This window comes from Symsagittifera roscoffensis, chromosome 5 (genome assembly GCF_963678635.1).
Source record: "Symsagittifera roscoffensis chromosome 5, txSymRosc1.1, whole genome shotgun sequence".
Lineage (NCBI taxonomy): Eukaryota > Metazoa > Xenacoelomorpha > Acoela > Convolutidae > Symsagittifera > Symsagittifera roscoffensis.
This window is the reverse complement of record NC_087066.1, coordinates 26,554,399-26,619,009: the sequence shown is the minus strand read 5'-3', so window position 1 is coordinate 26,619,009 and position 64,611 is coordinate 26,554,399. Positions and strand designations below refer to the sequence as shown.

Genomic DNA, 64,611 nt, shown 5'->3' with positions numbered 1-64,611 from the left:
CCACGGAAGGAATTTTTTAAATTTAAATAGCTATTTTGAAACCTTAGTCCATTAGAAACAATAGAAAACCAAAATCCATTATAACGTTAATATTAAAATCTTCAGTCGTAATAATGAAAAATTCATGAAAACTAATTTACAGTACCTTCAAAAAATCAATGACTCAGACAAAAAAACATGACTGCTCGTATCAGTGCAACGTCTTAAACGTTCCGACTGCACGTTAACAGGTCTCGAATAGTTTTTGGTGAGTGAAGTTTTGATAAACTATAGTTTTTGAGCTAAATAATAGGATCGTGTATTGAATTAAAAACACCAATTAACCGAGATTACGTTAAAGGCATAACACACAATATATACAGTGAGAATACATGCAGCGTTAAGTGGTCATAATTTAGTAGCCATCCCAAAACGCTTTCGTTCTAAAATTACTGCCATCGCGTATTGTCAACGCTCTGGAACTGCGGAAATAATGAGAAATTAAAAAAGTTTGGGTTTTCTGACCATCAGTATAGTCGATCCTTGGATATCGAGTCTTAAATGTAAGGATAATCGTTTACGCAAACTGTACTTGGCATTACACCACCAAGGTAAATTAGAAATCAAAATTTTCCGGATGATTCGCAGACACGACGAAAACCACAGAATATTTGTTTCTAAGACTAAGAGGAAAACTAGTTGAAATAAGAAGCAACGTGCGCGCTTTAAGCTACGCACACTCACCTTAGTTCAAGTGCAGAAACCCCTAGCCGAACGAAGTATACAGGTCTTTAGCTCAGAAAATTGGCCTTGTAGTGGTATTATAAGTTGTTGCATATATACACGGCGCTTTATTGTCGTTTTGTTTGTGTTTTGTATTGAATTAAGGTTTGATACGTCACTCTCTTCAATTGTAAAGCACGTCGTAACAATTTTTCTCAATGAATCAAGAATTAGGTCGGAAAGTACAAAAACTTCTTGAGTCTCGGCGACATTTGAAATTTTAGCTCCTCAAGGATCATAAACATATTCAAGAAGCCATTGAGAACAAAAAGAAAGAGTAATTGTTAAGATCTACATCAAGAACGCAGATATTGTCCTGGAAATTTTTTTTTTAAAAAACGATGAGATAAATCAAATAGCAGAAGAGGCCACTAATAGAGATAAATTTTGCGAAGAATTGGGTTAGTGCCTTGACCTGGTGACAAAGGAACACGATGAGGTAATTCAGAAAGCTATGAACTATGTAGTATCTGAAGAACAAGTAAGCTCTGTTTCATCGCGTTCAGGGGACGTGCCTTCCTCGAAGTGTTCCGAAAAACCTTGCAGTTCACATCGGACTAGGGCCTCAGGTCAGAGTAAAACACTCTCAATGACTTCCAGTCAACGAAAAAAAAGAGTTAATCTTGGCTAAATTATAAACAGAAGAGATCGAGAGACAAATTGAAGCATCAATGCGCTGACTAGAAATCAAGCAAAGTTTAGAAGAAATACAAATCCGCAAGGAGGTTAGAAAAAATATGCTGAAGCCAAAACAACTGAAGCTGAATTGGAGGAAGACTCCGACTATATTGACAAGCTTGCTAGCTCGATAAGCTCTCATAGGGAAAAAGCAGATAAATGCACAAAAAATTGGGTTTATAATGTGCCGAGTTTGAATCCAGTAGTGACCGTAACCGAAACGACTGCATACACTACTGGATTGAAAACGGTTTCCTATAGCGCCCCGGTGGATGTCGTTCCTGTGTGTAACGCTCAATTAGGTGGCTTGTCTTCTACGTTGAAGCATGGGGCTGAAGTACTCCTCATGCTTCCTAAATATCTTACGCAGATTGGTGTTGGCAAAATGTCGTCGAATATGTTCGAACTTGAATCAAGATGTAACACAACCACATCGGTTTCCAGATGCAAACCAATGCGCTAATGCTGAGCCTGCCACGACTGCTACTTTTGAAAATTTTCTTTCACCTTCTTATACAACTTTAACTCCTCATACTGCAGTTGTTTCAGCATTACCCTTCGTAGATCATCCCACCTAACTTCAGTCAGTTTTATAACCTGAACCTCGTATCTTGATTCCCTGCAACTGCAACAATGACCCCCTAAGTTTGCAATTAGTTAGCTTTGAATGAGTCATCGCACGTGTTTGAGGCAGTAAAATCTGTAGCACTCAAAAATCCGTAATGTTCCCGTTCAATGGCTGTGGAGCAAATTACTATTTCATTCCGCCACACGAGCAAATTATTGATTAATTTATCTGGGGCAGCTTCAAAGATATTTTAAGAATTTTGCAAAAATTTTGCAAAAATGATATTAATTAATGGGCTATCTTATAAGATCTGGTAAAACCTTATAATATCTGACAAGAATTCCCAACTTTACCATCTAGAGTATAATCTTCTTGTCAAACAATTATTTTTTTTTGTTCCCAGTTTCGACCTCTTTACAAAAAGTTATGGAACAGTGTACTAGGTGCGGTTGCTTATTAACTTTGACTACCTTACAAAAAATCTTGTAAACAGCTAAGATTGAGACCATGTTAAAGCCTTTAAAGCCGTGATTTGGAGCTTGGGGTTTTTGGCTCTTTCCCTTCTTTGATATTCGCCTCTTTTCACTCTTCGTAAAATTTCAAAACAAAGCTGTTCGAAAATTGTTCACACGTCAATTTGCATGTTAAAAATGTTAAAAGAGTTTGTTCTCCTGTTCATGCTGACACCCCCACACAGTAAAAAGAGAAAATAATCGATTATTTTATTTTTAAAATAGCACTGTTAGCAAAATTATAATTAACTATATGCGCCAATTCTAGATGTTAAGCAAATTATAATTCACTATAATGATACCATTTTTGAAGACATTTCATTATATGTAATTGGTTATAAATTTTCCGAAAATCTCTTATAATCTCTTATAATCTATCATAATCTATTGAAATAGATTAGGATCCCTCTTTCAATCAATATATTTTTTCACAGCAAAAATTAATTATAATGGATAATAATTTAGCTATTCTGCATGAAAACACAGTAAAAATCAGTAAAAACGAAGGATCAGTAAACCAGGTGCGGATCTAGGATTTTGTGATGGGGTCTTTTAAGCCCTATAGAGGTTGACTAGATTGATTCCAAACTCTCCAAGGTATTAAAAATACCCTGTTTTGGTCAAATTTTATGCGCCGCACGCAAAATTTTGAAAAAAACGGTCCATAAAAAGGCATTTTCAGTCACTTGTAGGAAAAACTTGACAAAAAAAGTTCCTTTGTTTTTGACGCGCACCGCTTCAAAGATAATAGCACGCAAAACAAAACAAAACATCAACGAAATGAAGCGTTGCTTTTTCTGAATCACAATGGATTATAATCCATTATAATGGATCATTATTCGAAAAAGTTTGAGAAAGAAAATTTTCAGAAAATAAACGATTTTAATCGATTATGATTGAGTATAATCGATTATGATGATTTTTATTGTTTTGAAAAATAGTAACATTATACTCCATTTTTAATCGATTATAATCAATCTTTTTGAAATTTATGGAGACTGACAATAAACTCATTCATAGTCTATTATTTTCTTTTTTACTGTGTGGGCATGTTTTAATGCAGCTTATAACATGAAAACTCATTTTAAAAAGCCGTTCTTATACTGTTTTTCAAAAAAATTAATGGGGGAGACTGAGAAAGAATCTTAAATTCAATTATAACTCTTTTAATTCATTTTTGCCTCTACCTTAGAGAAAAAACAACTTACATCTGTAATTTTATATTCGTAATTTTTGAGATTTTTGATTTTCTTTACCTCATTAGCTGTGGTCGCAACCGCTAATTCTTGTGTTAATTTTTTGAATTAGTTACTATTTCAAGATATTTAGGCAAATTAGCGTACGCAAAATAACAAATTAGTTCTCTTGCAGTTTAGCAATAATCTTTGCTTTTAACTTCAATTCATCAGCTAAAACCTCTTGATGGGAAAAAGATTCCTTTGTCTTGGTGAAAAATTTCTTAAACATGGTGTTGGAAATTTTGTTTATTTGCAAAGAATTCGATGATTCTTTATAATTATTTTGCTTCGACTGACTTGTTCTTTCCCCTTTTCCCCCACCTGTAAACTTTAGAGGGAACATTTTTGTTCACATTGTTAGATTGTTATGAAAATTGACATAGGGACTAATCAAGCTAGACAAACAGGCTCTTTTCGAGCCCCCCCCCCCCCCCCCCTCGGAAAATTACAAACTTAAGCTGTTTAAAAATTGTGCATGTAAAAAATGTTATAAAAATTTGTTCACTTGTTCACGCTGACACGTTTAGTGCAGTTCATAATGAGAAAAAGCTTTTGAAATTCATTTCCATATGATGGATTTCAGAAAAAATTAAAGGGGGGAACTGGAAAAGGGACAACAAACATATTAGGTTTTCATAAATAACCTTCTAAAACCACTTGCTACTCCTTTAAATTGATGATCGGTTTTTCCCAACAAAAAGTATTAGCTGATGGATCGAGTTAATAGCTAAAGTTTTTGCTAAATTGCAATAGAATTAAATAGTTTTTTTTGCGTAAGCTAATTTGCCTAAATGTATTTTGAAATAGTAATTGAAATAAGCTTTATCGGGGTTAGATAGATTTTTAGATTTTGAGCCGGAGTGTGGTTATATCACTTACCAGGATCTCCTTCGCTCATGGGTATGAGTCTTCCAGGGTGTGTGCGACTAAAAGTACTCTCGAACACCATCTGCGTTTTCCCATCGAACTCTTTAGGCCCTGAAAAACGTTCACTCATTAATTTATTTCATGCACAGTGAAAAGATGTCCCATAATACCAACCAGAACTAGCTCACTTATCTATCGTGGAGATTTAAAAAATAGCTTCAAACTTTTAATCACATTTTATAGGTGATTAAAAGTTTGAAGTGAGGCAGACATAATTGGCGGGTCACTGCAAGCCTAGTAGCAAAAAATTGTAACCTCTATCAATTATCCTATTACGCTGGGGCTATTGTTGCTGGGAGTTTTCTTGCTGTGGTCTTTACCCCCTTTTGCTGGGAAAGACCCTAAGGGGCTTTCATGGGCAAGACATTAAATGACGTTGCAATCTCTTCAAGCATTTGAAACTAACTGGTATGAAACTTAGCGGGCGTCTTGATTTCAAACAACTCGACTTCAGATAGTCTGTTCACTGGTTTGTTCTGGTCCTTCCCCATTCCACACGCTCGAAGATGTTCGTTTTCAATCGTATGCGCAGTTCCTTTCGGACACAATTTCAACACTTCTTCCTTGTCGAACACTGGTTTGTCGAAGTTGACCACTGCCAGATCTGCAAACCGGTTCTGGTACACGTAGTGTTCGTGCATGACCACATTCTTCTTGAAGTCAACCGGAATGGTTTGTTTCTTCTTGTCTAACGTGTGCACTGTCAGTTGAGCTATAAAGATTTATGATTTAGTTATAATTACTTCTTTGTCGCTCAGGACTGGGAATGAGCGCTCTTTCCAGTAACTCCCTTATGTTTTTTTTTTCTTCTGAATGTCGATTTACAAAAGCTTTTTGAAAATAAAAGCCTTCAACGTCCTTAATTGCAGATAACTGCATATGTATGTTAAGGTCTCACCCCATCTGTTTCGATAAAAAAAATGTAAATCTACTTAAATTTTCAGCTCAAAAAGTTTGAAATTGCTTTTTTTAGGCAGTGTTTTGCTTACATAACATGCGCGTTGCTATCAAATTGATTTACATGCTCTTAACGCATAATTTTAAAATAAAAAAAAAAAAATTTTTTGGCTACTTCTGGTAGCCTATTTGCATTGAGTTCTCACATTTGAATATCGGGTCGAAGCAATGTGCAGCTGTGAGGACTGAGTAGTGTGATATGATAGTTCCGCCACACCTCATCCCGCTCTTAGGGTCTTCCAGCTTCACAAAGAAGGGTCTTGGGGACTGACTCAGCAGAGCCCCGTTAATCCTCTTCGCAGCTTCATCCTTGCTTTGAAATCTGCACTCTCCGAGGCTGAAGATTGCAGTCAGCGTCAGAAGAAACTTCAGAAAAACGTCAGAGGAAAACATCGTTCTACAAGAAGTCACTCGGTAGCTTTGAAACAGCTTCTGGAGCAGTTTTTCTCGAGTCAAATGTTTCTGGTTACTCTTTTCTCAAAAAAAGAACAAGGTTGAATATGAAAAATGCTTATTTTCTAGAAAAAAAAAATGAAGATTTCTCGACGAAGGGAATTCCGATAAAAAGTGATGCTTCCCGAAATAAAGTGAAAATTGGTTTCTAGGTTACTGGACTAGGTTACTGATTGGTGATCAAGCTAATTGAATTGTGATTTCTGTAATTGACGAAAGACTAAAAGCAAGTTTGCCGCCATACATTTCCCTGAGTACCAGGCAAACAACGTCACTTCTTATCTTTTTACAGCTCAGCTGTTTTGATTTGATGACTTCATCAAACAATGAGTCATATGAGTTTTTACCAAAATATATTTACCTAGACATCAGCTAAAAACTGGGCTCTTTTTCCTTTTCCCCCACCTGCAAATTTTTACATGTTAATTTGTTGACTACATTGTTTGATTGTTATGGAAGCTCGTGTGAGGTGGGGGGAAAAGGTAAAAGAGCCAAAAACTGTTGAAGCTAACTCACCAAAAGCCCCTGGACCATGTCCAAAATCCTGTTGTAGTTATGATACTAAGAAAAACTAAATCTTTGAGTAATGAGGATTTGAAAATTAACTTGCTGTCTGGGCTCTTTTTCCTTTTCCCTCCCAACTGCAGTTTTTATAAATAAAACTAATGTTCACATTGTCCGATTGCCATGAAAATTGGCATGCAGATAAATTAAGCCATGACAAACATATTTGGTCTTCATAATCAACCTTGTAAAATTACTCGTTAGACCATATTGATGCTTGTGTGAGGTGGAGGGGAAAAGGAAAAAGAGCCGCTGTCTGCACTAGTTTTATGGGCCTAATCGATTTTGGCTCTTTTTCAGTTCGCCCTTTTTTGATTTTTTAAAATTTCAATAAATGAAAGTTTGTTCAAAATGATGACTCTTTTTCCTTTTCCCCCCACCTCACACAAACATGAATTTTATAGTCTAACGAGTGGTTGTACAAGGTTAATTATGAAGACCAAATATGTTTGTTATGGCCTAATCAGTCTGCATGTCAATTGTCATGACAATCGGACAAAGTGAACAGTTATTTCAAATTGAAAAATTTGCAGGTAGGGGGGAAAAGGAAAAAGAGCCAAAATGATTTTTCATGTTATAAACTGCATCAAAACGAGTAAACAACAATTTTCTACAACAAGTCTTACGTGCAGAAAAGCGTTTGAACATTTTTTGAACTGCCTTTTTTTAGTTTTACGAGGGGCGTGGGAAACTGGAAAAGAGTCACGATGTTTCTTTGATTTCATTACTAGTCTCCGTAAAAATCAAAAGACTCTTTGTGCTTTTCCCCCACCTCATATAAACAGCAATTTTATGATGTAACGAGTGAGTGTACAAGGTTAAATATCAGGAAAAAAATTGTTTGTCATTGAGTAATTAGTCCGATTTTAGTTTTTGTAACAATCAGTCAAAACAAACTGAAAAATTATTTTAAAAAATACGCAGCGGGCGGGGGGAGGAGGAGAACAGCCGAAACTAAAGAAATTAATCAAAATCGATTAAAATGTATTACATTTTTTGTTAAATTCTTTGAACCCATTTTAATCGATTATAATGTATTAAGAAATTTTTCCCTCCTTGTACCCATCCTATTTTCAGCCAGTACCATCACAACACACGCGGAGCTAATTGAGGGTGATAAACTGGGGAGAGAATAAGCGCGAGGGGGACGAGGAACGCTGCGGAGGGGGAGGAGTAGGTGGAGTAGGTGGGGTTGTCGAACGATGAGCCAGCCCGGGTTGACCAAAAATGCTCAGACAATTTTCATCTTTGCAAGAGAGCTAATCATACAATTAGCTCATAAGTTTCATAAGTTTAGAAAATTGCATGAAAAGTCTGAGATTAGTGATCTTGGAAATTATGGAAAATAGATGACTAGGATTTTTCCATAAACCGAAATTATTGGTTTCTTTTATTTAAATTTTTCAAATTATTGGTTGTGTTTGTAACAGAAAAAAAAGACAAAAACCTTCGTTATTCAAAGGACTGACTGTCTCGTATTACAAATGCATTGGAAACAGGGGAGAATTTAGGAGGAGCGGGGGGGGCGCTCCTCCCAAACAAGTAGTTTCACTTTATTAATATCTATAAAAAATTAAATACTAACCAATCATACTCCATCAAACTAACAACCTATTTATTTGTAAAGTGTTGAAACTACTTGTAGTTTCAACACCAGAACATTTTGAATAAAACTTAGAATACATTTAATCTCATTCTGGAACTAACTTGCGCAAACCGGTGTACACTAGATCTATTGAGACTAGGAGATATTAGAGTAAGGTTAAGATTGGTATATACTAAGAAGTTGCTGGAATCTATCCGGCCGAAAATAAGATAGCGTGACGAACAGACGGTGTCCCTTATCTGAAATTACTCTATGAGTACAGTAAACAAGAAAAAACTCATCTGGTGCGACCAAAAGTCTCGAACAGACCTTAACTAACCTAGAATTAGACAAAAATTAGAATGGAATTAGACAAATACAACATTTTATAAAAATGTTATATGACAAAAACTCAGTAGATATGTCTCTACGCCTCAATAGATCAGATCCAATATTCCGAACAAAATGAGAACTACCCGGTATAGGAAGAAGACGTCGAACAAGCGACGACATACGACTAGGAAGAAATCTAACAATTGATTTCATGACAGTACGACAAAATCGAGATCAAACTTTTGCATTTAGGATACTACCAGCAGTAAATTTAAATTTTCATTTACTGACATAATATTTGAAAAAATATTTTCAGATAACTTTTCATGGCGCTAAACCCATTAATTGAACAATAGCGACTGATAAAAACAACATTTGTCGCTTTCCTTGAATTAGCTGTAAATTAAATAGCATCTTGAAAAAACATTAATGAATCATCTCAGCTTCGTCACATCATCTCAGCTTCATCACCTAAAACATAGCAGCGAAATTCAAAAGCTAGCAATCATCAAAATTAACACCTAACCTTAACGCTCTAATTTTATACTACCAAGGCTTATTCTTAGTTTCACTTAGTTTAGTTTCATTTAAATTACAGATCATCAAGGCTTCCCTTGGATCTTTAAATTAAACTATATATAAATTTTTAAATTTGTAATTGTTTAAATCTCTGATCATCAAGGCCCATCCTTGAATCAAATAGAAAAATTTTGTTCTCCCCCTTCACATTTAATTAGTGTCTAACGACCTCAAACGTCGATTCACTATCCAACCCTTTTCAAAGACCCAGAATTGACAAAAATTTTTCAAAAAACTAACCGTTTTAATTAAGCTAAACAGTGAAGAATTTACTCGGTTACTCGTCGTTCACTTGATCCCACTCCTCTTAGATGACCCAGGCTAAAACACTTAAACGTAGTAAGTCAGAAAATAGTACCTAACGAACTACTTGCGTTCTACATATACCTGAACCTTGTGGTATAATTTAGTTTCAATTAAATAACAGATCATCAAGGCTTCGCTTGGATCCTTAAATTAGACTATATATAAATTTTTAAATTTCTAATTGTTTAAACCTCTGATCATCGAGGCCTATCCTTGAATCAAAAAGAACAATTTTTTTCTCCCCCTTCAAATTTAATTAGTGTCTAACGACCTCAAATGTCGATTCATTATCCAACCCTTTTCAAAGAACCAGAATTAACGAAAATTTGTCAAAAAACTAACCATTTTAATTAAGCTAAACAGTGAAGAACTTCGGTTACTCGTCGTTCACTTGATCCCATTCCTCTTAGATGACCCAGGCTAAAACACTTAAACTTAGTTAGTCATAAAATAGTACCTAACAAACTACTTGCGTTCTAATTATACCTGAAACTTGTGGATCGATTTACTATTCTCCAACCCTTGATCACAAATCGCAACCCTTAAGTAAGATTAGGTAGGTCAAATTCTAGCTTAAAATTAGTCACGAGAAAGTACAAATCATTCTTCGGGATCGATATACGCTTTTTTCTCCGACGCAAATATACGACCCAAGTTAAGATAACCACAAAAATTCGTAAGAACTAACAGTTTAAGGCATTAGAATCAATAACCCAGTTTTTGCATCCATCATCCTAAACCTTATGTCAAGAGACAATTTAGGAAACAAACAAACAACCATTACACACAATTATTTAACTAACGTCAAAAAATAAGACCTCGTAATCACACCACACAGAAAATCAGTAGGATATATAAGAACAAAAAGAAAAATACTAAGAAAAAAGAAAATAAACAAACAAAAACAAATATTGGGAAAAGATTTTCAAAACAAAGAAACGCAGTCTCAGAATCAGAAACAACCGTAATACGCAAACATCATGATTTAAAAGACTCAATAAACAAAAATGACCAAATAGACGACCAACTATATTTCACAGTTTCAGAAACCACGTCACCAGCATCAGTAGAAGGCGATCGGAAAATAATAAATTGCTAAACAAACAAATCAATACGTTTGTACAATTAGAATCAACCAATAAGACACATTGAAAATTACACATAAACAGTAATACAACACAAAAATGATTCGAAATAAAGATAACTCAGAAAATTCAGTACATCCATTTTTTTTAATATCACAATCAACTGAACTTTGCGGACAGAAAAATTTTTGTAAAAATCAATTGCAAACTTATTCGAAAAAAGAGAAAGCCCGTGCATAAAAGAATTTCCCGATGTAAAAATCAAAAGACAACTTCTTGATCACTATATCAAAGGTATATGTAGTCTCACATCACACTATGGAATCTACACAATAGAAATCAGATCACCAAATGCTTTTCATGACAGATATCTCATTCAAGTTGACGATGTCGTTATTGCATTTTCAAAAGTTTTTACACAATACATCAAAAACATACAACACCAAAATTCACAAAGAGCAAACTTGATATTTACAAACGATGTATTCTCACTTATCTATGGCTATTTATCTATATTAGAATTGGATGAACCTCAAAGCGATTCACATACTCAAACATCTCGACATACAATTGTACGACAGGAAATACATGTATTTTCAAAATTTCTACATGCAATTCGAGAAAACCTAACAAATGATCACGAAAATATTGAACACGAGTTACAAAAAATCTTAGCATGGTTTAAAATCGATTATTCTAGTCACAATATTGATCTTAATGAACAAGTAAGAAAAAATTTTCGACCACAAAGTACAGATGATGAAACTGTAGTAGCAGAAAAATCAGACTATGTATGGGATCCTGAATGGTCTTATGAATTATTTATCAATATACTAACAGATATATCAAGTCAGGTAATTAGCACTGTTTCTATTAATAAAAATTATGTTAGAGTACATCCATTTACAGTTGACGCAACACCTTTAAACTATAATTCACTCTTCCCTGAAAGAACAAGAAACAATCGTTTAAATTCTACATTTATGAATCATGATAATTTAAACGGAACAAGAAATCTTACACAACGAGATATACAAACCCCATCACATTTTGTAAACGAAGAAATTGTTGAAACAATAACAACAACAGAAGCACAACGAAGCATTTCACCTATTCAACCAAATTTTTCAACTCCAAAATTAAAAAGTCCAACGTTACAACAAACAATCATACAATCCACAGTAAAACCCTCTGTTGCACAAAAATATTCACGAATGAATTACCAAACGTTTCGACCAGCAACAAAATCATCATACAAACAGCACAGAAGTAATTTTGCAGAAAACAATTAAAATTATGTAAATGGACCAAAAACGACAAAAACTGAAACAAATACTCAAATAATTGCACAAAGTCAATATGTACCACAATCGGTTTCAAACGCAAATTTTCATGATCAACCACGATCCTCACAAGAACAAAATGGAAACTATCCATTTTTTCAACAACGTAAAAATAATACAAATAAACACCATACTAAAAATCAACATCATTATTACGCACAAACTTATTTTCCATCAGATTATGATGAATACTATAATCAAAATCACTATTGATTTTCCTCAAGATAAAGACCTCGTTCCTACAGTATTGATCAACCAGATATTGTTGTACCATACACGCGAAATGAACAAATAGGACAACCTAGATATAATCCACAGCTTACAACAACAATTTTAAACAACAAAATCCAGTCAATACATATTCATACCAACCCACTCAGATGCAAAATGAAATTTTTTTTACAACAATACGATATAACAAAAAGCCAATAAACAAACTTTTCTCAAATGCCACATGCCGCAGAATCACTATCAATGACTATGAATCCATACCTGATGGGTGGATCATCAATAACATTAAATAAACCACTAATGGTATTCACAGGCACAGATCCTGAATACTCTGTAGAAGATTATCTTAATGCAGTCACAGCAAATTGAATTTTAAATATAGAACCTGAACCAGTAAACACGCCACTTCATTAAAATTGGATACATAGACGTACAGTTCTAATCCAAACTAACCTTGACGGCGCAGCCCAAAAACGGTTTTCAGTTTTACCTAAAGAAATAAAATCAGATTGGAAAAGATTCACACAAGAATTCTCAAAAATTTTTAATTCAGAAAGAAACAAACAACATCAAAGAGCTTTATGCAATGAAATTCGTAGACTACCAAATGAAACAATAAAACAACTTGCAGTAAGAACACAAACAGTAGTCTGAAAAGCATACTCACTTGAAACTCATGATTATAAAAAAACAAAGATGACAGAAATCCTAATGATGATTCTAACACCTCAATTGCGAAAAATAGCAATAAAAAAGAGAGCATCACATGCTTCCTCAATCCGAGAACCAGATTTAGTTTTTAGGGAACTAGTAGATAAACAAGAACAAGCAGAAATCACTATGAAACAAGAAGAAACAGAAAACATAAAATTACAATATGTAAACAACATCCAAACCACTACTTTACAGATAAATCATATCAACGACTCTGATACAGATTTATCAAAAAAAATCACAGAAATTTTAAACATCTACGATAAAAACCCGAATTTTAAAGACAAACTATCACTCAAAAAATGGTGTAATTTTTGTCGACGATACGGACACAGTATCGCTGAATGCAGACAATAACAACAAGATAATCAAAATAAACCACAAAAACATAGAGAACCTAACAAATCTTTTCATCAATACATGAAGAAACATCAAAATTTACCCAACAAAAACATTCATACTGATAATAGTTCAGAAAAACCACTCCAAATAACTCCAATTACTCTAGACAGCAATCACCTTATAATACAAATTATAGAGCACAATCACCATAGCAAAGAAATTCAAAAAATTTCTCACAAAACAGATATAGTCGATCCCATAGTCGAAATAGTCAATATCAAAATAACTATTCAAAATCAAGTTCAAACCAACCCGTTTTTCGTTTAATGCCAGATCCCATTCAAATTCTACAAATTGAAATTATTCAATTCATCGATCTAGAAACTCTTCACACAACCGATATAGAAATTATTCTAAGGATCGGAATAGAAACTATTCAAACAATCAAAACCCCAGATATCAAAAAAATCAATCGCGCGATTTTTCTAACAACAGATTAAAACATAAAAATTATCAAAAAAGATCACGCGATAACTCACAGAACAGAAGCTCAAACTATGACAACAGACAAAGGAACTACTCTCAATCACCACATAGGAATAACACACGTTATCAAAATTCACAACAAAATTATAGGAGTAATATACCTAAACATCAAAGACAAATAAATCAAGTACAATCAATTGAAGAAACTCAACCAGATCCCACCGGTATTGACAATAACGTAAATATAGAATTTCAGTTAACATGATGAACGTTGAAAATGACTATGAGCCTATTATATATGAACAACCGATATATTCTCACATATATCAGAATCATGATCAGTTTCTTTTAAATTATTATACAAGACCTATACCCAATAACAAAACAAAGGAAAAAATACAAAAAATAGTAGAAGAAGTAACAGAAGAAAATCCAACAGAAAGCTCAAACACAAAAAATATTTATCAAAACATACCTAAAGAAACACTATTACAAAACCAAAAAATATGGACAGTCCCACTGATTTTAGAAAGTCCAAAATCCAAACAATTGCAAACACCAGAACTTGAAATAGATTTTCTAATAGATTCTGAAGCAGAATCAAATATTATAAACATTCCCACTTGGAATGAGATCAAATTTCTACACTTCAAAACAACAAGTAGACTAGCAACTGCACAAGGATCAACCGTAACACACTATGGAAAAAATCCAACTGTTCCTTGTTCGCATTCGAACAATGGAACACAACAAAATTATGAGCGAACCATTTAAACAAAACTTCCATATCACTGATATAAAACATAATATCATCGGAATTCCATTTATTACCAAATAAATACCAACAATAAATATCTTAAATAGTAGACTTCATATAAAAGACAAATACACAAGAATGAAAAACAACTCTTTGACATTTTTCCAAAGAATAAACAAACAACCACCATTTTTCTCTAAATTTTACCCCATATACAATCAGGAACAAAAACACCTGAAACCACTATCAGGAAATATGTATAACTTCTCGATCAAACAAACTCCCCAGTATAATAAAGAGCAAAACAACAACAGCTCTTTATGTCTGACTTTGAAATCAATCCATTTCACAAATTTTTCCGAGTAACAACTTCATCTATTAAATACCTGAAAGACTCAAACTCTGATATGTCTTCTCTACATATATATAAAAATTCTCCATATGAAATAACCTTACCTCAAGAACCCTTAGGTTATTGTGAAACCAACGCAACAATTTCTCTCACAAACGAAATAGAGTATAGAGTAAATAATATATTAAAACTATTAGATATAAGTCAATCAACAATTCTTGATGAATAATTGTCAGTAATATTTTTTTAAATTATGAAAAACGAAATACGGTTTATTTCACAAAGACACCCTATTTCAAACCAACGTTTTAAATTTAAAATTCACGAAAGAACAGCAAAAATTTCTGACAAAATTTAATTTTAAACACTCTCAGATAACACAGAAAAATTTCGAACAATTAGCTGACCTATTCTTAAAATACCCAAAACTTTACGCAATATCAAAGTTTGACAAATTCGCCATTACAATTACCCATAAAACCTGACGCAGTTTTCGAAAAACAGCGAGCAAGTAAAATCCCAATTCACTTGCGAGATAAAGTTAACCGTCTACGTGAAAAACTAGAACAATATGAAATCATCTTTCCGGTAAATAAAGAAGAACAGCCAAAAAGTAACACAATCATAAACCCCGTTATCAGCTTAGCAAAAGGTGCATCACTAAAAATCGTTCTAGATGCAAGATATCTCAATTCACTAATTGATTAATCTAAATGTAATTGGCCTATTGAACCAATTCAAGTAATTCTCACAAAAACAAAAACGGTAAATACTTTACAGCAGCAGATATGAATAGTGCGTATAACCAAATGCCGCTAGATGAAAAATCACGACGATTAACACAATTCGTTATTGGAAATCAACAATACGAACAACAGATTGTTCTATGGAAATTCCATAGGATCAGCAGCATTTTCAGCGTTTGTCAGTAAAATTTTCATACCACTAATGCTCAATAAAAATGCAATCACTTATTTAGACGATGTTTTTTTGCAATCACAAACAAAAGACGAAATGCTTGCTGTCTTAGAAAATACCAATAAATTTTACTACAAGAAAATATGAAAGCAGCCCCAGATAAATCACACTTTTTCCTAGCACGAGTTAAATTCCTTGGACATATTATAGAAAGAAACATTATAACTCCGATAAAATCTCGCATAGATGCAACCTTAAAACTCCAAACACCTTCAAATAAGTAAAAGGTATAAGAATTTCTTGGAATGTTGAACTTCTTAAGTAAAAACGTATACAAAATGCAGCTATACTTAAGACCATTTACAACATCCTTAGACAGCAAAATAATTTTGAATGGACAACAGAACATCAAAAGCAATTCAAAGAGATGAAAACTCTTCTCACCGAACAATTATCAAACACTATTCCAGATCCCGATCAACCATTTTATGCTATGTGCGACGCCTCCAATTTCGGCATCGGCGCAGCATTATTGCAATCTCACAATGGAACAAATAAAATGAACCTCATTTCAGCAAACTCTAGACTATTCACACAAACTGAACTTGGACTCTCTACCTTACGAGAGAATGCACAGCTATAATATATACACTTACAGAGTATGAATTTTTAATACTCGGATCTAAACATGGTTTTATTTACAGACCATGAACCAATAATTTTTCTCTTTACACAAAAATCAAACCCAAACCATAGAGTTTACAGATTTCAACTTTTTTTAAATGAAATTTCCAAACTTACATACAGTTTTTACCCTCTTTTTACCCTCTTTTTAGCCGACGATGAGCCGCTAAGTTGGATCCCTCCATCGATCAATTTCCCACCCAGCCAACCTTCAGAACAACCTCGCCATTATCCCACTTTTTGCTTCCCCACCTCAATCACTTCATCATAAGAGAAAAAAAAACGGAGTGCAAAAATTCCATCATTTTCCGCAAAATTTGAAGCAAAAAACCTTTTAGTCATTATTGAGATTTTTTGTGATGCTATGCGTTCTAAGGAAGTAATGTCGATCATCACTAAGATATCTTTCATACAATCAAAATTGCAAGTTTAAATGAGTACAAGGAAAAATGTAGTTCCAATAACACTTTGTGAATTACATTCACGTGAGCAAAATTTGTTTCAGATGACGGAAATTTTTTTGACTTCCACTGTCAACCAAGACTGCTCGTTTCCCGACTGAACGCGTAACTGGCCTCTAACTTTGAAAAAACAGGTAAAAAGTTATACGTTTTAAAGTTTTGAAACGTCGTTTCCCCTAACACCCAATACACAGTACAAACTTAAAAGCTTCGCATCTAATGTATCAGAAGGATCAAAACGCATGTTGAAACTCAATCTGGAACAATTTTGCCGTATTAAATTACTCTATAGTTGGACAAAATTGATCATTTTTAGTTAACTTAAATTGCCCAAATTGGCAATGTGCAAATTCCATAGCGTTACAAAATTTTCGTAAATAATGAACTCAAGACGTCTTTTACCTTAGAAAAACGAAGCTAAAACCTTTGAATTTCAAAACAGTTTTCATTTTAATTTCCCTTTTAAACTTAGAAAAAACATAATTTGTTATTCTATGGGTATTAACCGGGTATTCTTTTTTCAACAATTGAATTAATTTGAAAACAGCCGTCTCGATTTCATTTTGAAAACTGCTACGAGAGCTACGTGTTCTTGTGTTCTGAAGACATCGCTAATCATTGATATAGCTGTTCAAATTGAAAAACGCAACAATGGCACTCAACATGCCATCTATAAAGTTGGAACTATAAATTTTATCAGCTGTAAAACTCTTCTAAACTGATGTAAACGTGCGCTTATACATCTGAATACCTTGTAAGCATTCTCTTTGTTATAAAGCCATAAGATATTTATAATAGAAGTTATTTTGTGTGAATTATAAGCAAATTGGTTGTTCAGAGCCATGTCTCGTAAAGAGAACGTGCTCGGCGATGTTTTGTCTCGTTACGGGAAACTCATGAGACACGGCGATACTTCGTTAGACAGTCGAGATCGATCATTTCGTTCGGCTAAAGACAAACGACACTCATCCGCGCGTCGGAACCGCAGACCCTCTCCATCCGAAAGCAGCTCGACAAGCATCGCACCTTACGACTCGAAAGGGTCTCGGAAAGCACGAGCATGGGGAACAATGGTACGAACTGTTTCGGGTGATATTCGAGAGAAAATATTGAAAACGTGGGGTGACCAACCGATGATTTTGGACATAGTGGACTCGGGTCATAAGTGGCGATCGCTAATGTCGGAACTCGAACTGAGTTCGGCTGCTCGAGATGACTTTTTGATGTTACTCCAGATGATGGAGGATAGACACGCTCAAATTAGCAGCTCAAGTCTCAAAAAAATAGCAACTGAAGTTGGCGTTCACCACGTCAGGCGGATGCTCCAGTGTGGTCCATTGCAAGGAGGTGTGATGGATGCTCATTTCCCGCCGGATTTTGGTATGGGTGGACCCCGTGGACCACCCGTTCCAGTGGGACTCCCCTCGGGTCCTCCGATGATGACGGGACCCCCTTCTGGACCTCCCATGATGACGGGTGGGTTTGGTCCACCTGCAATGGGTAAATAGATAATTAAAAGTGATGTATTTTTCTTACAGTAGCAACTGGGAAAGAGATTTTACAATTTTCAGTAGATAGAATTTCAATTCTTTTTTAACAATTCCGTAAGCTATTGAGGTTGATTATATGGCAGAAGAGTCATTGTTTTATAGTGAAAATACGTGTTATCCGATCAGAATGCATTATTATTGTTATGATTTAATAATATACTCTCAAATTAAAGGACATGTTTTTATGTGCAATTTTGTTTGTAGCTCCTGGCGACATTTATACCGATTTGAAACATGGCATCGACAAAATCCAAGACGCCAACTTCCACCTAAACATGCAGACCCTAACCAATGCAGCCCAGAAAACAGACGCCGAACGATCTCTATTTTCTGAACTACGACGACGAAACGAAGACTTAAAAGACACGCGTGAAGACCTTAAAGTAGACCGGTTGAAGCTAGCCAAGGAAAATGCCGAACAGAAACAGTTAATTGACCAATTACAGTGCGACTTGAAAATTGCCAATGAGGTTGCAGATCAACAAAGTAAGAGGTCACGTGAGACGGAAGAAGCGACGAAACGAGAACTAGAAAGTCTGGACGCTGGAATCAAAGAACTAGAAGTGAAATTGTGCGAAACTTCAAAGAGAAATGCAGTTCTTTCGGAGGAAAAGGAGTCGTATAAAGCACACAATGATGCACTGTTGAAGGAGGTCGAACGGCAGGATAAAGTGATTCGGAAAATGGGCCGACAGATAGACTCGTACACGACTATCAACTCGGATTTCACCCATATGGTGGAACCAATGTTCAAACTAGTCAGAGCTCTCAAGGTTAGACTTGTGTTTCTGTTCAATGAAATTGTAAGCCGGAACACAAAAAGAAGCCAACATATTGTTTTCTCGGTTAATTTCATAGCAAGAAAACTCAAAAAATGTAATTTTTTGTCGAAGTTCCGTGGGATATTTCCAGAGGCGAAAAATTCGAAATCCTATTCGCCCAGGGACGAATTTAAGCAAAAACTAAAAGTTAATACTTTTTGTTTTTTAAGCCGGCCAAATTGATTTCTTTAACAACAAAGAGATCTGTTTTGCCAAAAAGGCCCCCTTAAAAAAATGAGGGCCGGTTGGTCCAAAAAGCGAAAAGCAAATAAGTAAAAATAAAGTGATAAGGCCTTTTGGGTGGTAAAAGTGTCGCATTCCTGTGAGAAGAGAGATTCTACCTCGCTCCTCGCCTTCTCGCTCAGCTACTGCTCAAAAGTGGTGGGGTTTCTTCTTTGACAATGTATCATCGGTTCGTTCACGCGTTTGTTTGTACTTTTCATGTTTTTAGTATCGTATTTTCGATTTCAAGATTGCGCAGTTAAAAATTGATCAAAAAATTTAGGAGCTGATTGAATTCTAGGAACGTCTTGACGAGTACGACGTGATGCGAGAACGTCTTTGCAACAACATCCGGGACATCAAAGATGACAAAGAGTACGCACACCGGGTGGGGGACTTAGTAGTTGAGATGACCACTTCTAGACTGTACCGAATCATGGAACAGTACACGGACAACAACGGAAGACTCCATGCACATATAGAGGATCTGCAGGAGATGACGAGACACATGGACAAGGCTATGGAGTCACTTAAAGATGACGTCAGACACGAGAATATGTACTGAAACTTCATTCAATAAAATACAGACAAATATGGAATTTCAAAACTCAGGATCTCACTTTAATCATCTGCAGGATCTCTTCCCAAGAAAGTCTAAGAACTTTGATCCCTAGTTGAAATTATCAATTCCGTGTTTGCTATCTTTCATTGGCACGATAACGCAGAACTAACATCACGGGCCGTGGTTCCCAATATTTTTTTCCGTATATTGAAACATCATTTTAGTACCTGCTCTTTTAGCTAAATTTGACACCTTAATTAATTCGCTCATTTATAAACGCAACATCAGCGCCAATATAATGTTCAGCAAAAACATTTTATTTCTCATTTTTTACGTGTAGTTTTTCAGATATAGTTTCATCTTAAAACTACATATGTCGGATTTAAAAGTATATTGTCTGATTAATGCCCTCAAAAAAAAATTGGTAAATTTACTCTTTGATGCACATTTTTTCAATGAAAGCTTACTATAACTGGACAGTTGTTTTGTTTATACCAATGTTTCTTGGAAAATATTGGTTTTTGTATATTTTTAATTCTCACCGGTCAAATATTTCCCCGAAACTTATCTAAACCTTTCAATAATCATACAGTATAGGATTAATCTGTCTCGTGGACAAACTTAATTCAATTAAACCCAGCAAAAATATGAACTATAAAGTTTGGGCGAATGAAATGAAATAAACCTGAAGATTGAAAAGAGTCTAGAGCTTCATTTTATGACAGAATATGTTTCCTTTATCCTCAACCATGTTTTTGCTAATAAAACGGAAGCCGGTCTTCGTTCTAGCCCAATTTTAACCCAGCGGTTTGATTTACCCAAAATGTTAAATGTTTTTGTCACTATTTGGGCACAAAACAGAAATATGTAGTCAGTAACCCAATTCATTAAATGTGAATTAGCTCCGCAGTTTATCTACTGGGTCTTTAAAGGCAGTCTGGAATTTGAGTTTTGGACCTTTTCGTTCTGAGACTGATTTCGAAATATTTTCATAAATTGTAAACAATTTAATCCTCTTGAGGTCGTTCAAGCTACTAGGAAAATAATAACAAAGTTATGTCAAGTATATTATTTACATATTTTATAGTTAAACAACCTTACAGTATCAAGGTATGTCAAAACGTTGCAAATTGACCGTTTTTTATTAAATTTAGCTTTAGGGAACTTGAAGCATGTTTGAAGTCTTGAAAAATAACCCAAATTGAAATGAAGCATGCTATTGCTCGTCTATTCAATACTTCACAAAATGCGAAATATATAACTTTGTACTTTACTTATCGCGGGGTATGATTTTCGAATTAAAAAAGTTTTTCATGTTTTTGTCAAAAACTTTGTCAATTTTTCAGAAGCGAACGCTACTCCATAGAAAAGCAGTCCGATTTGGAATTCAGGGCTTTGACTTGATACGAGCATTTTTGTTGTGTTTCTCACCTAACAAAAGCCGATTTTGCCAAGAATATAGATTTTCTGATAAATCTCACCAATTCTCAATCAACAATTCGAAAACATTTAGAATCATTCCATGCTACTCTATTCCTATTAAGAAACGCGCAACTTTCGATCTTTCTCCCTCTTTTTCAATTTTTTGGCATCTGGTACTGCACAGCAATGCAACAGGTAACAAAGTTTTTCTAATCAAACTTTTCGATTAAAAAAGCAGCAGTAACTAAAACTCAGTTTCACTGCTATGAGCAAAAAATGTTTTTCATTACAGCTTTTACAATTTGCAAAAGCAGAAATAAAAAAAAACCCACAAGTTAGTTTTTTGTACGATACGAAAAGAAGAACTACAAAGAAACCTCTTCCGAGAGGGTTTTTTTTTTAAATTCTCGTTGCCCTTTAGCCTTTCTCTGAGTAGTTTACAAATTTTTTATTCGGCAAAACTGATTTTAAATGATAAGAAACTTAACATATTTGTGATATCAAAAAAGCGTAAAATCAAAAAAACAAAAAAAACTGATAAAATTGTTGCCAGTGATTTTTTAAAAAATACGATGGTTATCAGAATTTTTAAATTCGTTTTAATTCAATGTATACTCTGTTTCCATCGTAAACAAACTAATCGGACAACGTAATAAATTTCTGAAGTAATTCTGACCTTCAAATTTAAACTTAAGCAAAATACCTTTTTGATTCGCGTTTGCTTTTTTGCCGGCATTTTATGTGTTGTTTGCTCTGAAAAAGTACAAAGCAAATAGTTGTTGAAATTTTTTTTTTCAATTGTGCACTTGACATAAGACAAAAGGAAATTTCCCGAAACACGCAATATTTTTGCTTGCTCTTTTGGCAGTTCAAATGCAGTTCGAAAATTCGATTGCAACTTTAACGCTATTTCACTGTCTGAAGGTCAGAATTATTTAAAAAACTTAAGACGTTGTCCAATAGTTATGCCGAAAGATATGCTTTTGGAGTAACGGTGACTTTTTCATTGTTTTTTGAAAACTCAAATAAATTGTTTTTTGAAGTTCTCAAGTTTCAGATGTTTCTGAAACTTGTTTTTCAAAACCTTTTTTTTTCACGTCTAAAAAGTTTAAATTTGTCTTCTATTTTTCTAAGATGTGTTGAAAAAAAAATTCATTTTTGGAATCAAAATGAGAACGACATTGCTGATAAAATTAAAGCCAGGGGATGATCTAAGGTTTTCTTGTTGGGGGGGGGGGGGGGTGGGGCATTTTCGAAATGGTTTCCGAAATTTTGTCAAGTTTTTAAAAACTGTTCTAGTTCTTTTAAATCACTATAAAGACCCTTATTTTGACCAAACGTTGACACTATTTTGCTTATTTTGACCAAATTTTGGAGTTTTTCAAAAAATCATAGGCAAAGATTTTACGAAGCGGGTCAAGATTGTAAGGGATCTCTCGATGATATCAAAAACGAATGGAATTAGGTAGTAGCTACCCTGAAGCTAAGAACCAGCGCTCCAACTGAAAAAAAACTTGTATGCATCAATTAAAGAAAACAGACGTGTTGTTTGTTTTTACCGAAGAGCAATGGAGTATACTTGTTCCTTTTTTGGCAATTATCTAACGTCTTTTTTTTCGAATTTATTTTGGTATCAGTCACACAAATTAAATTGACAATTTGTCAACACCGTTAAAACTTTTTTTTATGGAGATGAATATTGGTTAAGTGGTCATTGAAGCTATATCAAAGTAGCCTTAAGAATCTTAAAAGATACAAAGGTCAAGAGTAGGGAAAATTAAATTGAACGTTGTGAAAATTTTGATTAATAAGTTTTAGAATCAAGATGAGAGCCCACGTTTGCTTACATTAAAACAAACAAAACCGATGAAAAAATACAACGGAATTACTAATTCATTTTTTAGCGCTGTTTTAGCTTTTATTACAAAATATAGTGTTTTTTTTTATTCTTTCATTTGATCTTTCAAAAAACGATAAACCAAAATTTTGAAAAAAAAAATCTTTTTTTTACATGGTTTTGCTATTTTTGAATCAGTTTCCTTATATCAGTGTTGTCGGATTGTGCGTTACCAAAACATCAACTATCTATCTAAGTTTTCATTCAAATTATGAGACTTACAAAATTTTAACTGCACCTCCTTGTTTTTTTAATTTTAGATAATTATAAGTTTAAATTTCGTTTCTGTGGAAACTTATTTAGACTGTATGTATTAGAGAAGGTTTCTGTTTGGTTCTAAATATTTTCAGCATTCAAAACAGGCTAAATAAAACAACAAAATTTATTAAGCAGAACAAAGGAGCATAAAAGCATAGAAAATTGATCGCAGTGTAGCTTTAAAAAGTTCGTAGCAGTATTGTTTGAAAGTGAAAGATGACAATCTGGACATAAATCACAGTCTTTGAAGCCATGCATGAGCTCCAACTTCAACATGAAAAAAGTTGTTTCTAAGAAAAATTGCAGCTGTCATAAAAGTCGCGCAGGTCGCGATAACTTTTCTTCGGTCACGACCGTTGCGGATACTTTTTACTTTGTCACAACGGTTGCGGAAACACTTTCTTGGGTTGCGAGTTCTGAAAATACTGGACTGTAACTAAAAACATTTGAGTGACTCATATCTATCTTTTGCTCATTAGAGGAACTCTGATTCCTAATAAGAAACTTTACATATATTTTTCCCCTTCTCGGGCTGAGATTTGCGAGTTTGTTACCAAAAAACCTCAAGGTGCTCTCAGCTATCAAAGCGTGCGTAAAAATTCACAGTTCCATCAAACCTGCTTTAAAAAATCTGAAAAAAAAAACGATTTTTGCATCAAAAAATTTTGCAGTTTAAAACCATGAAATGACGCAAAAAATAGTAATGAAAATAGTACGCTGCTATACAAAAAGATTAGCAATGAAAAACGGAAGCGTTTATATGCAAAATATAAAAGGCAATTCAACCAAAACTCATGTGCGCTGATATGTTTTAAACGAAACTGCGCAAGAGATGTGCAAAAAAGACATGGGACAAATTTGCATCATGGAAATGCACAAAAACTATTTCAAAAAAATCGAGTTGCGTAAATTTTCGAGCAAAAATCCCGCAAAAACAAATCAAAAAACGCACAAAACTGCATTATGAACGTCGGCAAAACAAAGTACAAGGTTACTACAGACAGAAACTACTCTTCATAACAGGTTTTCAAATTTAAGGTTCAATGGTTTTTTTTTCATTGTTTTTTTTTTAATTTTTACCGCACACGTACTGTCTAGACTGAAATTAAGTTTTCCTTAGAGCACAAAAATGTTAAATGGACAATACTTATATCTCTTATTATTTGCAACAAAATCAAGAATAAATTATTTAACCAACATTTTGAGCGCAAAATCAAGTTCAGATTTTCAGAACAAGTTTTGTAAAATCACTCCATAAAGATTGCATTTTTTAGAAACTAGAATTTTGTCTACAGGAAAAAAACTATCCCGACTTTGAGTATCTGTTTTTCTGTTCAAAAGTCATAACAAAACGTTGCATGTCGGCCATGATTGTTACTACAGCACTTTGTTGTTGATGGAAAAGGTTTTTGTTTCTTGTATAATCATCACTTTGAAAAAATTCGAGAACAAAGAAACAGTTTTGATATTGTGATTCATTTTTTTTGTAAAGTTATATAATTCATAAACCGCAACGAGGTTCCATGCATTATAACCGATTATTATTCATTTTCGTGGTCAAAAATGTTGCTAAAATTGTTGATTATAATTACACTTTAGGACCACACAGTCGATAAAAATTCACTTAAATCAGTTTTTTTTCCGAAAAAATCAAATGGATTATAATCCATTAATTCCATTATAAAAGATTATAATGGAATAAAATTTGAACAATTGACCCGAATTCAGTTTCAATCTTAAAAAAAAACAATTGTATTATGACTTTGTTACCAGTTCTACTAAAATTGAGAAAAAAATCAATGTTAATGAGTTAAAAAATCGTTTTAACCTCTTTTTTTTGAAATCAAATTAAAATCAATTTCAATATATTATAATTTATTCTATTTGATTTTTTTATCATCTATTTTTCAACAAAAATTTAATCGATTCTACTTGAAGATGATTGATGAATTTTATCCCAATTTCTAAATTAAATGGTTCGCAAAAAAATCCATTATAATCGATTATATATTTTTTGCCAGTTTATCTCAATCTTGCATCTGAACTTCGAATGTTTTATGCTTTTCGAAGAAATTGGTTTAGATAAAATATGGGAAAACTGTTTTAACAGTTTTTAAATCAATTCAATCTTCTATAGTTTTTTTTTCATTTTTTCTCGATTAGAGTTGTTTTGTGATGCACATTTTATTTTTTTAACCACCAAAATATCAGCAACTTGTTTTAGTTTTATGATTTAGTTTAGGAGAACTTTTGCTTACCTACCGCGGGACAATTCAAACTGTAAGTGGGATCTCCTTAAATTTTCAATTGGTGGTAAAAGTTTGTGTTCAGATGAACCAAAGAGTGACGAGACATCTCGCCGTTTCAGAGATTTTGTTTTCGACAGAATAGCTGAAGTATAATCCTTTCTAATTGATTTTCCTTGCGTGATAAAGTTTTGACAGAAAAAGGGACTATAATTTTCAATAAAATATTATAAGTGCTTTAAAGATTTTCGGAAAAGCTATTATCAGTTTTAATTGACTATAATTTTTCATAAAATTACCGAAACATCTAAATTTGGCGCTAATAATTATTTATATTTAAGATAAAAGCACCCTTATAATGGTAATATAATCAATTTGTTTTCTCATTTTTCCGGGTGCAGGTATACAGAACGTTTCCAAAAAAGTCAGTCTCATCCGTAAAAAAATTATGATTCATTGTAGTTGGGGAGGGTTCTCATGCTTTAAGGACCGAATGCTTGAAGGACCGAAAAATTTCAACCAATCAAAATCGCTAAGCGTTTCTATTGGCTGAATACCTTTCTCACAAAATCGAATTCAATATTAACAGCAAATGTATTAAATCAGTGGAAAATAATCGAAAATATTACAAATTGCGGGTTACAACCGCATTACTATTCAGATAATCATCAAGATTAATGAGTTCAAAATAATAAAAAAAAAATCAGTCCTGAAAACTTATCTACCTATTATCTAATCGGTCAATAATAACACTAATGGCCTGGATTTATTTTCTTACTTTGAGATTTTTGTGATTGTTTTTGAGATTTTGAATACTCAACTTTGATTGGCTGAAAGCAAGCTTAAATTAATTTCAAGCATTCGGTCTTTCAAGCATGAGGGACACCACCATTATAGTTCATTATACTTTCTTATAACCCATTAAAATCCATTATAACCCAATATTATTCATTATAATTCATTTTAATCCATTGTAATTGATGATAAAAACTGATTTCTTGTTTTTTGTTTTTTGTCAATTCATTATAATCAATAAAATTAATTTTTATGGAATCAGGCCATGAAAATCCATTAAAACCATTTATATTCCATAGAACTTCTTTGCGGCAAGGTATAGGTTATATTCAAGCCCACTAACGTATTTTTAAGAGCAAACTTCTGGCCTCAGCTCAGTTTAGAAGGATTTCCTTTGCCGTTTATATCAATTTGCAAACTGCGTATCTCAGAAAACAGATTTTTTTCAAGTAGATCTGAAAAACAATCCTTAAAAATTTTTGTTAAGAAAACGTAACCAAAAGCCTATATTTCGCTGCAGACTGCAGCAGATGCGCAACCAATAATAATATTGCGCGACCAATATAATCAATTATAGTCGCGAAAAATCAATTATAACAAATTATGGATTTTCTCGAGGGGGAGGGAGGGGAGGGAGGGGAGGAATTTCAAACAATTTTCAAAAATTTTGTCGCTTTTTTTAAAGGTCAATCAAATTGATATTCCGAGCTATCCCAAAGTACTAAAAAGACCCTGTTTTGGTAAAATTTTCTGCGGGCTTCTTCGGCAGAATTGGGATTTTCCGGGCTTTTTCGGCACGCGCTCCTCCCTGGAAATTAGGATGTATTGGCACCAAAGGCGCCTTTAGAAAGTTTTTGGGGTCCGGCGCCAGATATGGAATTCTCAAAATAGTACAAAGGGGGACCTTTTGGGTCGGCAAGGGGTCAAATCCCTGAAGGGCGAGGAGTCTGCCCCGCACCTTTTCCCTTAAATCCGCCCCTGTAGCCACCCGTACCCAGTATTTTCTGGAATAAAGATCTAAATAAATGATGATAAACAATAGTTGAGATCTAAATTTTGATCTAAATTACCCAAACATTTCAAGTATCCAAGCATTACTCTGTTACTTAATATATGCCATTAATCTATGCAATTCAAGTAAGTATTGAAATTGCAGTATTTTGCTTTCTCTGCAAACTCAATTATAATTAAATTATTTAACGGAATTGCTTTGACGGATAATTTTACAAATAGTTTTTCTCAAGCCATAATTTTAGTCCCTCTGTTAGAAATTTTTTTCAAATTCGTCAATATTCCTTCCAAAACATTAAATTTTTAGATCTGAAATAGAACAAGACTGCTTGTAACAGGGCGAAGCCCTGAATGTTCCGACTGCCTTTTAAGGTTTATGGAGCAGTAATAACATTAAAAACTTCAATGAAATAAAAAAAATGAATTTTTTTTCTTCTAAAATTTGAAATTTTTTTATGAAAATCATCCCCCCACACGCCATATAAAGTACAAAAGGATAGATTTTGCTCCTTGTAACAAACCAATTATGGCAAATCAGCTTCTTTTAACCAATTTGGAACGATTTCTAAGACGGATTAACTCTCCGCTTACGCGTTAATAGCGCGAAATATCGCGCGTTCCCGGGTTGACCAAAACTTCTTATCATATAATTTCCATATATCAGAAACTTCTTGTCATACAATTTCATACAATTCCATACGTACAGAAAATTGTATGAAAACTCTATGATAAGCATTTTTCCATATATGAAAATTGTATGATAGATGTTTTCCCATAAACCAAAAATTTTGATTTTTTCTTTCTAAATTTAGTTTCTGAAAAAATTGCTACTGCAACCGAACACAAGTGACATATACCTTGGTTACTCAAAACACCAAAGGTTGGACGGTCTTAATTTACTATGCATAGAAAACGACCTGAATTTGGCTGTCTTTCACAATTCATATAACAAAAGTAGCAAACTTTTATTTTTTGGCAAAATTTATTAATGATGATTATATTAAATTTTTGAATTTTCAAATTATCAGACATTGATCAAGGCGTACATTAACACCCCATACAAAAGAAAAAGGAATTTTCAGCGTTTTTGACAAAAAAAAATAAGTGAAAAGAAAGTCAAAGCCAATTTTATCGTATCCAGGACTACGTTATGCACACAAAATATTAAATTTTGCATGCAAAATTTTTTTTTCGAAAAATGTTTGTTTGCGTACGAAAATCGATTTGCAGTTGAAAAAAAACAAAAAATTTTTGGGCCAAATTTTCAAAATTGCTTGAAAATTTTTTTGTGTCGCCATCAAAAAAATGCCAGTCATACAATTTCCATATATGGGAATTGTATGATAAGCATTTTTTTCAAAAAACGAAAACCTCAGTTTTTTATCACCAGATTGTTTTATTAGAATCAAACAGCCACAGAAAAGAGTTTATACCAGTTTTCAACCATTTTTAGAAATTGTATGAAAATTGTATGACAAGCATTTTCCCACACACTTGATGTATGGAATTGTATGATAAGCATTTTCGGTGTATGGAGGTCAACCCGGGTTAATTGTCCCAAATTGGCCAAAATTGCAATCTTTAAACCCCCGTAACTTTACGAAAAATGATCACAGGTGAAATATCTTTTCAAATTTGAGCTCAGGACAACAATACCTTTCGAATGATATAAAAAAATTCCGTCAAAAATGGCTAGTTAAAAAGTCGAAATTTGTCTGAACAAAAAAACCCACCCCGAGCACAAATATTCCGTTAATTTCGTATCGAAAGTCGGAACAACAATTACTGGGAAAAAATCCAGCAGATGTTCATACTTAACAAGAAAATAGCTAGAGATAGACCAGCAAGTTCTCTGGTAATGCTTTGATGATTCTGATCTCACAAGTTTTTTGTTCGCGCGACGCTTATTCTGTGTCTAGCATATTTGAAACAAATCTCTGTAGGATTGCACAAAAAAGCACCGCTATTATTGATCACGCAAGGTTGTGCCGTTTTTTCGGTAACGCAAAGTCGCAACATTCTCGTATGGGTTATGGAAGTAAGAGCATCTTATTATTGTATGGTCGCGCAAATTTGCGGAATAGTTCTCTTGGGTCACGACGTTCGCGATACTTTCGGAATAGGCTGCTGGTGTCGCGATGCTCCCATTTTATCGCGGGCCTTAACCTCTTTTGTAGTAATTATAAACCAGCATCTTAAGGTCTACCTTTAGTTTAGTCGCTGTTTTAACAGACATGAGTTTGATTTTATAAACAAACCATCTGCTTGTCACTTTTGAATCAAACAAAGAAACGCCACCTTAACACGTGTAAAATCCATTGTTAACAGGCATCAACCAGACTCACCGCATTGTAAATCACCTGTGGTTGATTGCTATTGAAACTAGGCCGAACAACTAATTGGTTTTTAATTCGCCTCCAGTCAGTTTTGCAGTATCATTAACATGTAATTTACCAACATTTTTATACAACTTAGGTAAATATGTTTTCAGCATTTACACACGTTTAGTTTGAATACATTTTAAAATGTTCACAATTATCTACGCACGATTGAACTAAAACAGCCTTTATCTTACATTTGTTCGAGCCACACTCACAAATGGTAAATTGAAAAAACATTGGTGAACCAAACTGTTGATTGTATAAAAAGTGAGTTTTCAACGTCTTCTAAGACTTCATTACCGTCTCAAATGCATCTATACTAGCGTTGTTCTGTTACGCTTTTGAACATTTTAAATGACACGTTTTTTTACAGCAAATTTAAAAAATTTTGAGTAATTTAAAGCAAATGCATTCAAATTAGTGATAAAAACATGATGAAAGTCGATTTTCGGGTTGCGGTAAAATTGACTTTACAAGCTTGTTAATTTTGTTGCTGTCAATTCGCTCTTTGAAAAAACAAGCAAAAAACTGCACCGTCGTAAATACATAACAATAAAATGACTTTAAACTGAAGATTTCTAATTTTATGAGCCACCTAAGATCATATCGGCTAAAAATATCTTACAATAAAATGTGATAAAAAGACAGTAAAAAGACATTCTTAACAATTTTTGAAAAGTTAGTCAGTCTATCAGTGGTCTAGTTCCATTTTCAGTGATTAAAACAGCCATTGTTTTACATTTGAAAGCTATAATCGACGGTCAATTTGGTAACGAAAAAATGTTTATACGCATATTTTCAGTTTATTAGACGCAACTATTTTATGACACTTTGTCTATAATTATAAAGCGTTTAAATTCAATTTATCTGCTTCGACGTTGCACCGACCAGCAATTGGTTTCAAGTTGTCACAAACCATCGTCCAATGTAACTAAAAATAATAAAATGTTAATTAAGACATTTTAATAAATAGAATAAAAATGTAACTTACCATTTGATTTTCCATTAACAGGTGCAGACTAATTTTTAATCTTCAAAGAGAAAACTCATATTGCAGAGATAGTCAGCAATAATTCTGTGACTGAAAGGCCAAAATTATTCATCAGAAACAAAAAAAAACATGAAAAATTAATGTTTCAATTTGCTCCAGACAATATATCCCAGACGCCAATGGTAGCTTTTTGTCTTATTTAACTTCTTTTCTCTTACCTTTCTTTGAAGACCCAATGATTACAACTGATAGCTCTCCCGAATATTTTCTTTTCATCCCTATACCGTCTTGCAGAAAATTTCTCCCGAAATTGGCCTGCTGATTTTTCCAATTGTTCACCGCTGTTCGTACCATTTTACAGAACTCTCAGTATTACTATATACCATTCAGCTTACAAAGAACTACTGTTATTTTGATGCGGTGTAGATGCAATAAAATTATTTGCTTCCGCTACCTTTTCAATTTCAGCGACTATTTGAAAGTTAGCGCGTCAGTGAGTCCCTTCAGTTCACTGTATTGAGACGTTTTTTTAATTGTTTTTCAATTATCACTCAAATCAACAAAACTTTATAGTTTAAAAAATAATATTTGAAGTCAAGTTAATTAGATTTTACATCTTTTTCATTTATTCGGCGCCCATCGGCTTAAGAGTTATTGCTAATGTTGATCAAGAAATGAGTAACGGGTCGAGTCATTGTTGATAGCGTTACAAGAACTCCGAGGAAACCGGGCAGCGCGCTACGAAAGTGTCAATTTTATTTCTGTCAAAGTGCTATGTCGGCACTGTGTGGTTGTTTTGGTGGTCCCAATTACAAGGGCAACAAACCGGCTCCTAAGGACAGCAAGGGACGATCCAGTTGGGCCTCCAGCAACCAGCCGCCATTGCATGAAAATGAGGTAACACAAGATGAAATTATTTTCACTGAACTGTAGTTTTTGAATAGATTTGCAAGTCTCGAAATGGCTCAGCTGATATTAAATTTCATCGTGGTATTCTATGCTAGTTTGTTTAAATTATGCAGTTTGGGTTTCAATTTTCGTGGTTTCTTATTCAGATTTCAGAGCAGGAAAAATTGAGGTTGAACAATAAACACGTTTCAGGTAGAACAAAAAATCGACAAAAATCAAAATAGCTGTCATTTACGATGACCAGCGGTAACATTTACTTCTACAAACGCCTGATTGTTTTTAGTAAGTTGAAATATAAGACGAAGAAACCAAAGTTTCAGACCATTGACTGACATTTTGATTTCTCCATCTTATGATTCATTTTGTTTTTACTAGTTTTTTACGTGTAACGGAAAATATAAAAAATTTAAGTATCATAACCAACTAAATAACTAAAATCAATCGACAAAGGGCTTACTAAAACTTTTTGTTTCCTTTTTTAGAACAACGCCATCTCAAGGAAGAAACAGAAACCTGTTCCCAAACCCAAACCAAAGTACATCCTGAGCCAGAACACTCTCAGCCAGTTCCTGGACGTGCTTTTTTTCACTCCAGAGACAGGTGGTGAAGACATCACTGACGAGGCCACATACCTCCCGGATGTCACTAAGAATCTAGGTCTCTAATCATCATTCAAACCTTTTTGTATGAAAAAGAGCGTAATCGTTTTCTCCATTTAATCAGGCACCTCTGTAAAATCTTCTCGAGGGGTTGGTTTTTGCAGGTTGACCAATTTTAATCTCCATGCTTTTGTCCAAAATGAGATTTCAGAACTTTGTGGTATAACAACAGGGGCTGGTTCCGCCCTTGTATAAAAACTTAGATCTTTTTGGGTATTGTTCTTAGCAAAAAATCGCGTTTTTGCGGTCCAAGCTTCCCGCTCAAATATATCTTTCTGGAATCAGTTTGCTGAAAATAGATGCCCTAAATTAGGACTAAAAAGGGACCCTAAAAGTGGAATGTTGTGTCTAAATTCTTGTAACTTAGGTGTTGCGTGGCAGATTTTTGCAACCTTGAAAATTGTCATTCCATCAACGTGACCTTGAACCTTTCAGTTGTCATAATCCCCTGGCTGAGCCCTCAAGACGACGTTCTGATGGACTACTGCATGTTGTATCTGAGCTACACGACAGATGTGATGATAGTGAGGTATGGTATACAAGACCTGTTGAATATGCCCCGCATGAGAGAGATGTCCACCGAACTGGGTGCTCTGCTGAGGAAGTACTGTCCCTCCTACAGTGCAGTCATTTGTCATTCCATACAAGGTATGAAAACTCTTGGCATAATTTTTCAGAGAAAACCCTGTTCATGCTATCATGTTAGTTATGTGACCGGCAAATTTTAGACAAAATAAACTTTTTGTTCAAAAACTAGATTTTTTATGAATTATACCTTTCGAGACAAAACAGTTAAGCCGCAAATCAGGGGCGGATCTAGGATTTTCTCGAAGGGGGCAGGGGCGGCTTTTCAAAAAGATTTCGGAAATTTTGTCGACCTTTCTATAGGTCGATCAAATTGATTTTCCGAGCTCTCCCAAAGCATCAAAAAGACCCTGTTTTGGTCAAATTTTCTGCGTCGCTGCAAAATTTTGAAAAAACAAGCCAAAAAAGGCATTTTTAGGCACTTTGAAAAATTTTGACCAAAAAATCGGGTTTTTCCGCGCCCCATTGAAAATTAGTAATTATTGGCGGTCTAACGCTTTTTTATCAAATAAAATATGACAACAACAAATCGCAAATTGAAAAGGTCAATCCATTTTATTCATTTTTCAATATCCCTTTTTTAAATTAATCAAATAACTTTCACAAAACTTCCCAACCCCCACCCTCAAAATAACCTCTGCGAATGCCGCAATTTATTGATTTTATCATTTCACCAGACAATTTTAGAGGCCGGTAAGTGTCTTGTTTTTAACCGTCAGTGCCGTGAAATACTGCGGCCTATAAATTAGACACTTGAACCTGTGCTAAAACTTACATTTGTTTCAGGTGGTACTTTTATAATGTGTGACCTGCTGTCGAGGAACTTGCTGGTGAACATTTCCGGCATCATAGTGGAGAGGCTGGCCTGTGACTGGATCAACCTCCCTCTGGACGGACTGGTCAAACACTCCAACTCCATGATGAAGAGACTCTCATTCCGACAGGAACATGGTAAATTCAATACTTCAATTGTTTACAATATTGAAGTTGAAAAATGTACGTACCAAAAATAGAAAACTTACGGAGGAGTTTCCATGGAGCATTTCAGCTCATCGAGTGTTCATCTCAAAAAACGCCTATGAGCAAGCGTAATTAGATGAGAAATGTTGGTAACCAAGAAGTAAGCAAAATATTTTTTTTTCGACCAAACTTGAACTTCGACTCTCTTCGCAAATTTAAACTTTCATATCTCACAAAACATGTTTTTTTTTAAACTTTCAATCGGGACAATTAGCATGCTGATAAACGGTGCGTGTGTGTGTATGTGTGTGTGTGTGTGTGTGTGTGTGTGTGTGTGTGTGTGTGTGCGGGTAGTGCTCTTAAAAATTTATCACGGTTTTCAAGGTTTTTAGCCTAAAATGAGCATTAGGAAAGGTTACGTTTTGATTTTAAACTTGTTTTAGAGCTGAGCATGGACTTAAAAGAAGCCCTCATGTACCCTGAAGACGAAGAAGACGATTTCGAACCCAGTGCAGAAGGCAATTACGGAGTCAGTTCCAGGAAATCCGCAGACGAGAACCCATACTTCGAGAACTACACAAATGCACTACCCAAGCAATTAGCCTACAATACCAATATGCCCAACCAACCGAATGGTCATCATAACAATCCACCTAGTTATCCTTCCGAAAGCCTACAAAGGAGGCCGAACGTGCGCTCAGCTAATGTATCTCAATCAAAAAGTTATCATGTGTCGTCGAACCCATATGCTACGAATTATCAACCTCTAAGTCACTATTCGGGCAACCAGCCGACCAATCACTATTCGGTCAGTTATCACACGAACAACCCATATTCTGCAAACAATCACGGTTCTCTAAACCATTATTCGGTCAATCAGAATTCGTCTAATCATTACAGTATGAGAAGCAACTACTACTCAACGCACAATCAAACATATGGCAGCAGTCCGACCGAATTATCAAATAGAGCTTTAACAGCAGCCAACACAGCGAATAACTCACGAAGCCAAAAATCAGTCGGAATAGACGATATTCAGCCGAGTGTGACGTATCATAAATCGATGCAGCCTCAAAGTTATAACCCTTACAGCTATCAGCAAAACGGTGCAATAAAACAGCGAAGAACAATTGCGAACGGTCCTTTAAATGGAGGTTTTTCCCATAACGCCGTGAACAAATCCCATTCAATCGGGTCGTGGGTTCCCACTGCTCCAAACCCGAGCCAGCCCTCGCTAAATTTATACTCTGGTCGCAACTCGGCCGAAAGAATTCTGGACCGAAGTGAATATGGACCCGCTTTAGGTCCAGACAGCAGCATCGGACACGGTCTTTACAGTTCGAACTATTACTACAATACTGTTAACAGTCGCTATAGCATGCAGAGTTCTCACACTCCAAACGGGAACATCTATGGTCAAAATCAAGCAAGTCAGAGCCATTACGGGAGTAACTATGGATCTAACTACGGAAGCAATTATGACAGTCATTATGGCAGTCATGCCTCCACACCGGGACAACTGTATCGACAGCATTCTCAAAGCTTCATTGAGCATTCTACAACAGCTATGACATCATTCAGTACCATAATTCCCCAAATGCGAGTTCCGGTTTTGATTTTTGCCACTGGGAAAGATAACTGCGATGTGGATGGGATCAAATCTATGATAAGTAACTGGAGATTCCAAGGAGTTAAAGTGACACTGAGGTACTGGAAAAAGTGTCCAGGCGTCTCACTTCTGGAAAGCCACAACACTGCTTTCATGAAGACACTCGATGGTTTTCTAGAAGATCACAACCTAATAATCCGATCCTAGTCTTAATATTTGCTGTATTTTACTCCTGTTTGCTTATTAATTTGATATACTTAATTTGAAAGAAGTAATTGCAGAATATTTGGAATTTTTCATAGACCGCTTTCAACAACTGAACTAAGTATAAAGTTAACTGAATTCGAGCAGAGCAGAACTGTTTAGCCGGAGTTTTTTCTGCACAGTTTCACCCGGGTTGAGGTCAATAAAAGGAAAATGCTTGTCATACAATTTCATATATGGCGACTATGGAAAAAATGCTTATCATACAATTTTCATTCAAAATTTAAAACCTGTATTAAAAGTTTTTAGAGAAATACTTCTGTTTTTTTTTTCTATCTTTTGAATCTTTCTGCTCAATAAAAACATGATTTTAATTTTGGTCAGAAAAATCAGAAAAAGGCTTATCATAATATTTTTTCATATATGAAAATTGTATGAGAAGCATTTTGCTAAAGAAAAAATAAAATCTTCAAAATTAATTTAATGATGTTTCTGGATGAATTTGCATGAGTTTTAAAAAAAAATTATTGAAGGAATGCTTTTTGACTCTCAAAAACATGATTTTAATTTTGGTCAAAAAAATGCTTATCAGATAATTTTTATATATGAAAATTGTATGTTATGCTTTTTTTCCTAAGCAAAAACACAAATTTGAGGAAAAAACTTTTAATCCCGTTTTGGTTGCAAACTTGCTCTTGAGCTCAAATATATTTTTTTGCGACAAAAAAAATTTGCATGCAAAATTTGACTTTTTGTGTTTATAACATAATTTATAACAGGATGAGTTTTTCTCCCAAAAAAATCCAAAAATCACAAAAAAGTGTTTTTTTTGTAAACACGATTATGATTTTTTTATTTCATTTGCTGAGATAAAAATAAATTTGTAAAAAAACAGGCCTTTTTTTTCTCAACTACCAAAACATGTGAAAATGTAAAAATTAACGTAGGTGGCAAAAATCACCAAATGCAGTTTATCTGCGTGGTAACTGCCAGTTACACTCTGGGTTTTCTTCTGACAAAAAGTCCAGGGCTAGTATTTTGGATGAAACACATACTTTCAAAACAAATATTTTTGGTATTTTCATTTTAAAAAAATGCTTATCATACAATTTCCTAGTATGGAAAAAATACTTATTATGCTATTTTCATAGTATTTTTTTGGTCTATGAAATAGTATGACAAGCATTTCTTTCATAATATGAATTAGTATGACAAGCTTTTTTTTGTCAACCCGGGCAGGTATCTCAGCGAACACTGAGGGATTTCATGGTTCTGTCAGCCCTGAATTAGCGCTAAAATAGCGCTGTTGCAATTATAAAATTTCAGCTCTGACCCAGAGCTGAATCATTCGTGATCACGGATAAGTGGCCACTGATCAGGGACAAAATTCTAAGAAATCACTGATCCAGCGATGGTTGTCTATGACATGCCAACCCGGAGTACGAATAGAGTAATGAAAGTGGTATTGGCTTAGTGGCTCTTTTCTAGCTTCCTACCCCTCTTGTAAGCTTACAAAAAAAGTTGACTACAAAATCGATCGTTATGCTGTCAGTTAAGTTTTAAAAAAAAATGGTCACAATTTTATCAGTTGTCCACACTATAATGATTGTTTTTTAATCAAAATTGATTTTAGGTGAAACTTAAAAAAGAAAAGTTTCCAGCGAAGCTCTAGGAGGGACGAAAACTGGAAAAGAGCCGATTGAAAATTTTAGTTTCCCTGCCGACATGTAGCATTTGAGTAGCAAATTTTAGAGATTTTGTCTCATTGTAGAAAATTTGTCATATTTTTTGGCAGTGTATCAATTTAATCTGATTTAATTTCTCCGGACAAAAAAAAAACTGAAAGCTTGAACGTGTTTTTCTTGAACTGGGTTGACCTTACAAAAAATTGAAAGTCCAAGATTCTATATTCTATAGAATTGTACCAGCCTGAAAATGATGAAAACTAAAAATGTGCAATCATAAGTTAAAACAGTCTTATGCGGGTGCCAAACTGTGAAATGGAAATATGCACAAATGTTTCCAGTTTTTTCTTCTTAAATGTTCTGGTTTTACGTACTTTATTTAAAAATTCATTAAAGATGCAACTGTTTTTGCATAGTTTTTATCAAAAAAAATTGGACCATGTTTTGGGATGCGTTTTGAGTTTGATTTTCAGAAAATAAATTTTGAAATGTAACTTTGATATATTGTAAAATTCTAAAGCAATTTTTGTCTCTGTCTTTTTCCATATAAAAATTTAATGTTTCAGATTTTTTTCGTTTTGTTCTGATAACGTAAATAAGCACATTAGTTTGACCCATGAACGCAAATATGAGTCTTACTTTTTGATGTTAATTTCGGCAAACTGAATAACATAAAATCTACGGTCATATAATTAAGTAGGGTCCAGGTTAGAAAATTATATTTTAATTATGTTCTCAATTTTTCCGAATAATCATTAACAGGTTTAGTTTTTCAAACGTACATTCTTATATTTCTTAATGGTTTTACTGAGATGATGACTGCAATAATTGTTCTTATTTAGGATCAACACATTTGAATCGATACTTGCATCGAAGTGCTAATTTATTGCTCAACAAGCTCTGATAAGCTGAGAAGACTGTTCCGCACAATGATTACATCATTACGAAGTCAAACTGTGCTTTTTTATGAAATAAAAGTGGTTTCAGCAAAAAGCCGAAACCAGACTTGTTGATGAATTTGCAACATTGCTGGTTTTTCTTTGATCTTCTTTGCTTTTTTGGTTTCTACGATCAAATAGCTAGTACACTGTTTCGCTAAAGTTTGCTCCAAAAACAGGCGAATTAGGCTTTCGCGGAATCCGCAGATTTGACGCGAAATCTGCAAATTATAGGCTGAATAAGCAAAATGTAAGCGGAATCTGCAGAATCAGCTTTCGATTGTGAAAACCAATAACAATTTATGGAATCCACTAACATTTGCGGAAACCGGAACAACTAGTTTTATCCACTCGTGGCAGGATCCGCGACAAAACTAATGAGCTGTAACAAATGACCTTACACCTGTTTAAGCGCGGATTTCGCAAAATACTTGTTAGTGGAATCTACCTACATTTTAGAACAATTTAAAGACTTGTATCTGGATTCTTGGGCCTCGTATCTGCACAGTGGGCCTCGTAATGATTATTTTGTGTAACATTTTTTTGACCCAATAGCCAGATGATTTTTTTGGTGGGATCTGAATATCGATGAAGTTCACTTACTTAAAAATAGACAATATAACTGCTGCATTTTTCCCATTCTTCTCTCTAACAAACTTCTTTTTTTCAAGGGAGTTGAACGCTTTGCAAACTCATGGATTGCAAACTCATCTCTCTTATTCAGCAGAAATTTTGCTATCAATTAATTTTATAGTGATAGGCGGAAAGAGAACAATTATCTAGTTTCTGGTTGTTCCGATAACTTCATGGAGAAAAGAAAGAAATGAAGCACGATGCGTTTTTATTCAGATAGTAATCACCACAAAGAAACCAACTCAAATCAGGTATCCTATAAGAGTCGTTTTACTCGTGATTCCGATTTATCTATTTTTTAAAAATATAATCGTACTATTCCACCAATTAGAACAGCATCTCGTTGAAACTATTATATCAATTTCTAAAATCAAATCTGCATCGTCTGGGAGAGCACCATGAGAACAGCGCATTTTTTTCAGATTTCTCTCATACCGAAGAGCGAATTTCTGCCGCATTTTTGGATCCAATGATCTTCATATTAGTCAAACTTCTTAAATTTACACTTCGTTCTCTACACATTTCCTGGTTTTTTTGTGCTGTGTTTTCTACTCATAACTAATGAACCATTAGAACTTATTGAGCAAAAAAATCACCCAAAGCATGTCCCATAATATAAAACACGTCTTTTTACTTGAGCAAAAAAGTATAATTGTTACTCTTCAACTAAATAAAAGAAATAACTGACAAAAACTCTAAACATTTCGCAAATTTTACAACTAATAGACTCTTTGCTCGTCCAACAAGATGAGCTAGCTATGCTTAAAATTTAAACATTGTTTTAGCTATTTCTCTAAAATAATTTTGTCTAATTCGCTATGAATTTTTTGACCTAATTCAATTGTCCTTTTCTTAAATCATGGAACCTGATCTAAACTACATTTTATGATTGGATAAATTAAATGTTTTACCAATGTAAAGTATTTAATATTAACCAATCATGATCCATCTAACTAACAACCCACTTATTTGTAAGTGCTGAAGTTACTTGTAATTTCAGCACCAGAGAGATTTGAATTTAACTTAGAAATTAGTTGGACTCTCCCGAGCACTTCAGCAGCCGCAATAAACCAGTATACCCTAGATCTATTGAGCCTAGCAGAGACTAGTTAAACAACCTGAGACTAGATAGTATAAGAGTAAGATTAGGATCGGTATTAGACTAAGAAGTTGCACGAATCTATCCGGCCGAAAATAAGATAGCGTGACGAGCAGACGGTGTACCCTATCCGAAATTACTCTATGAGTTACACTTCGGTCATAACTCATCTGGTGCGACCATAAGTCTCGAACAAGACCTTAATAGATTAGAATTAACCAAAATAGATTAGAAATTAGACAAAAACATTTACAAAAATGTTATACGACAATAATTTAATCGAAATGTCTCTACGACTCAATAGATCAGAGCCAATATTCCGAACCATAACAGAACTACCCGGAATTGGAAGAAGACCTCGAACCAAAGACGACATACGACAAAGTAGAAACTTGCCGTATAGTTATATGATAGTTCGGCAAAAGCCAGAACAAACTTTTATATTTCGAATACTACTTGCAATGAATTTAGATTTCCATTTGCAAACATAAAACCTTGAAGTTACTCTTCAAAATCATTTCAGGCGCTAAACAAAATTATTAATATACAATAACGATTGATAAAAAGATCTAAGATCGTTTTCCTAAAACTCTGCAGTATTATACAAAACATGTTTGAAAAATATTTATTGGAAAATAAAAATAAAAATTAGTAGCATGACAATAAATGGTTAGTAATCATAAATCATCCTGTTGTTCCAGCTTCATCATCTAAAACATAACAGCAATCATAAACCCACTAATATCATCAAAACACTAAATCTTTCCTTTACACACATTTAAAAATTTATTAAAACTTAAATTCACTTAATTTTGAAACCAGATCATCAAGGCTTATCCTTGGATCTTAAATCATTTTCTACTTAATTAAATTTCAAATTTGATCATCAAGGCTTATCCTTGGATCAAACAGAACAACTTTGTTCTCCCCCACCCACTTAATTAGTGTCTAACGACCTCAAACGTCGATTCACTACCCAACCCTTTCTAAAGACCTAAGACTAATAGAAATTTTTAAACAAAACTAATCATTCAAATTAGGATAAACAGTGAAGAACTTCGGTTATTCATCCTTCACTTGACCCCCCCTCTTACCAGACCCAGGATAAATCTTAGACTTAGTAAGTTTAAAATAGTATCTAACGAACTACTCGCGTTCTAATTATACCTGAACCTTGTGGATCGATTTACTATTCTCCAACCCTTGAACACAATCACTACCCCTAAGTAAGATTAAGTAAGTTAACACCTTAACTTATACTAGCCACGAGAAAGTAAAAAATCATTCTTCGGAATCGATATACTTTTCTCTCCAACCCTGAACAAACAGACCCAGGTTAAGCTAACCAAAAAATCGTAAGAACTAACAGTTTAGGAAAACAGAAATCATTTAACAACCTTTTGCATCCGTCATTCTAAACCTTATGTCATTTAAAAACCTAGGAAATAAACAAACAATCGTTTTACACAATTGTGAAATAGATAACAAAAACTACGACCTTGTAATCACACCTCATACACAAACAGTTGGATACATTCGAACAAAACGACAAACACTAAAAAGAAAAATAATAACGAAACAAAGACAAATAACACGAAAAAGATTTTCAAAAAATCGAAACGCATTTTCAGAATCAGAAACCAACAGTTTAGACGAACTTTACAAACTAAAAGAATCAATAGATAAAAATTGCCCAATTCACGATCAATTATATTTCTCTGACTCAGAAACAACTTCAAATTCATCACAAAGAGGAAAAAGAAGAATAAAAAAGCAGTACAAACACAAACCAGTACATTTATACAATTGGAATCAACCTATTCGACACATTAATAATTACATATTAACAGTAATCGAACGAAAAAATGAGTTCAACGCACACCCCAGGTGAAGAAACTCCAGATGATGATGAAATCTTTCCTTTTATAGTAGACGCAGATACTGATAGAGGACAACACATATTTTGTCAAAATTTACTCGTAAATTTATTTGAACCCGGAATCAGTCCATGTAAAACAGAGTTCCCCGATGTAAAAATCAAAAGACAAATCATAGATCACTATCTAAAAGATATATGCAACATAACACAACAGTATGGAATCTACTCCATAGAATTCACCTCACCAAACCATAATAATAGAAAATATACAATTCAAACAGACGATCTTGATTTAGAATTTTCAAAAGTTTTTTCAGAATATATAAAAAGCATCCAATACCATAACTCACAAAGAGCAAACTCCATATTCACCAATGAAGTTTTCGCAATAATATATAGTTATATTTCGATATTAGAAAACGAAATCCCAATAACAAATGTCTCACCGACAGAAACATCTAAACATTTAAAAGTACGACATGAAATCACACTACTCTCTAGTTATTTAAACATCATTAAAGAAAATTTCACGAAAGACGACGTTTCACAACATACAAAACACGATCTACAAAAAATTTTGGCATGGTTCATAATAGATTATTTCACACACAATATTGATTTAATTGCACAAGCACGAAAAAATTTTAGACCCCAAAATTCGAACGATGATACCGCTATCACAGAACAATCAGATTATGTTTGGGACCCCGAATGGTCTCATCCCGCATTTATAAGCTTTCCACAATCAATCTCAAGTCAAGCAATAGGTACAATATCTTACATAAGAGATTATCTAAGAGTAATACCATTAACAATTGATGCAACACCATTAAACTATAATACATTTTTACCCGATACACAAAATAATAGTTTAAACTCTACAGTTATACACAATGAAAACCTCAATGGAACTAGGAATCTTACTCAACAAGATATCCAGACACCATCACACTTCATAAATGAAGAAATTGTACACACAACAACTACACAACAAAGTATTTCACCAATACGCCCAAATTTAACAACACCAAGAAATACAAATCCTTCACAAACACAGGTAACCTTACAATCAACCGTTAAACCTTCGGTTGCCCCTAAATATTCACATATGGATTACCAAACATACAGACCCATGACAATACCACCAAAAACACGCAAAACATTCACTAGAAACAACTTTGCAGACCATAATTATAATTATACACATCCATCAAAAACATATAATCAACCACAAAGAAATTTTAACCAATATACAAGATCTCGAAATTGGGATAACCCAATGGCCCAACCTAATTCAACAAATTTCCAAACAAATCCTCCACGGGATCACAGTGAAAATTACCCATTTTTTCAACAAAATAAAAATAAAAAACAGACATCTTATCAAATGGATTATTTATCCTCAGATGATGATTTCTTACAACCAGATATATTTGCACAAAATACTCAAGAATATCGTAGACAAGGAATACAGAGAACACGTACAAATCATAGAAATTTTTCTCCACAACCAATAGATGCACAAAATCAACAACCAATTCAACAACAAAACCCAATTAATACACAATCTTTTCAACCAATTCAACAACAAAATCCAATGACTGCACACTCGTATCAACCATCACAAATGCAAAATGAAATACCACTCCCATATTATCTCCAACAACATGAGATAACAAGAAACCAACTTTCAAATTTTTCTCAAATGCCAAATGCAGCAGAATCATTACAAATGACAATGAATCCATACCTTATGGGTGGATCATCAATAACATCAAACAAACCTTTAATGGTTTTCACAGGAACAGACCCTGAATACTCTGTAGAAGATTATTTAAATGCAGTAACAGCAAACCTGATTTTAAATATTGGACCTGAACCAATAAATACGCCACTACATCAAAATTGGATACATCGACGCACAGCGTTAATACAAACAACCTTAGATGGCGCAGCCCAAAAATGGTTTTCAGTACTACCTCTAGAAATAAAATCAAACTGGAAAAGATTTACACAAGAATTTTCAAAAATGTTTGACTCCGAAAGAAACAAACAACAACAAAGAGTTTTATGTAATGAAATTCGCAGATTACCAAACGAAACCATCAAGCAAATAGCAGTACGAATCGAAACACTAGTTCGAAAAGCATATTCATTAAATACACATGACTATAAAAACACAAAGATGACAGAAATCTTAATGATGACCTTAACACCACAATTAAGGAAAATAGCAATAAAAAAGAGAGCATCACACCCTTCTTCAATTCGAGAACCCGATTTAGATTTTCGAAAACTAGTAGACAAATTAGAACAAGCAGAAATCACGATGAAACTAGAAGAAACGGAAAATCTGAAATTACAATACGTTAATAGAATTGAAACGACTCCCACTAATATTAATAATATTCAGGAATCAGAGACAGACCTCGTTGAAAAAATCACTGAAATACTCAATATTTACGAAAAGAACCCGAACTTTAAAGGCAAACCATCTTTCAAAAAATGGTGTAATTATTGCCGACGATACGGACATAGTATTTCCGAATGTAGACAAAAACAGCAAGATAATCAAAATAAACCTCAAAAATATAAAGAACCAAATAAATCATTCTATCAATACATGAAAAAAGATCAAAATCTACCGAACAAAACAGTCCACAGCAACAACAGTTCAGGAAAACCACTCCCGAACAATACAAATTATACAAGAAATCAATCACCATATAACTCAAGTTATAGAGGAAGATCACCAGAACGAAGAAACACGTATAATTCATCACAAAATCACTACAATAGACCAAATAGTCGAAATAACTACTCCAGATCAAATTCAAACACACAACGATTTGTTTCTAGATCTAATTCCCAATCAAGAAATAACTACTATCCAAACAACCAATCACGAAATTCATCATACAATAGGAATAGAAACTACTCCTATAATCGAAATAGAAGTTATTCAAACAACCGAAACCAGAATTACCCGAACAATCGATCAAGGAATAACTCATATAATAGATCGAACTATAACAGACCAAACAATAATTACCAAAACAGATCGCGAAATAATTCACAAAATCGACACCCAAGTTATAATAATCGTTATAGAAATTATTCCCAATCACCACACCGGAATAATAATAACTATAATAATTCTAATAATCGCCATAGAAGTAGTACACCTAAACATCAAAGACAAATCAATCAAGTACAATCTAACCCAGAAACAACATCAGACCCTCCAGGTATTGATGACACAGTAACTGAAACGTTACAACTCAATCAAATAAACTGTACATCATCAGATTCAGAAAGTGATACTGAAAACACTCTTTCTATCAATATGATAAAAGTCGAAAATGACTATGAATCTGTCATATATGAACAACCCTTTTCATCACACATATATGAAAATCAATCAGAATTTCTTCAAAATTATTACACTACACCCATAAATTCCACACCAACGACGCAAGAAACAAACGAGATTAACACTACAGATCAAACCAATAAAAATACCAAAACAAAATGCTTGAATACAAACCACATTTATCAAAATATACAAAAAGAACAACCCAAAGAAAAAATTTGGACAATACCATTTCTCTTAGAAAGCCCAAGAAATAAAGAATTTCAACCACCAGACCTTGAAATAGATTTTTTAATTGATTCAGGAGCAGAATCAAACATAATAAACATCCCCACATGGAATGAAATAAAAACTTTACACCCAAAGTTAATACCTCTTGAAACCTCCAGTAAGTTAGCAACAGCACAAGGATCAACATTGATAAACTACGGAAAAATCCAATTATTTCTCCTCCCCACCAGAACAATGGAACAAAGCAAAATTTTAAATAAGCCATTTAAACAAATATTCCATATCACTGACATTAAATATAATATCATTGGAATACCATTTATTTCGAAGTATATACCAACAATTAACATACTAAATAGTAAAATATTAATCAAAGATAAATATACAAAAACAAAAGAAACATCCTTAACATTTTTTCAAAGATTAAATAAACAACCACCATTCTTTTCAAAATTCTACCCGATATTTAACAAACAAAGAAAACACCTAAAACCACTATCAGGAAATATCTATAATTTTTCAATCAAACAAGTTCACCAATATGATAAAGAACAAAACAAACAAAAATTTTATATGTCAGAATTTGAATTCAAACCTATTCACAAATTTTTCAAAATCACAATCTCATCCATAAAATATTTGAAAAATTCGAATTCCGATATCATTTCCTTACATGTCTATAACAACACACCTTACCAAGTAACATTACCTTTAGGACTTTTAGGATATTGTGAAACCAACGCTACAATATCACCAATACACGAAAAAGCCTATCGCGTAAATAATATACTCCAATTACTAGATATTTGCCAATCTACAATTCTTAATGAAGAATTATCTATAAATAATATAATAAGTAACGAAAACAGAAATACGGATTATTTCACAAAAACTCCATATTTCAAACCTACATTCAACATAAGTAACTACACAGAGGACCAACAGAAATTTTTAACAATGTTTAATTTCCAACATTCACAAATAACACAAGACGAATTCGAAAAATTAGCCAAACAGCTAATTAAATATTCATCAGTCTATGCAACATCAAAATTCGATGTTGGGAAAATCAGTTCATCACTACATCTCCCGTTAAAACCAGACGCAGTTTTCAAAAAACAGAGAGCAAGTAAAGTACCAATTCACTTACATGATAAAGTGAACAGATTACTCGATATTTTAGAACAATACAACATTATATCACCAGTAAACAAAGAAGAACAACCAAAAGGCAACACATTCATCAACCCTGTTATCATTCTAGCTAAAGGAGAATCATTAAAAATCGTTCTCGACGCTAGATACCTCAATTCACTCATAGATGAATCAAAATGTAATTGGCCCATTGAACCAATACAAGTTATTTTAACAAAAATAAACGGCAAATACTTTACAACCGCCGATATGAATAGTGCATACAATCAAATGCCACTAGATGAACAATCACGACGTTTAACACAATTTGTTATAGGAAACCAACAATATGAATTCAACCGCTTATTCTATGGAATATCCATAGGACCAGCAGCATTTTCAGCTTTTATGAGCAAAATTTTTAGACCACTAATACTCAAGAAAAACGCAATCACCTATTTAGACGATGTTTTTATGCAATCACAAACAAAAGACGAGATGTTCAATGTTTTAGAAAAATATCACCAATACTTCAGAACGAAAATCTGAAGGCCGCCCCCGATAAATCACACTTCTTTTTGACAAGAGTTAAATTTTTAGGACATAATATAGAAAGAAAAACAATCACTCCATTGAAATCACGCATTGACGCTATTCAAAAACTTCAACCACCAACAAATAAAAAGAAAATCCAAGAATTTCTTGGAATGTTAAACTTTTTAAGTAAATATGTTTATAAAATGCAATTATATCTACGACCATTTTATAACATCCTTAGACAACAAAATAATTTTGAATGGAACACAGAACATCAAACACGATTTGAAGAAATAAAGAAACTTTTAACTGAACAAATTTCAAACACAATTCCAGATTCAAATCAACCATTTTATGCAATGTGCGATGCTTCGAACTTTGGCATCGGTGCAGCACTATTACAATCACATAATGGTACAAATAAAATGAACCTCATATCAGCAAATTCTCGATTATTCACTCAAGCAGAGCTACGACTCTCAACTCTAATGAGAGAATGTACAGCCATAATATATACACTGACAGAATATGAATTTCTGATACTTGGATCAAAACATCCAACAGTTCTATTCACAGACCATAAACCAATCATCTTTCTCTTTACACAAAAATCTAACCCAAACCACCGAGTTTACAGATTTCAACTAATTCTAATGAAATTTCCAAACTTACATATAGTTTGGACTGCAGGAAAAAATCTTGCATTACCAGACACCTTAAGTCGAAATACACCACCTGAATTACTTACACGAAAAACAACAGTTGAAATACCCAAAAACATAAAATTCTACCTTGCAGAAAACGAAACATCACCCCGATTGGAATGCAAATATGCAGTAAAAACTGATATTGAACAATCACAAATAAATAATTTACAACATTTCCCACTTTATTTAGATTGTCAAAATAATCATTATGAAGTTGATTTACTTGGAACATCAACTTTCAAACCAATCCCATATTCTCAATGGATAAAAAATAACACCCAACAAAAACGAACAAAACAACACCCGCCTAAGAAAGACCATTTTCCACTAATTGAAAAAGAAGATTTAACTGATAAAATAAATTTATCTGGACCACAAACAAATGATTCAAAATACACAATAAATCAAGTTTTTGACCTTCACGACCCACTTGACACAATACCCTTATCTAAATTAGAAATCGAAAACATTTTTCTCCCCCCAACAGAAACAATTACAATTTCAACACTGAAACAATATCAAAACCTTGACCCAGTAATTCGACAACTGAAATCATGGCACAAATATAAAACTAAACCTATCAAAGCAGATTCAACCATTCTAGGAAACAAAACACTCCTCCGATATTTTCGAAAATTCAATAATACAACAATTAACGAAAATACAGACCTTTTAGAGTATAACCTGAATGAATCTACAGTTCCATGTCTCCCTATAAGTATGATTCTTATAGCTTTTAATATTTCACATACACAAAATATTAAAGGACACTCTGGATCAGAAAAAACATATTCAAATTTTATACAAAACTTTTATTTCCCAAATGCACCAATTTGGATAAAAGTACTATGCAATGATTGTATAGTATGTCAACTAAATAAACCTTACCCGAATCAAAAACAAATAGCACAAAAACAAGATTTTAAAGGACAAAGTTTGTACTTTAATCATCGTATCTCATTTGATACTAAAGGACCAATTTCACCCTCATCAGAAGGAAACTCCTACATTATGGTAATTGTTGACGCATTTACACATTATGTAGCACTTAACCCAGTACCACATTGTAACGCTTATTACGCTTACACAACACTCTATGAACACTGGATAGCAAAATTCGGACTACCAGAAATTTTAGTTACAGACAACGGTACAGAATTCATAAATAATGAAATTATCACACTATGTCATTTATACAACATTAAACACAAACCACGTACATCTCATGCACCTTGGACAAACGGCTTAGTCGAAGGTATGAACCGTTCATTACAAGAATATCTTAGATGTATCATCAACGGAAATGATACAAAATATACCGAATGGTCAGCAGATGTAAAATTATTTCCCTTAGCATATAATTCACAAATTACGACAACTTTAGGAATGTCACCATACGAAATGGTTTTTAACCAAAAGCCACGCAAACCAATAATGTTTACAGCAAATTCTCATAAAAACGCACAAGGTTATTGTCAACCAAATAAAGACTCAATTTGTTATAACCTACCTTTACATACACACGATGAAGATCATTTTCATCACCCACAAATTCTTAAACTAGCCTCCGGTACACACACCGAATGGATTCTAAATAGAGATAAAAAACACAATGAAATTTATCAAAAAATAACAAAAAAGTTATTACAAAGACAAAACATCAATGAACAAATCAATTCACGTTTTACACCAGCCTCCGATTTAAAAATTGGAACATTTGTCTTAATACCTAATTTTAATACTCAAAAAGGAATTTCTAAAAAATTACAACCCCTTCGAAAAGGACCATACCAAATAATTGCAAAACCCACTGATGTCACATATAAAATTACCGACTCAAACACAAAAGAAATCGTTCAACATCGAAACAACCTATTACCTTATTACCCAAAAGAATACGCACTCCGCGAATTAACTCAATTATATTCTTTCACAGGATTAAAAATCATTCAAAATGAACCACATCTGAAAAACACAGAACAAAATGATAACCCCACCGAAAATCAAAACACAAAACCAACCGCCACCAAAAACAATACACAAAACCATAAAGAATCTCCAAAACAAAGAAAAAATAGAAAAATGACAGAACAAATAATACCCCAAGAAGAAATAGACAAATCTAAACATAGAAAAACAACAAGACTCCGAAATCAACCACGTAAAAACTACAAAATGTTCATCCCCCAATCTAAAATATTAAAGAAAGTAGAATTTAAAAAGTAATTTTAAGATTTCATACTTCACAATCTTGAAACCTCCGTAACATTTTTCATTTCAATTTTTCAAAATAACATGCTCACAAGTACGCAATAATCCTAGTTCAAAATAGACCAATAGGATTCATCCAATCCGCCACTTTCTCTAACTCAAACTAAGATCAATTAGACGAATAATCTAGAACTCCAGGCACATCTCTAACTATAACTTTACAACCTCCAGGTCAAAAATAAGCAAATCACTCCAACTTGACAACTAAAATAAATATCACCATAATACCGTACCCCTCCCTTATCTAATAACCCAAAGATCAACAATATTTCCCCAACTCAGACCACGAATACCCCCAAAACAAATTTGATAACTTAGCCTAAAGTAACAAAATGAAGATTTTAATTAGCCTAAGGTATAAAAATCTCACCATACCCCGGATCATTTGACAAACAAAAATAAAGAAAAAGACAACCTCCCAGTCACCATGAAAATTGCCCCCAACAATTTTTTACAAAACTCAACCCACTTGTCAAAAAACTAATAAATAATTCGACCACACTAGAAAATCGCCTCAAACAGCAAAAAATATTCGACCAAGAGATCATTTCTTAAATGCTCTTCTCTCAAACAGTTGCTCAAATACTTATAAATTTTAAACATTTTTTTTCAATACTTGAAGCCTTTATAATATTTCTTTTTGATATACTTGAATCTTTTCTAATAATCCTAATCATTTTTTGTAACATTTTTTAAATTTTCTACACTCTACTCGAACTATTCCTCCAACTTTCCAAAACCCTTGAATATATCCACAGGTACGATTTTAACAACTTGTCTAAATGATACGAACAATTTTCAGTAGAACCGATATTTTTTTATTGTTTGTAATTTTCATAACATTTTATCATCCCTCATTTTGACCATCTGTAAATGTATAAAGAAAGCAATCCTCACATTTGCCCTAGCAACAGTCCTTCTAATTCTTTTTTTGGAAGAATATTATAATAAACACAAAATATCTCACTAAAGTAATAATTCAAAAAACCATCAAAAATTGCTACCCAACAGTCACAGAATCAGTCTTCACCGACATCATCCCAAGATAACCAAACACCACCTTCAATTACTCAAAACCCTCAAACATCTACACGAATTTCTTTTCAAGACAATCCATACACTTTTGAAGAACGACATACTCGTTTATCAGAACCACTAGAACCAGTCCAACGACAAGCACCTTTAAGCGAACCAACATATAACCTATACCCAACACTACCACAAGAACTAAGTAGAATAAGAAATTCTAGTCAAAACCAAAATACAGTCGAAATAAATAGACAAATTATACATCCTCGACGAAACAGAAATCTTCAAACTCCCCGAGTTCATTTTGATATACCTCAATCCCCATCACAAAACACTCCAGAAAACCCCATTGGTATATTACCAGAAACCCCTACGCTTCTTTCACAACGTAGCACCTCAAGCCTACCATCAGATTACTTAGGTTCAACACCAACATCTGAGCAAATACGTGAAAATCCCTTTAACCCCCCAAACCAGGCATCACGACTACCATATTGGACTACACATTCATTTACACAAGGTGAACCAAATTTAGTCAATGACCCCATAGATATTTCTACGGATACAACAACATCCTCATCACTACCAGAAACATTATCACTACCATCAACACCATCAATAAGCCAGTTTTCACCACCACCCTTTAACTTAACCTTTCCAAATAATCTCGACGCCAGATATCGAGAACAATCATCAATAAATATTCCTTTAAGACTAGATTGGAATACATTCACAGCACCTCCACCACTATTTGGACAACATCAAGAAAGTAACCGCCTTCATAACTGGGCACTTAATAGATTACAATATCGCCAAGATATTCACAACGATATCCGTGATCACAATATTCAAATACTCCAACAAAACAGTTTACAATTAAAGTTTGAAATCACAGTTAAGTTAAATAATATTACCCAACATCCCTACCCATTAAACCCACCTAACATAACAGCTCAATCACTACCACCACCGTTTATAACTACTGAAGTAATATACAAATACGACAGATATACCAAAAACACAATTGGCTACATTACATTTTATAATCCATACTCAGGATTATCATACACATGTATATTCTAAAATTATTAATTTTTCTCCAACTCCCTTTTCTAGTAATCTCAGATCAAAACATAAACCCTTCTCCTCGTACAGGACCACAAGATTTATTAGTAACACATTACGATTGTGAAGAAAATGAACAAAAAACACTACACAAATATGCAATAAATCAAGTATCACAATGTGAAACAGAACCACAAGCTATAGAAACCACAGATGTAATAGCAACACTCTATTCAAAAGCCCGAGCAACAACAGTTACAGGTTATAAATTCACAGCAACATTTTCCGAAAAGAAAGTACATTGTTCACAAGTCTCGAACGGAAACAAAAACCGACTTGACCATGAATCATTCTATCAAAGTAATATAGAACGTCTTTTACATCTCAATCCCGACGATTGTAAAAATGAATTACTTAGACTAAACATCACACAAAATAAAAACTCCCAAAGAAAATTAGTTAATTTTCAAGTTTTTTCAGACTCTGTACATCAATCACAACTTGAAAGACACCAAGGACATATAAAACTAGACGAAAAATACCCGTATAACGGCGCACACGGACGATTAACCTATGACCTACACGACAAACATTGGATACCACACATTGGTATAAATGACCCATCAAACTGCAAAGCAGACACAAAAAATAAAGGATACCAAGAAATAATGTTTTTCGATTGGAAAATACAACTCGAAAAAATACAACTAACACGAGATTTATCAGATAATACAATGATCTATCAAGGAATCCGATTACCTTGTAAAAATGATCAAGGTTATTGCGACCCTACAACGAGAACACAAGCAACAATTGTTTGGTTCCCCGAAGATACATGTACAACATTTCAAGTAGCAAAAATACACGCTCGTATGATAAAATTTCACGAAAAATATTTTATACAATCAATTCCATATGAACAAGTCCATCCATCACGAAAACTAAGTTCTAATTTTAGAAACATAGACAATATAGAAAACAAATTGACACGTTTTCAAATATATCAAGAAACAGAACTTGCATGTAAATACAGGAATCCACTTCACAGAACACAATACTCTGAAATATTAGTTGAATACGAAAAAGGATTCGACATGACCACTGGAAAAATAAAAATCGACCCATATGCCACAGGTCATCCTTTAAACGAAGGAACATCCTATATACCAGTTAATTTTCAAAAAAGCAACGGACAACCTGGTGGACATCTAAAACCTCAGGACACCAGAAGCACACGCTTACAAGAATTATCACTAATGAACACTACATATTTCGGTAATATCCACTATGATATTCATTTAGATATGAAACTAGATTATACAATTAGCCGAATTTTTCAAGAAATGTCACTCTCCGAATTAGAAACACTACACCAATTATGCGAATTAGAACGAACACAAATATTACAATCACTTGCACTAGCAGTATTAAAAATACCCTATGCAGGATACTTATTATCTGGAAATAGATCAAATTTTTTAGACTATGAAGGAAACATCTTATGGTTTTATACTTGTACTAAAAAAGTATCACCACTATACGTTTTTGAAGATAAACGATGTTATAAAAGAATCCCTATCTTTTATAAGAATAAAGTACATTTCGTGGATACACTTTCACGAAGAACCTATTTCTGGGATACCGCAGTCCCATGTGGATCAGAAAACAGCCACAATGTAGTACAACTAAACCCTGATGAAAATAAATATTATCTTCTCACACCATATCCCACATTAATGCAATCACTCAAAAAATTTTCACCAGAAAGCATTCGCGCTATTGCTCGAAACCCAAATATAGACTTACAATCAATAGGAATCTATTCAAAATCAGATATTCAACATCACATTAGAACACAACAATTCCAAGAATTATTAACACAAATGGACACTATACAAAGACAATCAATAGACCAAAATTTACGCAAACTTGCAGAAACCGCAGGATTTGCCGATATCTACACGCAAGACTATAGCGGATATTTTAAAGACATTAAAGATTATATATATCTAAACGGTGAAAAATACCGTCCCCAAGATATATCACCAATTAACATTTTTAGCTTTGTTACACTCAAAAATGAGATCCTCGATTTTCTAGGATGGCCCTACTACATCTTAGAAAAATTGACTATTTTATACGCAATGTTTAACTTTATTGGATTTCTTTTCTCACTTTTAAAAGGAATCTACAACACATGTGCTATACACACACAAGTAAACAGACAAGCAAGTGTAGCACGCATACTATTTGCAGGATTTTTTGGAATCTTTTCTACATCTATAAACAAAATTCTTTTAGACGCACAAATAAAAGAATATAACACAAAAATAACAACACGACAAAATACATACGACGAAGAACATAACAATGTAGACATAACGCCAACGGCACCACAATTACCACCCCTACCAAATAACCACCCACTATCCCTAGTCCCACGAAATTTTCGAAATTTAGCTATCACACATAATCCAAATTTTCGACTCACCACATCACAAAGTCCCATTCAACATATAATGACACACCAGTCACAAGATGATAATACTTATGAACAAATTATTGAACAACCCCATACCACCGCTTTTCAGTCTCAAAATAATCATTTTTTTAGCCCACGATGAGCCGCCAACTTGATCACTACACCGATCAAATTCCCACCCAACCAATCTTACCTCTCCAATCCCAATAATACCACTTTTTGCTTTTCCGCCACACGATTTCCCATCTAGTAATGTAACATCAGGCATGAATTCCGACACTAATTCACACATCTCAGTTTTATACTCCATCTCACAGCTAAATAACCCGAATATTGAAACCCCCGATGAATTCGCCGACTCAGAACCATCCCCATCCAATAATTTTCATAACTCTTCTAATTTTTCTCAACCCCCTTTTCAACCCATATTATCCAATAACCCTGACCCAATTACTCCCACACCCTCTTATGCTTCCCAAGTTACCCCAACCTATTCCTCATACCATTCTGACCAATCATCTCATTCTCCAGACACCCCCCGAATCTCCCCAGAGCTAGATAATTTTATTACCCTTCAACAACAACCCTACCACCTTAATACCCCAACCATAAACCAAATCTCTTCCACAATAAATTCATCCAACCCCCCTACCCCTACACCCTCTTCAACTTATACTGAATCATTAGCACCATCATCCACATCAACTGAATCTTCACTCAACACTAATAGAGCTTACCGCACTTTTAAAAGAAAGTTCCCCAACCATCCTTTCCCAGCAAAACCAGGAACAGTCCGTGAATACATCAACCACCCCAAGCATACTAACACAAAAGAATTTTTAGCCATCACCTTACCCTCATTCCCACAATACACCTTAAACACCCCCCACGACACTAACGAAACACGCAACTTCGTAGATGAATACGTTTTAATGCCTACTCTCTCTTGGACCTCATATTATCATTTCACTAACCCTCTTTGCTTACCTTTATCTAACACTCACATTGATATAGAACGAAATACGGACATGCTATATCGACTCACTACACCACTAACACCTAGACAATTTACTTACGTTGGATATAAAAAATCACTAAAAACACACACTGCACCTAGAGCTAACGAATATACACTCGAATACTATGATCATAACATCATCAGAGCTAACCAAGATCAATTCTTAGACGACGATCGCTTCGCTAATCCAGAGAAATTTTTACCGAGAAATTTTTCATCAAGACACCATATACATTCACACTAAACATCTTCGACCGAAAGTTTGATCACATTATTTCAGAAGCACTAACAGACACACAAGCATACGAAAGTTTTAAAGAACGCTTCCAAATATTTTCACTAACCTTCCATTTTCTTGCACCACACGAAAGAGATTTACACTGCTCACACGATATTATGTTGCGCACTAAACAAACCCACACATATAGTTATTATCGCTTCATCCAAAATCACTTTGATCTACACACACCTTCTAGACAACCACACCATCGTTTTCAATTCATTAATTCCAAATACACTTCACCATTTTTCCTAAATTTCACATATTGTATTAAAGACACTAACCTCCATGGTATTCTTCGTAATTATGACCCCATAACCCAAATGTACATCTTCTGTCCCATCACCAAGACCTTCAACGCCGAAGAATCCCGACCCTTCCTTATCCCGCACGAGTTTGTACAACCTATAGAAATCCCAATTTTAGAATTCATCCACAACACTAAATTTAATCACAAATTATATAACTTAATCCAAAACACACCTTATGAGTTTGCAGTAGGCACTGAAGAACTAACCACTATTAAGGCACTTCAATTGCTTTGGCCACTGCTTCAGACTAAAAATATCATCCGCATCTTAGCTAAACTACTAACAACTTCAGAACTAATTCACGACATCTTCCCCCACGGTTTTTTCCCCGACGACTAACAGGTAAGTATGAATTAAGTAAATATTACTAACTAATTACAGTATTAAAAACTCACCATTCTTTATTCATGTTTTCCTTAGATTTTTAGCCTTCATCCGACGATCACCTACAAAAACCACAAAAGACAAATAAAAATCGCAAATTTCATCAAACAGATTTCAAAAATTCTATTAATCTCTTACACTTATAAATTTATAAATTTAATACCAATGCAGTAAATTCATTTCTAAAATTTTCCCCCACAAGCAGTAAATCTAATTATGATGAAAATTTGTATATTAATATTCCCCCATGACTAGCAGTAAATTTCTAAATTCTATGTAGTAAATTAAATAAATGCAAATGCAGTACTAACCTTTTGATATTTTCATTCATTCGCACAGAAATTCTATCCACACTCGCACAGCTCGCCCACGAAGAATTGTTTAAAATAATGAATTTCAGTTTCAAGTTTTCACACTCAACAACTCTAACATATAATAACATGTTTCAAACTTTCCTTTAACCCGGTTGGAAAGGAATCATATACTAAACAAAACTAACCAACGCAGCTTACTAAATACCACAAATCATAGAATAACAGCATGACTTAGAAAAAGAAACCAACGGTACCCAAACCGGATTAACCCAGTTTAAAACTGGATAATTTATTCTTTTGAAGACTATTATAAAGTCTAAGAAAGAAATAATAAAACACAAAAAAGTCGAAAGACAAACCCATACCACAAACAATTTGATTTTTGAAAAAAGGACACAACCAACAAAACATAAGTAAGACCACAACAAACTCAACATAAAACGTTGTCACATAACAGGACCCCTCACAAAAACCGCATGAAATCATACTCCCACTCCTGGCCTAACCCACCAGGAAGGACGTCCTGAGCATGCTCTATAGCCGGCCTAACCCACCGCGCTACATCCACGCTTTGTGACCACACCACTATTTTTAATAAGAGCTACTCAAGTGTGAGTAACTCTTCAAAATAACCGAACTAAAACAAAAAGCTTTTATGAAAACAACTAACTAAAATCATTATTAAAAAATATTAAACTAATAAAAGTTTTATAAAATGTAAAATCACATGATGCAATACATAGATCAGAATACAACACCAAGGACGAACATCAAAAGACAAGACGACCCCACTACACTCGAGAGAGAATGACCAACTACAATCGATATGCCGCTCACAATCACAACTCAAAGGATTTAGAGTACGACTTGACCTCGCAGAAAAGGACTTCATTGAACTAGACCAATGACCACCTCGATGTTCAAGTATACGTACAGATCCGAGTAACCAGGCATCCCCTCCACGCACAATCTCCACGCCATTCCCAAACTAGATCATACACAAAAGAAGTTCTCCACGCAGAACAGAAAAACCTGACATAGCAAACCATTCTGAAATCAGATTTGAGTTTGTTGCAAAGACGTAGTCGTTGTCACTAGAAGACACAACGTCTTATGTCTCTAACTCCAGCTTCCTGGAACTCTCCTAACAAAAGAGGAGACGGAAGAAAATTATGATGTTCGCCAAAAACAAACGTCCATCATCCATCCTTCGAATTGCAGAAGAACTATTCTAAAAAACTCTGTAAAACCCGGATGGGTGGAACCTGATCTAAACTACATTTTATGATTGGATAAATTAAATGTTTTACCAATGTAAAGTATTTAATATTAACCAATCATGATCCATCTAACTAACAACCCACTTATTTGTAAGTGCTGAAGTTACTTGTAATTTCAGCACCAGAGAGATTTGAATTTAACTTAGAAATTAGTTGGACTCTCCCGAGCACTTCAGCAGCCGCAATAAACCAGTATACCCTAGATCTATTGAGCCTAGCAGAGACTAGTTAAACAACCTGAGACTAGATAGTATAAGAGTAAGATTAGGATCGGTATTAGACTAAGAAGTTGCACGAATCTATCCGGCCGAAAATAAGATAGCGTGACGAGCAGACGGTGTACCCTATCCGAAATTACTCTATGAGTTACACTTCGGTCCTAACTCAATCAGGTATCAGTTAGTTTTAACATTGTTAACTATTTGCACAGCAATCGGTTGTTTTTTGTTTTTGATTCTGTCCTGTATCTGTCTAATGGTTATGAGCAGAAATTAGAGAAGTTCTGAAAACAAATGAGATTAGATCTGAAGTAACCCATTCCTAAAATATCCAAGTGTTACTTAAATATTTTTCGTGAATTTGTTTTATTAACGCAATTTGGCCAAACTATTCAAAGCCCAGATTTTTTCCAGCAAAATTTAACTCTTATTTGATTAATTAGCGTACAATATGTATATTACAGAAACAATTTTTCAAAATTATTTTTCTAGCTGACCATTTTAAGTGGTTTTCTTCAAAGAATCATTAAAACAAAACAAAATCCAAGAATTGAGCAATTGCTCAAGTTTCTATCGTCTTGAGGAAAACACACTTCAAGAGTGCTCGACGTGATTTTTTGCTATGTATCTGCAAGAGTCGTGCAGAAATAAAAAAAAGTTGGTGAAATATCTTAAACAGCTTAATTTAGCGTCCTAAGTAGAGACTTTTTTACAGAAAAACTCACATCTAAATTTAAATCTAAAATAGGTTTTTTATTGAGCCATCCAAGCATCACTCTATTATTTCATAACCATTTCAGGTCAAAAATTTAGGCCAGGAAAAATAAGTTCAACTCTGAAGCAAAACACTCTTCAGCTTCGAGAATGTTTAGAACACTTTTTGAATTTTATTGGAGAACGTCAATTTTATTACCTTCATAACCTGAGAAAGCTTCAACCGGGCAACTGGTTTAATTTGCCTACTGATACAATTTTGAGGCTCGTTAGCAACAAAAAGCAAGTCTCAAGTTTGAACACCCGAGTTGAACTGCCATAGATAATTATCGATTGATCAGCGATTTTCAAAAAAATTAACATCACCGATTTTGGTGCACGTCCATGATCAAAAAATATTCAGTTCAGAGTTAGAATTTCAGGGCTGAAATAACACCGCTATGACCATGAATAACACTGATTGTTTGCCAACTCAAAGCTAGTTTAGTGGGTGAAATAACACTGCTATAACCCTGGATTCTTCTTAGAATCTCTTCATGATTATTTCGCAATGCTGGATTCTGTTTCAAAAATTGTTAAATCTCGTTTCTTCCGTTTAAATATATGCCACTAATTTATCGCCTAGTTTTTTATTAAACTGAAGAACGTACCATTCTAATACATCCCTCTTATTATTATTAATTATTAACACCTTTACCCAGGGGCGGATCTAGGATTTTCTCGAGGGGGGGGGGCGGATTTTCAAAAAAATTTCGAAAATTTTGTCGACCTTTTTTTTTAGGTCGACCGAATTGATTTTTGAGCTCTCCCTAAGCATGGTTTAGTCCCTTTTTTGGCAACATTTTCTGCGCTGCAGGCAAAAATTTAAAAAAAAACAGTCCAAAAAAGGCGTTTTTAGGCACTTTTTGGAAGTTTTTAACCAAAAAATTGCGTTTTTTTGGCGCGCGCTCCCCTCTCAAAAATGGAATATATTGGCGCCTAAGGCGCCTTTAGAAAAATTTTAGGGTCGGTTGGCCAGAAATAAATTTCTTAAAAAGTACCAAAGGGGGGACCCTTTGGGTCGGCAGGGGGTCGAATCCCTGAGGGGGGAGGGAAACGTCCGCCCCCTCCCCTAAATCCGCCCCTGCCTGTACCCTCTATTGCATCTATATTACTTACCTACTATATACTTTACTATAGGGAGTCTTCTAAATCTAAATATTCTTCAACATCTTTCGTGAAAAAATTAACTTAAAATGATGGGGTGAAAATTCAAATGACACAAATCATACACCTGCTGAACAAAAATTTTTTCTAAAATAACTTTTTTCAATGTTTTTGACTGAATTTCAGCTAATGGATTTTTTTACCGTAAACAAGGCATGTAAAAAACTTTGAAAAAGTTCCTTCAGCGCTGATTCATGGTTTTAACGTGGCTAATTTATTCATAATTATCGCTGAAAAAGGTAGCCATGAAATTGCTCTGACTCATCGGTAAAAGTTTCAAAAATTGGGTATCTCTGCATCAGCGATAGCAGTCTATAATAGTCTGGGTTGACCAAAAGTTACCATGTTAGAACTTTTCTTTTAAGAGTTTCTTTTAAAACTAGGATCCATGAACGTTGCAAGATAGGGACTTTTTCTTATAAAAAATGTAAGATAGTGACTTTTCTTACAAAAAAAGTTGTAAGATATGAACTTTTCCTTTAAAAATTTTCACAAATTTTGAATGTTTAATTTTCAAAGTTTTTTATAACCAGTCTAAATTTTCTTCTCTGTCGCAGAGTACAATAACGGAAACTCGTAGGCCATACGACTCGTAGGCAAAACTCACTATCTTTATAGATTTAGTTTTTATATGATAACTAGACATTTTGTCAATATGTACCCCCGGATACCACACGTCCGCAGCTATAGGAAATGACAAGTTGATTTTTTTTAAAAAAGCAAAAAACAGAAAGCTTTTGAAAGAACAGGAAGCATCAAAACTTGCCAAGCCGTATATAAACTTTATAGATAGCACAAAACTGTTTTGATGGTCTCTACCATATGGCTTACAGATGTTAGCATAAAGCTCAAAGACTTTCTGCAAAAAAACAATCAAAAAACATCTCAAACACGTATTTTGTCACTAAAAAGAGCAAATCGAATACGGAAAAAAGTAGAATTTCTGACTTTTTAATTCTTATCGCCACACTTATATATGAACCAAACTGAAAAACAGGGAAGGACTTCGCTATTATTGCAGACGAGGTTTTTGCTACTTTTGTTCAAGGAGTCAATTCTGAGTAGACAAGAATCAGTTTTTCTTATCACATCGTCCTTTTTCACCAAAGTCATGTAGATGTTATGAAATTTCCTAGTCTCAAAAACCTTCACACCTAGCGATAGCAAATTTTATAGAGAACAATGGTCTTTTTTCCAACTATATTCTGACCACAGTCCTAAATAAAATCACGGAAAGACAACCCCACCGCATGGATTCCCGCATTGGATTTCCATGAATAAAAAACGATTATAATTGAGTTTCCTTGTCAGTGTCCCAAAAAGTGAAAACATATCGATTATAATCAATTAAAAAAGGATTATAATATTACTGTTTTTCGAGGCAACAAAATGGTGGGTTCAGATGGGGGGGGGGGGTGGTGGGTTCAGGTGGGGGTTGTTCATGTGGGGGGGGGGGGTTTGGTTCAGATGGGGGTTCAGAGGGGGGAGGGGAGCAAAGGGGAAACGTTAGGGGGATTGGAGTGGAGCAAAGGGGCAAACGTTGAGGGGGGGGGGGGGGTGGGGGGGGTATGGGAGCTCAACGGAATCTTTTGCAATTTGAGTTTAGGTTTTGAAATGGATTAGGCCAGGCCAGGCCGTACACTCGCTTTGCAAAGTTTCCGCATCACTCACTTGATAAATGCTGAAATTATCGCAAAATTTTGCACGACACGCGAAAAAAAAATTAGTGGAAAAAATCCATTTTAATGTGATTTCGTACTTATTATAAAATCCATTATAACGGAATCAAAATGAATTATAATGCGTTTTGTTTTGGCGATTTAAAAAATTTAAATCTATTTTTAGTCCAATTTTGTTGTTTGAACGTAACATGGGAAACGGTTATATTTACAACATTATAGACCATGAAAATCTATTATTGTTCCGACTTTAGATACGAAAGTAACGGAATATTTGTGCTCGGGTGGGTTTTTTTTCTTCACACAAAGGTCGACTTTTTAACTAGCCATTTTTGACGAAATTTTTAAATATCATTCAGAAGGTATTATTGTCCTGAGCTTAAACTTGAAAAAATATTTCACCTGTGATAGTTTTTTGTAAAGTTATGAGGGTTTAAAAATTGCCATTTTGGCCAGTTTGGGACAATTAATGCGCGATACATTTCGCGCTATTGACGCGTAAGCGGAGAGTTAAACCGTCTTAAAATCTTTCCAAATTGGTTAAAAGAACTTATTGGCCATAACTGGTTTGTTACAAGGAGCGAAATCTATCCTTTTGTACTTTATATGGCGTGTGGGTGGATGATTTTCATAGTAAATTTCAAATTTAAGGAAAAAAAATTCATTTTTTTAAATTTCATTGAATTTTTTAATGTTATTACTGCTCCATACACCTTAAAGGCAGTCGGAACATTCAGGGCCTCGCCCTGATACAAGCAGTCTTGTAATGGATTTGTGTTCACTTTTCTTAAATGCGGGTTTGGCTCCATGACTACCCAAGGAGCCCATGTGTGCGCCAAGACTTTGGCCAATACGCTCAACAAACGGCTATGAATGCACTTAATCATTAAAACGTTAGCAGTTTATCTCAGATTCAATCCTGAATTGAGTATTGGAAGCAAAATCGACACGGTTAGTTATTTTAGAAAACATTGGAGTAGGTGACTGTTCTGTCTTTTTTGATGTGAGTGGCAGTTTTTCGAATGTTTCGATTCTCATAAATTTTTTGTTCCGACTTCCGAAGAAAACGGGAAATTTATGCTTGGTGTAGTTTGTTTTATTCAGTCAATTGTCGCCGATCAAAATAATAGTTTTTGACATATTTTTTATCCCCATTGAAGCTATTAAAAAGATATTTTACCACCGATTAATTTTAGTACAGTTCTGGGGGTTTGAAAATTGCCAAATTGGCAATGTTCTTGACTAAATTATGCGCGCTTTGAAGAGTTTATTCATATCGCTGAAAGCGTAACGCAATTTATTGATGCGTGGCGAATTATCCCGCAAAACAAAATCGTTCTAAATTGAATTGAAGCTAGCTAATCAGATCGACCGTATTAATTTTTTACGACTCATCATTTGTCACTTTGATATTATCCAAAGTTTACGGCTTTTTAGTGTTTTTTTTCCCAAAAACTGTTCGAGATGAACTCATGGACAGTCAGAACATTCAGGGTTTTGCCCTAATATACGGGGGCTATAATCATGCACGATGGACCGAATGGGTGAAAAACTCGTGGGGAACGACCGAAAACAAATTAAGCCGAATGTCAATTTTATAAAAAAAAACTCAAATGCCATTCAACCAAAATGATTTAACTGAAGCAATATTTTGCATTTTTCATAACAAAACCCTTGAAATATAAAGTTTGTTCCAAATCGGCGGCAGTCAGTGACAATTTGAAAATTTGCATTTATCTGCCGTTTTTATATTCGGCCAATATAAATTTTAAGTCCCTGGAAATGTTTACTCTCGTTCAGATTTTCTCATTTTCTTTCCAAATTGACAGGAAAAATGACACTTTTTTGAGCAGCTATCATTCCAAACTTTGTCAAATTGGAATCTCCCAAACCACCAATGGCTTAGAACAATTGTTGGTTGATCATACCTTTTAAGCTTTCAGATGTGCATTGAAATTCATGTCCGATTTTGTTCAAAAAATCAAAAGTTGTCTGCAAAATGCGGATAGAAAAATCATAAAAAATCAGAGAAACAAAAGGTTAATAGTGGTTAAGTTTACAAAAAAGCGAGCTTTGAAGCCACTTGCTTAGCTACTTTGTGATTCAACAGAAAGCTTCTGTGAAGTTGATTAACCTAGAACAACCAGTGAACAGTGCCTCTCATCAGTACTGCCCAGTTGATGGTTCTAGACTAGCCAGCTCGGGGCGAATTTTTTTTTGGGGGGGG

At 34.0% G+C, this 64,611-nt stretch overlaps 3 protein-coding genes across 3 annotated transcripts; 2 read left to right on the top strand and 1 right to left on the bottom strand.

Moving 5' to 3' along the window:
• Window positions 1-4,629: 4,629 nt before the first annotated feature.
• Window positions 4,630-6,035, bottom strand: LOC134846671 (kallikrein-14-like). Its single transcript, XM_063864056.1, has 3 exons — window positions 5,789-6,035; window positions 5,092-5,397; window positions 4,630-4,736 (listed from the first exon to the last, which is right to left on the bottom strand). Exons 1-3 carry the CDS (start codon window positions 6,033-6,035, stop codon window positions 4,630-4,632), a joined length of 660 nt encoding a protein of 219 aa, XP_063720126.1.
• An 11,503-nt stretch (window positions 6,036-17,538) lies between these two features.
• LOC134845749 (uncharacterized) lies at window positions 17,539-20,437 on the top strand. Its single transcript, XM_063862810.1, has 3 exons — window positions 17,539-18,335; window positions 18,590-19,158; window positions 19,730-20,437. Exons 1-3 carry the CDS (start codon window positions 17,678-17,680, stop codon window positions 19,991-19,993), a joined length of 1,491 nt encoding a protein of 496 aa, XP_063718880.1. The 5' UTR covers window positions 17,539-17,677; the 3' UTR covers window positions 19,994-20,437.
• Window positions 20,438-21,005: 568 nt separating this feature from the next.
• On the top strand, window positions 21,006-35,988 carry LOC134845748 (putative uncharacterized protein DDB_G0267716). The gene is made up of 6 exons (XM_063862809.1): window positions 21,006-21,100; window positions 31,013-31,888; window positions 32,383-32,557; window positions 32,995-33,207; window positions 33,931-34,095; window positions 34,548-35,988. Exons 2-6 carry the CDS (start codon window positions 31,766-31,768, stop codon window positions 35,918-35,920), a joined length of 2,049 nt encoding a protein of 682 aa, XP_063718879.1. The 5' UTR covers window positions 21,006-21,100; window positions 31,013-31,765; the 3' UTR covers window positions 35,921-35,988.
• Window positions 35,989-64,611: the final 28,623 nt, after the last annotated feature.

Excerpts from the sequence above, each read along its gene's own strand:
- LOC134846671 (XM_063864056.1), bottom strand. The coding sequence starts at position 6,035 with ATGTTTTCCTCTGACGTTTTTCTGAAGTTTCTTCTGACGCTGACTGCA. Across the intron at positions 5,398-5,788 it reads CTTCGACCCGATATTCAAAT|CTCAACTGACAGTGCACACG; the intron begins GTGAGAACTCAA and ends AAATCTTTATAG. Across the intron at positions 4,737-5,091 it reads GCCCGCTAAGTTTCATACCA|GGCCTAAAGAGTTCGATGGG; the intron begins GTTAGTTTCAAA and ends AACGTTTTTCAG.
- LOC134845749 (XM_063862810.1), top strand. The coding sequence starts at position 17,678 with ATGTCTCGTAAAGAGAACGTGCTCGGCGATGTTTTGTCTCGTTACGGG. Across the intron at positions 18,336-18,589 it reads GTTTGGTCCACCTGCAATGG|CTCCTGGCGACATTTATACC; the intron begins GTAAATAGATAA and ends TTTTGTTTGTAG. Across the intron at positions 19,159-19,729 it reads AACTAGTCAGAGCTCTCAAG|GAACGTCTTGACGAGTACGA; the intron begins GTTAGACTTGTG and ends ATTGAATTCTAG.
- LOC134845748 (XM_063862809.1), top strand. The coding sequence starts at position 31,766 with ATGTCGGCACTGTGTGGTTGTTTTGGTGGTCCCAATTACAAGGGCAAC. Across the intron at positions 31,889-32,382 it reads CGCCATTGCATGAAAATGAG|AACAACGCCATCTCAAGGAA; the intron begins GTAACACAAGAT and ends TTCCTTTTTTAG. Across the intron at positions 32,558-32,994 it reads GGATGTCACTAAGAATCTAG|TTGTCATAATCCCCTGGCTG; the intron begins GTCTCTAATCAT and ends TGAACCTTTCAG.